Genomic DNA, 72,089 nt, shown 5'->3' on the forward strand with positions numbered 1-72,089 from the left:
AGTATTCAGAAATAATGTGACATTTCTTATGACAATATTTGCACATGACATTTCTGTATCTGAATTTTGACCTTGATTTAGGTTTCTCACTACTTGAATCTTTCTTATTGGATCTACCTCTTATGAAAAAGCCTTCCCCTGGTTCCCACTAGTTTTTTCAGTAATATCTCTATCTATTTGTTCTTTTGATTTCAAAATAGATTTGATATCTTTATAAGAGATATTATCCTTTACATAAAGCATAGTATCTCTTATATGTTTAAACGACTGGGGTAAGGAAACAAGCAATAACACAGCTTGATCCTCATCTTTGATTTCACCATCTATGTTACTTAAATCCATAAGAAGAGAATCAAAAGTATCAAGATGTGTAAGTATAGAGGTACCTTCAGCCATACGAAAAGTGTAGAGTTTTTGCTTTAGGTAAAGCCTGTTTTCTACTGTTCTTTTCATATATAGGGTTTTAAGCTTTTCCCATATGCCTTTGGCTGAGCTTTCTGCTGCAACTTCACGCAAAACCTCATTTGAAAGATTTAAAATAATACATGCTTTTGCCTTTTTGTCTATGACGAAAAACTCCTCGTCCGTCATTTTATCCGGCATTTTCTCCTTTCCTTGCAGTACAAAATCTAAGCCATCCTGAATTAGGATAGCTTCCATCTTTAATTGCCACATTTCGAAATTTGCACTTCTGTTAAATTTCTCAACATAAGACTTTGTTAGAGTCATTTTTTTACTATTTAAACTAACCCGTTTAGATCTGGTTCTGATACCAATTTATTAGGATCGGTAAACTGGGTAGTGCGAAATTTAGCCAAACAATGTTATAATGACAATAACAAAGATAATGCAAGTTGATAATAACGACAATTGAAGAAAATAAAGAAGACACAAAGTTAACGTGGTTCGGTCAAGGTGACCTACGTCCACAAGCGGAGAGGAGCAATTTTACTATACTAACAAGAGTACAAAAGCGAGTATAAAATTAGAGTAAATACTCTAATTAGTCCCAAATACCCCAAGAGAATAACCTCACAAGATCACTCCAAAGAAAGGGTTCACACAAGTGTTTCCCAACACTCACTCTCTTACAAAAATACTCTACAATGAAATAAAAGAGGAGAAAGAAAGACAAGAGTGAAAAACTCTTGAATTGGTGTGTTTACAAATGGGGAGAAACTCCTCTATTTATAACAAGAAATCTTTGACCTAATAGTGGATATTATATCATGGCAAATGTCATGATCCATAAATTTTGTTATAGTGGATATTATGTCATAGCAAATGTCATGAAAATTTAGCCCCCACTTGAGAAGAAGCCAAATTAATTGCCATATTACAAAGCCTAAGAGGAACACACTACTATCTGTCAACCTTCAATTATAATCCTCGACCTCACACCTTCCTACCGTGGGTCATATCCTCGGTAAGCTGAAGCAATGACATGTCCTGCTTAATTACCTCGCCCAAATACTTCTTTGCCCTACCCCTCCCCGCTTCCTCAGACGCGCGCGCCATGGACACTTTCTCACACCTCCTGACCGGAGAATCTATGTCTCTTCTCTTCAAATGCCCGAACCATCTCAGCTTCGATTCCCACAACTTGTCCTCCACAAATGCCACTCCCACCTTGTCCCTAATAACTTCATTCATAATCTTGTCTTTCCTGGTATGTCCACACATCAATCTCAACATCCTCATTTCAGCTATTTTATCTTTTGGACATGAAACTTCTTGACGGGTCAACACCCAGTCTCATACAACATAGTCAGTCTAACCACCACTAAGCAGAACTTGTCTTTAAGATCAGGTGGCATATTCTCATCACACAAAATCATGGGATATCTTACCATAATTTATTAATATATCTTATAATATTATTAAATCATTTCACTATAATTAGTTGATATAATTAGAATAAATCTGGTCTTGTTGCATTGTTACTAGATCTCTCGTTATTTTACGTCGTTGTTCTTACTAACTTCTTGGGTCTTGCATAAATGCATTTACATAGTTCTTATTCTTTTCCTGTAGTTTTCTATTTTAATTTTTTTTTGTTGGGTAATTTTCTATTTTAACTTTTTTCTCTTTCATTCACTTTCATGCTAAAAGGAGAGTCCGGAACCCAAATAGTATGTAATTAGAAAATGTAATTAGAATTTTGATTAATAAAATTCATATAGTGTAAATATAACTAAAATTTTAATAATTAAATTTAAAAAGAAAAATATTAAAAAATAAAAAAAAGTTCAAGCAATAGATTAAATTGTATATATTATTCTCTTATGGAAATTTTAACTATAAAATTAAACTCATAATTCTAATTTGAAAATAAAAAGAGAAAACAAATATTTTTGTTTTGCATATAATACAAAATAACAACTATAATAAAAGTCTTCTCTTGTTTTTTATACTTTTAATGAATTCAAAAATCATAATTTTCTAATAAATATTAAATTATCTTAATTAGATTGAAAAGTAATTATAAATATTAAAGTATTTATATTTAAATATTTAAACCAAATAATGAAAAGAAATAAAAATTGAAAAAGAAATAGAAAAGCAAAAGTTTGTTGGTGGCCATAATCGAACCTTGGACCTCAAGGCCAAAACCAACTTTAACTATAGCCTTTAACCATGCAAAGAGCTGCTCTCTTAGTACATTAAATCCCTTTATATGCTTTTCATGTGTCATGTGTATTTTAAAAAGGAAAAAAAGAAGAAGATGGACGCTAAAACCTTTAAAAAAATAGACATAGCGCATTTAATTAATGCGTTATACTTATTTTTGTTCCCCATTTTTTTAACCATAATTTAGTTACTCGAGTCTAATTAGACACTACTTGGATTCCGGACTCTTCAAAGGACGGTAGTAAAACTCACCACGCCATTTTGGATACAAGAAAAAGATGAACATGGCAACGACTGTTACCCCAACCAAATTCTGTCATCATACTCCTTAAATGTTTGAATGCATATATTTATTGGTTGGTAAAACTTAAATTCCAATGAGAAATTTAATAGCATTTACTTATAAATTGAAACGAAAAAGAAAGTTACTTATTCTATGAAAAGAATAATTTGAATAGATTTAATACCCTAAAACCCCCTAAACTATTATATTTTTGTCAATTTTCTACTTAAACTATTCGATGTCCCCAAAACCCTTTGAACTAGCCCTTCATATTAAAATTCCATCGTTGCTGACCTGGCATAACATGTGTAAATACTTGCTTAGTAGCGCGTGACAGTTGAAAAAAATCAAAAATGGCCCACCTGACAGAAAATAATGACTAATTAGCCTAACCCTCTTTCAAATTTATTATTTTAATAATTTTTCTCCTTTTTGAGTTATATCCACCTTTCTTCCTCATTTTTTCATCTTTTTCTTCATTTTTTAATCTTTTTTCTTCAGTTCTCCGTATATATTGTTGAAAGAATACCAATTTAAATCTTCTTATTAAACTCAACACCTTGAGCCTTCTTTATATAATTTGTAATTAGAGAATGTAATTGCCGGCATGTTGATTTTTTATTTACGAAATTTTATTTTGTGTAATAACTTTTATGTATATAAGATGATTTTTAATAATGCAATAGGGTATGCCTTTATTTATATTTTTATTGTGCTACAAAGTGAATATAAATAAGACTTATTCAATTGGAGTCTAGCATAAAGCACAATCACAATTAAACCTAAAATTAACACAGTACATTAGATATTATTTTGGGAAAAACTCTTAGAATTAATCAATCATTGAAGAGTAATACATCATGAGTAAATCATATAAAAAAACTTTATACAAATCATAAATTAATATAGTTAGACAGACGCACCTTTAAAAAGTCCAACATGGAGTTTTAATATATAGGAAAATATAGTTCAGAGAATTTTTGGTGACACCAAATAGTTTAAATAGGTAACTGACAAAAAAATAATAGTTTAGGCAGGTTTTAGATATAGCCGCGTGTAGTGCTACACGCCACGTTTTTTTAGATACTTAGGAGCGTGTAATAGACGCACCTCTAAGAATGCAATAATGGGGTTTTAATATGAAGGGCAATATAATTCAGGGAGGTTTTGGAGACATCGAATAGTTTAAGTAAGAAAATGACAAAAAAATAGGTTAAAGGGGATTTTAGGGTATTAACACTTTGGAATATTGTTTATAAGTACAATATAGAATTACAAGTCAACTAATAAACTACATGGTCCAATTCAAAACAATTGGCAAGTTTGTTACAGTAGCCAAGTGAATTGATACTTTATGTACTATTTTCTTTTTATTTGATGTACTGATTAACATTAACTTTCTAATATGATCACCATTTTGCAGGTGAAATACATTACTTTTATAAATGCATTACAAAAGCATGTCACAAAAAGTAAAATGAGATGTTTAAACTTTTAAGACTTATAATATAAAAAGGTATTATTTCCTTATACTAAAATAAAAGAATATCATATGAAATAAAACATGTGGAGTATTATTCTTTTTTGGACAAGCATCTTTAAATTTGTTTTTAATATTGTGCGGTGTGGGAAGTCTAAGAAGAGAAAAGGTTTCGAATGGCAGAAGTTGGTAGAAAACGAACTATTCCTTTACTCTTTTTGAATTATGAATATTTTAAAATCTTAGAAAATATGATTTCCCTCTCCTAAAGCAAAACTTTCCTTTACCCTCTTTTGATCTCCTCTAGTATATGGACTCCACCACTCGTGAAATGTTTTAACTAAGCAAGACAATATTCAACAAGTTCCTCCCTTTTTGGGGATTTTTATAAAATAGCCGACAAAAAATACTGTTTATTTTTTCTAACGGTTGAACATGTACTTTATATATAGATTGAATTATATATATAATTCATGTCATCTGCATGAATTTGGTCGACAGGTTCCGAATCGCTTAAAATTTTACGGTCTCACAAGAAACGATATAATGAACAATAGTCATTGCTTCACCATAACTATTCCTCATTTATTTTGCATTTTAGGACTATAAAACAGGAATTCAAGATGATTTTCATATATTCGTGTGTTATAGTCTACTCAATCTACGTGAATTCAGGCAACCAATTCTGAATCGCCTAAAATTTTGCGTGCCCATCAGAAACGAAATAATGAAATGTAGTCATCACTTCGCTAGGACCGTTCCTCATTTTTCTCATTTTAGGACCATAAAATAGGAACTTAGGACGATTTCTAGATTTTGGGGTGTTATAGTCCACGCCATCTGCATAAATTCAGACGACCGACTCCGAATCGATTGAAAATCTACAGGCCTAGCAGAAATGTCCTAATGAACGATAGTCATCGCTTCGCCACGATCGTTCCTCGTTGTTTGGCATTTTAGGGCCATAAAACAGGAATTCAAGACGATTTCCAAATTTTTGTATACTATAATCTACGCCATCTGCAGGAATTCAGGCGACCGGCTCCGAATCGGCTAAAGTTATGCGGGTCCATCAGAAACGTTCTAATGAACAATAGCCATCGTTTCACCATGACCATTCCTTATTTTTGGCATTTTAGGGAAATTAAATAGGAATTTCGGACGATTTCTAAATTTTCGTGTGCTATATAGTCCACGCCATTTGCAAGAATTCGGGTGACCGATTCTGAATTACCTAAAATTTTTGGGGGGCCATTAGAAATAACCTAATTAAAAATAGTCATTGATTCTCCATGATCATTCCTTATTTTTTAGAGTTTTAGGGCCATAAAACTGGAATGAGGATGATTTCCAGATTTTGTGTGATATAGTTCGCGCCATCTGCATGAATTCGGGCGACCGACTTTGAATCGCCTAAAATTTTGTATGCCCATTAGAAACGACCTAATGAACAATAGTCATCACTTCGCCATGCCCGTTCGTCATTTTTTTAGAATTTTAGGGCTATAAGACATGAATTTAAGACAATTTCTAATTTTTTTGTGCTATAATCCATGCCATGTGCATAGATTCGGGCGACCGACTCCGAATCGTCCAAAATTTTGCGGCCCCATTAGAAATAACCTAATGAACAATATACGTCACTACGCCATGACCGTTCCTCATTGTTTGGCGTTTTAGGGCCATAAAATAAGAATTCAGGATAATTTTCAGATTTTTGTATGCTATAATCCGCGTCATCTGCAGGATTTAAGGCGACCGATTTGGAGTCGCCTAAAATTTTGCGGGCCCATTAGAAATGGCATAATGAACAATAGTTATCGATTCGTCATGACCGTTCCTCTTTTTTTTGCGTCTTAGGGCCATAATAGAAATTCCGGATGACGTGCTATGAATCGCCTAAAATTTTGCGGGCTCATAAAAAACAACCTAATGAATAATAATAATCGCTTCACTATCACCATTCCTCATTTTTTGGCATTTAGGTCCATAAAACAAAAATTCAGGATGATTTTCATATTTGTGTGCCACAGTCCATGCCATATGCATGATTTCAGGCGATTGGCTCCGAATCGCCTAAAATTTTGTGGGCCCATCAGAAATGACCTAATGAATAATAGCCATTGCTTCACAATAATAGGAATTTAGGACGATTTTTCTCATTTTTTTTTGGCTTTTAGGGCCATAAAACAGGAATTCAGGGCAATTTTTAGATTTTTGTATGCGCCCACGCCATCCACATGATTTAAGGCGACCAATTTCGAACCACCTAAAATTTTGTGGGCCCATTAGAAAGGACATAATGAACAATAGTCATCGTTTCGCCATAATTGTTCCTCGTTCTTCGCATTTTAGGGCCATAAAATAGAAATTTTAGACGACTTAAAGATTTTCATGTTCTATAGTTCACGCCATCCGCATGCATTCAGGCGATCGGCTATGAATCGCCTAAAATTTTGCGTGCCTATAACAAATTACCTAATGAATAGTATTCATCGCTACACCATTACCGTTCCTCGTTTTTTGACGTTTTAGGATCATAAAATGGGAATTTATGACGATTTTTAGATTTTTGTGTGTTTTGGTCCACGACATCTGCATGAATTCGGGCGACATGCTCTGAATCGCCTAAAATTCTGTGGGCCCATCAGAAATGACCTAATAAACAATAGTCATCACTTCTCCATGATTGTTCCTCTTTTTTGGGCCATAAAAGCGAAATTTAGGACGATATCCAGATTTTTGTATGCAATAGTCCACGCGATCTGCATGATTTAAGGCGACCGATTTCGAAATGCCAAAAATTTTGCGGGCCCATTAGAAATGACATAATGGACAATAGTCATCGCTTCTCCATGACCGTTCCTCATTTTTTTTCGCATTTTATGGCCATAAAATAGGAATTTCATACGATTTGAAGATTTTTGTGTGTATAGTTCACGCCATATGCATGAATTCGGACGATTGACTATGAATCGCCTAAATTTTGCGGGCCTATAAAAAATGACCAAATGAATGATATTCATAGCTACGACATCACCGTTTCTCATTTTTTGACATTTTAGGGCAATAAAACGAGAATTCATGATGATTCTCAATTTTTTTTTAGTCCACGCCTCGTTCTTTGGCGTTATAGGCCATAAAACAGGAATTCGGGATGAATTTTAGATTTTCATGTGCTATAGTCCACGCCATCTACATGAATTCAGGCGACCAGCTTTGAATCACTTAAAATTTTACGGGCCCATCAGAAAGGACATTATGAACAATAGTCATGAGTTATCCATGATCGTTCCTTTTTTTTTTGGCATTTTAGGTCCATAACATAAGAATTCAAGACGATTTCCAGATTTTTGTGTAATATAATGTACGTTATCCGTATGGATTAGGGCAACCGGATCGAAATCGCCTAAAATTTTGCGGGCCCATCGAAAGAGATTAATAAATGATTTACATCGCATTGACATGATCACTCCTCATTTTTTGGCATTTTAGAGCCCTAAACAGGAATTCAGGATGATTTTCAGATTTTCGTGTGCTATAATCTACGCAATTTGTATGAATTCAGGCGACTAGACCCGAATCGCCTAAAATTTTATGGGCCCATCAGAAGCGACCTAATGAATTATAGTCATCGCTTCGACATGACCGTTCCTTCTTTTTTGGCATTTTAGGGCTATAAAATAGGTATTCAGGACGATTTCTAGATTTTCACGCTATATGCATGAATTCGGGTGACCGATTCGGAATCAATTTTAAATCTACGAGCCTAGGAGAAATGACCTAATGAACGATAGTCATTGCTTCGACATGACTGTTCCTCGTTTTTTGGTGTTTTAGGGCCATAAAAACAGGAATTCAAGTCGATTTTCAGATTTTTGTATGCTATAGTCTACGCAATCTGCAGGAATTCAACCAACCACCTCCGAATCGGCTAAAGTTATGCGGGTCCATCAAAAACGTTCTAATAAACAATAGCCATCGTTTCGTTTATTAGCCATCAAAAATGTTCTAATAAACAATAGTCTACGCAATCTGTAGCACATGATTTTCGGATGATTTCCATATATAAGTATGTTATAGTCCACGCCATCGGCATGAATTCGGGTATAAATCGCTTAAAATTTTGCGGCCTCATAAAAAGTGACTTAATGAATAAGAGTCATCGCTACGCTACGACCGTTCTTCTTTTTGTTTTTGGCATTTTAGGGCCATAAAACAGGAATTTAGGACGATTTCAAGATTTGTGTGTGCTACAGTCCACGCCATATGCATGACTTCGGGCGACCGGCTCCGAATCGCCTATAATTCTACGGGTGAATCAGAAATGTCCTAATGAACGATAGTCATCTCTTTGACATAACCGTTCCTCATTTTGGAATTTTAGGGCCATAAAACAGAAATTCATGATTATTTTCATATTTTTGTATCCTATAGTCCACTCCATCTGCAGGAATTAAGCGACCGATTTTGAATTGGCTAAAATTTTGTGGGCCTATCAGAACCAACCTAATGAACAATAGTCATTGCTTCGTCATGGCCGTTCCTTATTTTTTGGTATTTTAGGGCTATAAAATTGGAATTCCCGCCCGATTCCTTAATTTTTGTGTGCTATGGTCCACGCCATATTCATGAATTCTGGTGATCGATTCTGAATCGCCTAATGGCCCATCAGAAATAACCTAATTACCAATAATCATCGCTTCGCCATGTTCGTTCCTCATTTTTGGGCTTTTAAAGCCATAAAACATGATTTTCGGACGATTTAAAGATTTTCGTATGCTTTAGTCCACGTCATCTACATGAATTCCTCATTTTTTGGCAATTTAGAGCCATAAAACAGGAACTCAGGATGATTTCAAGATTTTTGTGTGCTATAGTCCACGCCATCTTCATTAATTCGGGCGACCGGCTCCTAATCGCCTAAAATTTGACGGGCCTGTCAGAAATGACTTAATGAATGATAGTCATCGCTTCGACATGAGTATTCCTTATTTTTTTGGCATTTTAGGGCCACAAAACAGGAATTCTGGATGATTTTAAGATTTTCGTGTACAATAGTCCACGCCATCTGCATGAATTCAGGCAACCGGCTTCGAATCGCCTAAAACTTTTTCGGCCCATCAGAAACGATATAATTAACAATAGTCATCGCTTCGCCATTGCCGTTTCACATTTTTAGGCATTTTAGGGTCATAAAACAGGAATTCAGGACGATTTTCATAGTTTCATGTGCTATAGTCCACGCTATCTACATGGATTCGAGCAACCAGCTCCGAATCGTCTAAATTTTTGCGAGTCCACAAAAAATGACCTAATGAACAATAATCTTCACTTCACCATGAACATTTCCCTTTTTTTTGGGGTATTAGGGCCATCAAATAGGAATTTAAGACGATTTTTAAATTTTCGTTTGCATAATCCATGCCATGGGCATAAATTCGGGAAATCGGTTCCGAATCGTTTAAAATTTTGCAGGCCCATCAGAAATGGCCTAATGAACAACTGTAATTGCTACGCCATGATTGTTTCTCATTTTTTGGCGTTTTCGTACCATAGATAGGAATTTAGGCCGATTTTCAAATTTTTGTGTGCTATTGTCCACAACATCTGCATGAATTCGGGTGAGCGACTTCGAATCACCTAAAATTTTACGGGCCAATCAGAAATTATATAATGAACAATAGTCATCGCTTCGCCATGACAATTCCTTATTTTTCGACATTTTAGGGCCATAAAATAGGAACTTAAGATGATTTCTAGTTTTCTCGTGTGCTAGTCCACGCCATGTGCTTAAATTCGGGCGAACCGACTCCGAATTGTCTTAAATTTTGTCGACCCATTATAAATAACCTAATGAATAATAGTCATCGATTCACCATAACCATTCCTCATTTTTTAGTATGTTAGAGCCATCAAATAGGAATTTATGATGATTTTTAAATTTTCGCGTGCTTTAATCCACGCCATCTACATAAATTCGGACTACCGATTTCGAAATGCCTAAAATTTTGCGCGCCATAGGCGAACTAATGGACAATAGTCATCACTTCGCCATGATAGTTTCTCATTTTTTGGTATTTTAAGGCCATAAAACAGGAATTGAGGATGATTTTCATATTTTCGTGTGCTATAGTCCACGCCATATACATGAATTCAGGTGACCGGCTTCGGATCGCCTAAAATTTTGAGAACCCATTAGAAATGACATAATAAATAATAGTCATCACTTTGCCATGACGTTTCTCCTTATTGGCGTTTTAGGACCATAAAACAGAAATTCAGGATAATTTCCAGATTTTCGTGTACTATTGTCCACGCTATATGCAGGAATTCGGGAGACAGGCTCTGAATCGCCTAAGATTTTGCGGGCGCATCAGAAACGACATAACGAATAATAGTCATCGCTTTGCCATAATCGTTTCTCGTGTTTTGGCATTTTAGGGACATAAAATAGGAATTCAGAAAGATTTTCAGATTTTTGTGTGCTATAGTTCACGTCATATGCATGAATTCAAGTGACCAGCTCCGGATCGCCTAAAATTTTGCGAACCCATTAGAAACGACATAATAAACAATAGTCATCACTTCGCCATGACGTTCCTCATTTTTGGCGTTTTAGGACCATAAAACAGGAATTCAGGACGATTTCTAGATTTTCGTGTGCTATAATCCACACTATCTACTTGAATTCGGGTGACAAGATCTAAATCGCCTCAAATTTTGCGGACGCACCAGAAACGACATATTAAACTATAGTCATGATTTTTCCATAATCGTTCCTTATTTTTTGGCGTTTTAGGACCGTAAAATAGGAATTTAGGACGATTTCCAGATTTTCTGTGTTATAGTCCACTCCATCTGCATGAATTCGGGCGACAGACTCTGAATCGCCGAAAATTTGGCGGGCGCATCAGAAACGACATAATGAATAATATTCATCGTTTCGCCATGACGGTTCCTCGTTTTTTGGCGTTTTAGGGCCATAAAAAAGAATTCAAGACTATTTTCAGATTTTCGTATGCTATAGTCCAGCCCATCTGCTTGAATTCAGGTGACCGACTGAATCGCCTAATATTTTGTGGTCCCATGAGTCATGACCTAATGAACAATAGTCATTGATTCGCCTTGACCTTCCTCGATTTTAGCGTTTTAGGGCCATAACATGAATTCAGAACGATTTCCAAATTTTCGTATACTATAATCCACACCATCTGCATGAATTCGAGCGACCCGCTCCGAATCGCCTATAATTTTACGGGCCAATGAGAACTGATCTAATGAACGAGGGCCATCACTTCGACACGATCGTTACTCGTTTTTTGGCATTTTAAGGCCATAAAACAGGAATTTAAGACGATTTCTAGATTGTCGTGTGCTAGAGTCTACGTCGTCTACATGAATTTGGGTGACCGACTCCGAATCGCCTAAAACTTTTACGTGCCAATCAAATCCGACCTAATGAGCAATAATCATAGCTTCTCCATGATAATTCCTCATTTTTGGTGTTTGAGTGCCATAAAACAGGAATTCAAGACTATTTCTAAATTTTCGTGAGCTATATCTACGCCATTTCCATGAATTCGGGTGACCGACACCGAATCGCCTAAAATTTAACAGGCCCATCAGAAATGAAATAATAAGTAGTAGTCATCGCTTTGCCATGACCGTTCCTCTTTGTTGGAATTTAAGGGCCATAAAATCGGAATTTGTGACGATTTCCAGATTTTTGTAGTCCACACCATCAGTATGAATTCGGGCTATCGGATCCGAATCGCCTAAAATTTTACGGCCCAAGCTAATGAAAACTAGTCATCGCTTTGCCATCACCGTTTCTTATTTTTTGGCGTTTTAGGGCCATAAAACAGGAATTCAAGATAATTTCTAGATTTTTGTGTGCTATAGCCCACGTTATCTGCATGAATTCGGGCGACCGATTCCAAATCGCCTAAACATTTTCGGGCCCATCATAAACGACCTAATGAAAAATATGCATCACTTCTCTATCGTCGTTGCTCATTTTTGGGATTTTGGGGTTGTAAAACAGGAATTCAAGAAGATTACCAAATTTTCGTGTGTTATAGTCCACGTCATTTGCACAAATTTGGGTGACTAGCTCTGAATCCCCTAAAATTTATGGGCTCATAAAAACGATCTAATGAATAATAGTCAACGCTTCGACATGACCATTCTTTATTTTTGGCGTTTAGGGCCAAAAAACAGTAATTCAAGTCGATTTTTAGATTTTCATATGCTATAGTCAACGCCTTCTGCAAGAATTCAGGCGTCCGGCTCCGAATCGCCTAAAATTTTGCGGGGCCATCAGAAACGACCAAATGAATAATAGTTATCGCTTCCAGATGATAGTTCATTATTTTTTTGACATTTCAGGGCCATAAAACAGGAAATCATGACAATTTTTAGATTTTCGTGTGCTATAGTCCACACCATCTGCATAAATTCGGGCAACCGGTTTCGAATTGGATAAAATTTTACGGCTCTAACAAAAATAACATAATGAATAATAGTCATCGTTTCACCATGACCGTTGCTCATTTTTTGGCATTTTAAGGCCATAAAATAGGAGTTTCGGACGATTTTCAAAATTTTGTGTGCTATAGTCCACGCCATTTGTATTAATTTGGGTGACCGGCTCCAAATCGCATAAAATTATGTAGGCCCATCAAAGAAGATATAATGAATAATATTCATCACTTTTCCATGACAATCCCTTATTTTTAGTGTTTTAGGGCCATAAAATAGAAATTCAAGACGAGGTCCAGATTTTCGTGTGCTATAGTTCACGACATCTGCATGAATTTGGGTGACCGACTCCAAATCATCTAAAAGTTTGTGTACCCATCAGAAACAACCTAATATACAATAATCATTATGTCGTCATGACCTTTCCTCATCTTTTGGCGCTTTAGGACCATAAAACAGAAATTCAGGACGATTTTTAGATTATCGTGTGCTATATTCCATGTCATTTGCATGAATTCAAGCGACCGACCCTATCGCCTGAAATTATGCGGGCTCATTAGAAATGATATAATGAAGAATAGTCATCGCTCTACGATCGTCGTTGCTCTTTTTTAGCGTTTACGGATCATAAAATTGAAATTCAGGACGATTTCCATATTTTCTTATGTATAGTCCACGCCATTTGAATAAATTCGGGCGACTGGTTCCAAATTACCAAAAATTATGCGGGGCCATTAGAAACGACATAATGAACAATAGTCATTGTTTCGCCATGGTTGTTCCCCTCTTTTGGCGTTTTAGGACTATAAAATAGGAATTCCGGATGATCTCAGATTTTTGTGTGGTATAGTCCACGCCATCGGTATGAATTCAGGAAATCGGCTTCGAATCGCCTAAAATTTTGCGGGACCATAAAAACGACCTAATGAAAATTAGTCATCGTTTTTCCATGATCGTTTGATTTTTTGGCGTTTTAGGACCGTAATATAGGAATTCAGGACGATTTTCAGATTTTTGTGTGCTATAGTCCACGCCATCTGCATAAATTCGGGCGACAGAATCTGAATCGCCGAAAATTTGGCGGGCGCATCAGAAACGACATAATGAATAATATTCATCGTTTCGCCATAACCGTTCCTCGTGTTTTGGCGTTTTAGAGCCATAAAATAGAAATTGAGGAAGATTTTTAGATTTTTGTGTGCTTAGTCCACACCATCTGCATGAATTCGGGCGATCGGTTCCAAATAGCCTAAAATTTTGTTATACGGTTGATGCTTTCGTCATGGTAGGCTGCCTACATCATACCCCTCGGGGTGCAGCCTTTTTTCGGACGCTTCCTAATCGTGAAATGATTCGTGCACCATGACTCTCTTTGCCCTTTATATATTTACATCCGTTAGATTATTTTTAATTTAAGTAATTGGATAAGCGATAATTTAGGTTAATTCTTTTTCTTTCCCTTTTCTTTCCTTATCATGTTACTAGCATGATAACTATTGTTATTTTTTGCCGGTATGTAATACTGTGTAAACGTCAGTTAATAAGACATACCTGAGTGGATTCTATATGGATTCAGAAAAAGGAGGTACTTCTTACATATACATTGAAGGGCTGCTTCTGCGTCTGCATAAATATCAGTTACTTCCTTCAATGCAGCACTTATTTTACAGAAGTTCATGCCATCTGGTTAGAAATCATCTAAGACCAGATTCACCCTTTCAACAATTACTGTTATTTTTACTACTTTCTAGTGTGTGGAATTATCACATTTCTACTAGACATTAATTGCGCATATAGTTTGAAAGTCCAAGTATGTAATCAAAATATTAAAATATCAATTATTCTTACTTTGTCGCGGAAAAAGTACTGAATTCCCTTAAATAGCAACATTAAAGATTAGTTGAATCAAGGTGAAGTGTTACCTTAGAAATGCTCACCAACTGTTGATAGTGAAAGATCACAAATACTTGGAATGAAAAACAGGGTGTCAAAACCTGTTGACAGGAATTAGCATTTGAAACAAGTTTAGTTCTGTACTAATTGAAAAACTCAATTACCCATAATATTCATCAGTGCCGAGCTAAATAAATTTGTAACACTAATGCTTCTGACAGCAATTCTCCAGAAGCATATATATATATATACTTGTCAGCGTTTTATTTAACCCGTTCACAACAAAATCTCACGGATAAGTGGTCACAAAGAAATGCTAATAAAACCAGGGAAAGTAAGTGATTAAAGAATGTTAATTATACAAAGAAAAAAGTAGTAATGGCATAGATATTGACCTAACCAAGCTCGTATGGATCATCTTTAGACCTTAGTGAATGGACTATGAAGGGGTCGTTTGGCTGGGAAACAAATTATCTCATGATTAATTATCCCGAGATTAATTCTCCTGGAGTTAGTGTATTAGTGAAAAATAGACTCGCCACGTGAGTCTATTAAATGCCGACACATGTCAGCAAAGTTATGAGAAAAGTGAAGAATGACATGTAGAGATGATATGTGAAGCATCCTGGGACCGAGCATATTCGTACCGTGCCTGTTAGTCTCGAAACTGACTATCAGAGAATAGCTCCAGATCAGTTACGGGAGAATAGCTCATAATTATATATGAGGAAAGAATCAGTTAATTCCGGATTACATGGGATTTACCATCATTATGCCATTAGTTACAAATCAATTATGTAACCTACAATAAATGCAATAAATAGTTGTAACGGTCAGAACAGGGCAATCAATTACGAGATTGACTGAACAGGCACGAGATTGACTCAACATGCACGGAATTGACTCATCAGTTACGGAATTAACTCATCAGTTATGGAATTAACTCATCAGTTACGGAATTCCAGCATTTACACACCGTTACAAGTCTTCAAAAAGTAACGGATGGATTGAGTAAATGCTCATAATGGACCCATAATTCAAGGAGAATAGTTATTTAGATTTAGCCCTATAAATAGATACACTTTTATTACCAAGAGGGAATCTAATTTTCTTATCTACAATTATATACATTGTAAATCATAGCATCTTGCTCCCAAGTTAGCCATAGTTTGGCCCTTCAAGCTATGTTCGGCTCAACATCCTATCAAGGATCATTCAATAAGAATTATTTCTTCTCTGCTTTACTATTATTATATTATTTGTCATTAAATTTATTTTTCACTTCTCTATGACGTTGTATTAATGAAAATTTATATCTTTCGGATTGAATCGGTTGCTTGTAACCCGTCATATAAAATTATTGCTTTGACCTTGAAAATTATTTTTTGGGTTAAACAGTTTGGTTCCGTTGCTGGAAAATCAAGCAAATTTGCTATTCATCCAAAGATACTAATAATTTTTGTTAATATTCGCTTGTTTTCAGTTTAAACCTTCTTCATGGCCGAAATTTGTCAATCAACATAGTTGAGGACAACCAAGCTGAAGATGGCTTTACCATGATAAAAAGGGAATAATAGCCATGATAATGATAAGTAAGCAACAAGCAGATAAAAATAGAGAATGTACATTGGTATATTGGTACCGCAACTATTAGTACCGGAACTGATTAAAATGAATCTGCGCCAAACAATACCGAAACATAAGGTTCAGATACATCAGGTAATTTTAACTTGCAAATTTAGTTCTAACTTTACATAAATAAATCAAGGAACAGAACAAGCGGATAGAACACCTCCGGAAATATCCAACCATCCCAAGAGAATGATATGCATAACTGTTACAGCACCGAGCTTCAAATAGAGGAAGGCACAGAGGTTCAATCGAAAGTCAAAAATAGGTTCGAAGACCCAACAGAGTGGTTCTTGGGTGATCCAAATCTACACGCAAAAATCCAAAAAAAAAATGGTCTAAGCAAAGAGATACGAAATTTTCTTCACGGGCTGAAAAAGACCCGGACCTTCCCAAACAGGTAAGGAATCACCTTGCAAAATTATAAAATTCCACAGGAGAAAAATAAAGGTTAGGAAAAGCATAGGTAAAACACCTAGGGGATTGCTTACAAAGATACCGCACCTGACAATTGGAAAAGAAAAGATAGTTGCGGGATGAATAATTAAAGATTACGAGGAAGAAGGTTTATTAATAACCATGGACAATAAGATAAATATTTTCGGAAACAACCATTGAACCGAAGGAATCAAAAGCCACAAGGTCAAATGCTGAAGAACTAGAAACTATCATTGACTTCCCAAATAGGAAGATTTACGTTGGTCGCGACTCGACACAGAATTTAAAGGTAAGTTGATTAAACGTTTACGTGCTAACGCAAATTACTTTGCTTGCCCCCATGCTAACATAACATGTATACCACCGGAGATAATGATTTATATGCTCAATATTGACCCCGCGGTATAATCCGGTCGAGCAAAAGAAGAAACTGGAGTCAAATAATAAAAGATAACGTTACAAAACTTTGAAAGGTTGGTTTAGTCCGAAGAGTCGAATCATTTGGACTCGCTAACTAACATCAACCCATCATTACTTTCAAAATTCCGAGGAGAAAAATGATTAATGGTATACCAAATTGTCTCGGATGTCTCGGTAAATGCAATATTAATTCAAGAAGATAAAGATACATATTCTCCTATCTAATATAAAATCCTCATACACACGGAAACTACACATCTACATTTTGAGAAGTTGGCATTAATTGCAGCTGCCCTAAATCTAAGGCCTTATTTTCAACGTCATTCAATTCCCGTAGTCACTATATTTTCATTACGCAATATTTTGCATAAACGTGAAATATCAGGAAGGCTAGCTAAACGAGTAGTCGAATTTAGGGAATATGATACTCCCTCCGCTCTAATTTATGTGAACCTGTTTGATTGGGCATGAAATTTAAGAAAAAATAAAGACTTTTAGAATTTGTGGTCCTAAACAATTCAAAAATGGGCCCAGAGTATTTGTGTGGTTATAAAAGCTTCTCATTAAGAGTAGAATTATAAGTTTAAGCAAAATTATTTCCAAATTTAGAAATGAGTCATTCTTTTTGGAACGGACCAAAAAGAAAATAGGTTCACATAAACTGGAACGGAGGTAGTATTATTTATCAGCCATGTACGACTATAAAATCACAAGTTTAGCATATTTCATGATTAATCTTAGCTTGAACATATTACCCGAAGCTGAAAAGAAAGTACATATTATTTTTAGGATAATTCTCGGGATCTGGACCTTCTACACAATTAGGTTCACAAGTATTAAAAGTCTCGGGTTAGAGACAATGCTTAATGCCTATCAGGGAAAGTAGTTAGATAATTTATAAAAGTTATTTTATTACTAACAACAAAGATGAGTATTAAGCACATGCTACAGGGCTTGAATTAGCTAGGCGACTCAGAGAAAAAATATTGGTTTAATGATTGATCAAATCCAAGAAAACTATGTAGCCCAAGAAAATCGAGTCGGATGTGCTAGTCAAAGATCAACTACTGATATCACCGACTCCAGAAGCAACTCCGGGCTCTTATTGAGAAATATCATTTCTGGATCAAACAGTCTCGGGATCGAGTCATCCCTTATTTGGGCGATCCCTGATCTATCATCAATTAGAATGAAAATGAGGCAAGCTCGACTAATTTAATTTTGGCATAATAAATTCATTGATTACTTGCAGAATGGAACTTTACCCACAGACAAGCACGCTCTCGACAACTCTGAGTGCGTCTCATCCCGTACTGCCTTGTTGAAGGAGAGTTATATTTGAGAATATTTAAGAGTCCCAAAACTAAAATGTCACATGGACCAGACAAACAAAATATATGATGCGAGAAATTTATAAAGAAAGCAGTAAAAATTACTCTGGTAATAAGGCTTTAAATCAAAAACTCATCAAAGCTTGTATGAATAGCTCAAATCAAGATATGGCATGATCCTCGATAATATTTTGGAACCTCCGTAGTTCCCGGCCAGAGTAAAAAATATTTGATAAAAAGAGCTCTGGTACCGTCCCTATGTTGGAACTGGATCATTTGAAAGTCCATCAACATCGAAACTAGCTTTCCTATCAGGTACTATTATAGTGGAGACTGTCCAATTATGATTTCAGTATTTGAGTTCTCATACTTCATAACTCGAACACTAGGGAGATTACTTATACATGAACATTAGTCAATTTGACCTAATATTATAAGAAGTGATACAAATAATCGGTTACCTTGGGAGATCGAATTCCTAAGAGTATTCCGACATTATTTACCACTATCTTAACTCAGGTTGTTGTCTTGCTCATATCAAGCATAAATACTTCAAACAGTGTTGTATGAGTTCTTCAAAAATACATATACTACACGTACACAAAAAGGATTGAGAACTCCATGTCAGAGTCAAGAATCCCACGATAAAAAATGAGAGTTTTATATCCAAGTCAAGATAAATGTATGAAAATATGCCACTAGAATAAATTTCACTTTGAACAAACACCTGACTTATAGTCGGTCCAACAATGACCATTCAAGTTAAATATATAAGCCTTTCTTAATGGCTAATTGTATTATTACTCGGATCAATTATCCTGTGTATATTAATGAAAATCTCAAATATTATTTCGGATATGTGTCCCTCTCTACTTGGAAGTATGTTCATATATTCCAATTTGGATCAAAATCCAATCAGATTAAATGTCTCTTCAGGACAAATCTACTAAGATATATATTTATTTGGGATCAATATTCCCTAAGACTCAATGTCTTGCCGGGATCAATACTCTCGTAAATCTTAATGGGGTCAATACTCCTGTAAATCCTACCGGAATTAATACTCCCTCAGATTAAAAGTCTACTCGGATCAATCGATCATATTTTACGCCTGAATGAAAAGGAGACGTCCTCTTCATAGCGTTTAAAATATATAAAAGGGCCCTCTTTTATTTAAAAGTTAGACGCCCAAAGGTACAACTTTAAGACATCGCACATGTAACGATGCATCCAAATATATATTTTAAGTCTACAAGACTAAATATGAGCACTCAAATAAATTTCTATAGTGCCAAGAAAAATTAGTACTCAGATAAATTCCCTAAAGTACTAAATGATGTCTATACAAACGTGATTACAGTACTTAAATTTGCAGTACTTATATCTTTCTCAAATCTGAGAACTCTCTCTATCATCCGTCATGATAATGAAAATAACATCTAGCTTGGAGACGAAACTGAGTAGGCTGAGGATTGGTTCGGGATTACTCTGACTATCCTCGAAAGCTCTTTCCTCCCCTTGTAAAATATTTTATTTGGAAGACGTGCAAGGACACTCTCCAGAATCAGTACCCATAGTACTCTTCTTCTAAAGTCAACCAATCAAATGGCTAACGACAAGATGTCCCGATCATAAAGTTAACCAGATGCATTAATTCCTAGACTTTATCCAAATTAGAAGTATAAATTTTCTGGTTATTAACATCCCTGGTCTCTAAGGTTGTGAGGTTATAAAAGTTTTGGGTAAAACTAAAAATTCAATAGTCAAAACTCAAAGATTAAAACTTCCGGATGAAAGTTAAAAAGTCCGAGATCAAACTTTCTATGGTAGTGATACTTTTTCAGCACCAACCGATCATTGACGAAAGGAAAATAAGTGACGGAGTTGTCATCTGAATTCCTAAGTTCTGCACTCTTTTTTTTTTTGCCCGGTTTTTGTCTCTATTGGGTTTTTCTGGCAAGACTTTTAATGAGGCAGCAGCAAGGGTGGAAAAGATGAAATATTCCACTTCCCGGTCACATCACATTGAGTAACCGAAAAGTGAGGGGACTATCTGTATTAGTGAAAAATAAACTCGCAACGTGCGTCTATTAAATGTCGACACATGTCAGCAAAGTTATGAGAAAAGTGAAGAATGACATGTAGAGATGATATGTGACACCCCCGGAACCGAGCATACTCGTACAGTGCCTGTTAGTCTCGGAACTGACCATCATAGAATAGCTCCGGATCAGTTACGGGAGAATAACTCATAATTATATATGAGGAAAGAATCAGTTAATCCCGGATTACATGGGATTTACCATCATTATGCCATCAGTTACAAATCAATTATGTAATGTACAATAAATGCAATAAATGGTTGTAACGGTCAGAATAGGGCAATCAATTACGAGATTGACTCAATAGGTACGGGATTGACTGAACAGGCACGAGATTGATTCAACAGGCACGGGATTGACTCAACAGGCACGGGATTGACTCATCAGTTACGGAATTCCAGCATTTACATAGTTGTTACAAATCTTCCAAAAGTAACAGATGGATTGAGTAAATGCTCATAATGGATCCATAATTCAAGGAGAATGGTTATTTAGATTTAGCTTTATAAATAGACACACTTTTATCACTACTAGAGAATCTAATTTTCTTATCTACAATTATATACATTGTAAATCATAGCATCTTGCTCCCAAGTTAGCCATAGTTCGGCCCTTCAAGCTATGTTCGGCTCAACATCCTATCAAGGATCATTCAATAAGAATTATTTTTCCTCTGCTTTACTTTTATTATATTATTTGTCATTGAATTTATTTTCCACTTCTCTATTACATTGTATTAACGAAAATTTATATCTTTCGGATTGAATCGGTTGCTTGTGGCCCGTCATATAAAATTATTGCTTTGACCTTGAAAACTATTTTTTGGGTTAAACAATTAGTTGTCCCACCCACCCATAGGGATAAAAAAAACACTACAATCCCGGGGATTAGTTATACCACAATTTTATCCCAGCCAAATATGAGATAAACTCATCTCAAATTTAATCTCGAAATTAATTATCCCTTATCCCTCGTACCAAATGAGCCCGAAAGGATCAACTAAGCTCTCCGACTTATCAGACAATGCGTGTTTGATAAATAAATGAACTCCCAACTCCTGATGCAAAATATGCTCTTTTATCCAAATATAAGGTTCTGAATAGCAAGTCTGTTCTAATCTTTAATTAGGAGATGAAAGAATAACAGAGCATTATATCAATTCTATAGGAGTTCAAGGTCAATTTGGATTTGGCAAAAAAGTTAACTCATCTGAAACATTGTTTATAAACATTATGCATTTACAGTACATCTGTTCTTTCTATAACTTAAGCTACATCTACCTTTTCTTCCTATAAGGAACTCAGGCTAGACTAGCCCAGGAAGCAAAAACAACAAAGCAGGCAGGCCAAGAAAGAGCCAACAGAAATCCCAGTGTGTTTGGCACAAAGGGAATGAATGTCGGGTAATCTTGACATAAACAAAACTAGGAGTGGTAAAGGTATTTCATCTTCATTCATCATCGTCAACAACAGCATTGTCTCCGCCTTCTCCATCACTTCCCTGCCTCCGCAATGGCTCATCCTCGTCTGATTCTGACAATGCCTGCCTTCGCCGACTTGCATTTGCTGATGGTGCAGCCTTCAGCAATCAGAAAGAGAATCAGTAATCAAAACATACTATGCAGGAGTTACATTATAGTCCAGCATATTAGACTTTTTTTTTTGGTCATAGCATATCAGACTAAGAGAAACTTGTCAAGTAGTTTTTATTTCATATACTCCCTCCGTCCCAATTAATGTGAAGTGTTTGACTGGAACGGAGTTTAAGAAATAAAGGAAGACTTTTGAAACTTGTGGTCTAAAATAAATAAAAGAAATTTGTGTAGCTAGAAATCATCACACTAAGAGTAAAAAAGGAAAATTTAAAGTTGAATTACTATAAATATAAAAAGGTGTCTTTCTTTTTGGGACAGACTAAAAAGGAAAGAGTATCACATAAATTGGGACAGAAGGAGTAGCATTCTACCAGATCTGGATGACAGTTTAAAGGTCTGCAGAAGGTCCGCCGAGAAATATTCTTAGATCTCCTAAAATATTGAACTTGGAGAGCTGAACGTGATATAAACAGAGGAGCATTGTTCATAAGGCAAGATGAAAAAAGGTTTTCTCATTTTGCTCCTTGAGAATTACTTTGGAGTCTAAAGTTATTCTTGAAACAGTATTCTAGTGTGACCCAAACATAATGTTGTTTGGCTGGTTGGAAAGAGGAGCAGTAGGGAAGTAAAAGAGGAATCATAAAGGTTAAGTTTCTTATTTTCTTGATAGATCAGAATTTCCAAGTACTCAAGTTTAGATAGGAAGGAGGACGTAAATGCCTTTTACATCCTCTCCATTTCTACCAAATCACCAAAAGGGAAAAGACATTTGCCCAATAAGTAGATCAATAAGTACACTCCAAATTTACCTCTCCATCCCTCGAACCAAATAGTGTAACAGTATAAGGAGAGTACATATATATATATAAATAGAGAGAGAGAGAGAGAGAGAGAGAGATTACAGTGTCATCCTCGGCATCCGAATCTTCAAGCCCCGCTGCTGCAAGTAGTTCCTGTGGATTATCCTCTGCTTGATCATCATGATCATTTGTTGGATAATAAGGTTCTTCATAATTTCTGTGAAGGTCACCATCATCCATTTCTTCCTGATCATCCATCTCCGCTTCTGCTTCCTCGGATTCGTAATGAGATTTCTTGTCCCTCTTTCTCCGCTTCCCACCTTTCTTCCTCCTCTTCTCACCATGCCCGCCCTCGTCATCCTCAGTCTGGGGCCTGTCCTTTCGCTTAGAGGCAGGAGTACTACTCTTCCATTGTTCCTAGCGACAAAATATGTAATTCTTAAACTTAGTGTAACCAAAATTTCTTCTCCTTGGAGGACAGAGAAGAAAGAGGAACAGCAATGTTATGTAAACCGAAGTACAAGTTCCACATTGCTGCTACGCCTCTATTTTAGTATGTTATCCTGGAAAGTGCTATAACTTCTATTTTAGTATTTCTATCATACTTAAGCCGTTACGCCATCAACTAAACAATAAAATAATCTGACAATCCTTAGTTAATCAAAAAATTGTAAATTCCATTTTTTAATTTTTTTTGTCTTAAACCCAGTCACTTTTTTTACTCAAAAGTCCGGGAACAGGCAAAGCCCGAAGGCTGTTCCAATCCCAGTTGGGGGAGATGCCAACACCATCTCTCTCCTTTCTACAAACACACTCCTTTTATCCAGAAGTGCTCAGATGAATATTTTCAGATTAAATAAATTCCATTTCCCAAATTGAGAAATTCGAGGACTAGAAATTGAAATGGTACACATTTGGAGAAAGTGCAAGACACTGCTTATGTGAAGATAGTCTAAATCTCATCCTTTGGTGCTCAGAAATCTACTAAAGTAATATCTCCGAGTATAAAGCTGATGTGCCCTCACCTAAGTTGCTCCGACATGGCAGTTTAGGTGCCGCACCCGTGTCGACACGACACTAGTATGGGTGTGGGTATGGGATCCGTACCGGATATGGTCAAACAATTTTGGGTACTTTGACCACGATGGACGAAAAAATTCGAGACGAGATACAATTTGATTCCCGAAATCATAACCAAAACTAGGGTAAATTTGAAGAAAATAGCATACCTTATCTAGGAAATTAATCTTTTATTTATCTACAACTTGAGAACAAAAAACAAATCCACATTTTACAAGCTATACGTAAGTATTCCACAAAATTTCTCATAATTTAGAGATATTTTTATACTTCTATTTTTTTGAATTATTTTTAGTCGGATCCCCGCACCCGTATCCGTACTAGGATCCGTATCCCCGAATCTTAGAATTTATATCTCTAAGGATCCGACCTCTAGATCCGCACCCGTGTCGGACACCCGCATCCGTGTCCAAGCAACTTAGGCCCTCACTACAATTGTGATGTATAGCAGTGACAAATGACAAAATATACCTTAATGCGCTCTAAATGCTGCTCTTGCTGCATCACTTGCTTGAGTTCATCCTCTTGTTTCCGTCTCTCTAGCTGTTTCCAGAGGCATGTGAGTAAAAGTAAGCAGCAAAAGCAATAACCAGAAGACGCAATGCCATAGTGAACTAACTTGATATTTTCTCTGCTCCTCAGCTTTTCTACGATTTTCTTCAGCCAATATGACCTGACGAGCAAGTTCCAGTCTCTGCTTATTCTGTTGATCTTCACGCTCAGCTGCCTCACAGTGAACTTTTGCAGCCTCAAGCAAATGCTTGCAATATCCAACATGAGTTTCAATTTTTTTCTCATCAAATCCATGAACATGAAGATTTGAAGCTGCAGACAATAGACTGAATAAGCGAACTGCATTCTTAAGCTCTGCAACCGTTGCCCTCACCTACGCCATCACAAAAATACAAACATAAGAACTAGAGATGCCACTTTTTCTTTCTCATGTATAATTCATGTTAAAATATAGCCCTCAAAATACCTGTAAATTGAGTAATCAATATAATAAATCTGAAGAAAATAGCGAATTCCCTTAAGGAACCCCCCCCCCCCAACAACCACACACACACAACAAACCACCATCCCACCCGTGCACCCCAAACAAAGAGGGAAGCCATTGTTACTTATGTTCAGATACACAGTCTAACGAGACAAAATCTGCAGCTACCCTGATGAATTTTGAAGTTCTAAACATTAATCCCCAGCCAAAGAAAGGTATAGCTAAGGTCTAGTCAAAGTATCCATATATGAGAATCTAGGTGCCAAGATGATCCTGGCAGAGATCAACTATATTTCCCCAAGACAACAACTTGGACGTATAAGACTACAGCGATCACCATTCTCCAACCAGGCACAGGTAACCTGACTTGAAAAAGTCCGCCTTCTTGTTCTCCAAATATAACTTTAACAGCTTGGGTTTAATCCAGATTCAGCTGTCACAGATCTTCTTCCGGGCATTCAGCTAGGCTCTATTTTTTCTTTGCGCTTGATATGTCCATGTAGTTTTACTACCTGCTTCATTAAACCTAGCGCTGCCCCCCCCCCCCCCCCCCGTATGGTATTGTCACATGATTTGGCTCCACAGGCTATTTTGGCAATCTAGATATCAGTGGCATACATATCTCATTAAAGGCCTGTTGAACAGTTATCATACGCACAACATGATGGACTTGCATCATATCTAGAAAATCATGAAATCCTCACAACGTATGATATATATTTTATGATGTGAGCAAAGAAGAGCAGCTAAAAGGAACAACGTTATTTATCAAGAAAATTTACATAATCATCACAACATATTATAAATATTTAAGAATGTGACCAAGGAAGAGCAAGTTAACAGGGACTAAATCAAAGAAATTCATTCATTTCAGTTTGACCACGGGGAGGATGGAGGAAGGAGAGGAAGAAAGGAGAAGCTCATTTCAAAGTACCTCATCCACAGTGCGCTTAGTCTTTTGTAACGTTGAGGCTGAAAATTTCTGTAGTGCTACTCCACTGTCAAATCTCAACGTATAATTTGAAGGTGCTAAGTGGATGGCTCTTAATAAAGTCTTTTTACAATCCTGCCACTGTTCAGCTTCATAATGTGTTCTTGCTAAATAGAGAAGCACTTGACTGTCGGTATTATGATAAAATTTCCGCAAACAATTTTCATACTGCAAGATACAAGCCCATCAACACATTCAGCGATGCGGAAGTATCAAACATGAGAAATAGCTTAAAGTGAAGAGAAAATAAGAACATACCATTTTCACAGCCAACGAGAAGTTCCCTTGAGCAAAGTGAACATGTGCAAGATTAATCCACACATCAGGCATTTGGACAAAAACATTTCCACTGGCAGCTTCTTGAACCTACAAGGAAGAATGTCCAGCAGAGACTACATAAACTTGGAGTTTTGCCTCGACTGGGTAGAAGTAGAAAAAGTTAACGGACCTGTGTGAAAAGATCCTTTGAAATGTCAAATTGACCTTTTTCTGCCAAAACAACACCAGCACCATTTGCTGCATAGAGATTTGCATTATGCTGAAAGAGAACCTGATGGAATAAACAGTATTGGCACATCAGGCAACTGAAAGTTCTACAGAGGGTTTTATCAAAATGCAAACAGACAAAATCCAAAAAGGAAGTCTGAAGCTTACACAGAAGCACATGTTCACATGGACAGGGACATGATGACTATTTCAAAAGATAGTATGGCATACAAAACACACCGATGACACATCAAATACACTGTTTCTATTGGGATTATTTATTTCCTTTAACGTACAAATATCTAAAGAGAACACCTAGACATATATGCTAAAACAAGAATCTAATATATGCATTATACAAAGTTATGCCATTATCTCACTTAGTACATTCACAGCAACTTTCGATGCTCTCCTGTACATATACACAAAATCTGTATACTCTTAATCTCCAAAAATCTAAAAAGAAACATAAAACATAACTGACAAATTCACTTCACGCACTTGAGACACTTCAAAGACACAACGATCTCGGACAGGCAACCAAAAAAAGCATTGAGCAAGATCATTGTGCCTTGTAGACAAACATATTTGAGAAGTGTCCAAGGGAGATAAAAAGATCCCAAATAGAAAAATTTAAAAATGAAAACTCCAGGTTGCGGTAAATGAATTCACTTCAACACGCATTATCCACTTAAAGCTGGATAACCTGGTAACATTTCAAGGCAATATTCGGCTTCAATAGCAATCATAGTTTTATCTTTTGCTATCTTCAACTAAGGTATAGTATTACTACTTCACTGAAGCCAATTGTCAAAAACATATTAGTTACTACTCAGCTTTAACAGCTAGCAACTTACAAAGAATTAGAACGCACATAGTTTATAAGCTAAACTGAGTCAGATGCGTAAGGTTTGCTATAGTGGTAGAGCACCTCCACCACCAAACGGTAGGAGGAGGTTGCAGTCATGCGGATGGTAAGTGAGAATATCCTTGATCCTCTTGGGTGGGATTGTTGGGATGGGAGGAACCTGAGTTTTTAAATTGCATTGGGAGAAGAACAATACCTTTGTATAGAGTTCTTTAGCCTTCTCTAGATGAGTAGCTTCCAACTTTGGAGCTCTTTTCTCATTCCGAATCGCCGCGAAGTAGTTCCAATTTCCCTTTACAATACAAGAAAATATATGATAAGCAGATGTTCCAGGTTCTACTATTAACTTAATTAGTAAGGACATAAGTTGTGCCAGTCATAAGTCCATGCAACTTTCTTCAACTCAAGAAACAAGCAGATACAATAGGGTGACATAAAAACATGCTAAAGGGGGGGTTATTATATACTTCACCAACTAATGACAAAAAATCATGAGATGAGAAAATTTAATCAGCTCAAAACAAACATATTCACCAGACAAAGAGTAGCATAAGAATCATTTCCATCAGTTGCATCTTTAGCAGCCCGAAAAGTTTCTTTTGCCTTGACCCAATCATCATTCTTAAGTTCCAAATCACCAAGCATTAGCAGTGCATCTGGACACTTCTCGTCCACCTTGAGTGCATCACCAATCTGTGATCAATGAAAATCTATTGTAAGAAGGCTTCTGGGTAGCGAGAATAAACAAAGGATAATATGCACATAAGGATACAAGGGGAGAAATAACAACCAGCTCAATGCTTAGCTGCACGTTATTTCGGGCTTTTGCAATGGCAGCCAGCCGCAGATAAGCATCTACATAACCTGGATACTGAAATTCAAGAAAAGAGGTTATACGGGATTGCTAAGGATGAAATAAAGACAGAGTGCAAAAAGATACAACAGTTATATAATATCCCCACAACAATATTCATGTTAATCTTACTGGCTTTAAAGCTGTAAATAGAGGAAATCATTTAACTAACTTTGGGACAGCAAAATCATCCTCCAATGGTGTTATTTACAGCTAATGAGGCATCATCACTAGAATTATACAAAGCCATCTGTATTGGGCATCAAAAGACTGACTCTTCGGTTTAATTAAGTTCGAGCAAGTTTTTTTCAATGAGAAAGTTTGAGCAAGTTAAGAAAGGCCCCATTTGATTCAAGTCATATAATAGCCCATTATGAGTCTACTACATTTTATCAATAACTTATCAGATAATTATAGTACATAATTACTTAGGCAACAGATGTATCCGTTGCTATAAAGATCTGCATCTCTACATTAATGTATCCCCATATCTAAATGTGGAAGAACCGAGATTTGAAGAGTGTAACCAACATAAATTTCTCACCCTCTCCCTAAAGTTGTTCTCTGATATCTTTGGAAAACCAGCCACCATTCTCCTTTCTGCACTTGATCCGATTAAGACGGTAGGGATGCTCCTCCTATTTGTGATATTCCCTACCTTTATTCATGATTACATAGGCAAAAGGTAGTGGCAAAAGAAGCAGCTGAGAAATGAAAATTTCCCCCTTCCATTGAGATGGGGAGTTTCTCCTTCACCACCATTACTTCTTATTACTTTTGACTTCATGCAACCACTTTGTATTTAACATCTTTTATAGGATTTCAGAAACATTTATGCAATGATATAACCAAAAGCATGTGTCTATTATACTATTTTTGTTTGAAGATAGGTTATCGATAAGCTTGCAAAAAATAATATTGAATTTTTAAATAATTAGTAGGCGTATTATTTTCTGTGAAAAATTGATAAATGATACACTTTTTATACCGAAGATTATCAAATTTAAAAATATGAAATTCTTTTTATCTCCATCCATTTAACTAAATTAAATTAATTATTCTTTTCCAAATAATCAAATTGGCCACCAATCCAATTTAATGAATCTATGAACGTATTCATATTCTTTAATTTTGATCTTTCATTTAACATCGTTTTGACAAATAAATGGATAAGTCTTTCAGTCAACAACTTTATACACCAATTATAGATGCTATAAATAATTACAAATTTAAGGAGTTCAAACTAATGCTTCCTCTGTTCCAAAAAGACTAATAGGATTCCACCTACAAGCATTATCTCATCTAATTTTCAATGTGAACCGAACATTGCTTTCTTTTTTGTAAAATAAAATTAATTTAGAAACTATGTAAAAGTACTATATATCATAATTTTTTTATAGTTAAAAAAAATCAAAACAATGTAAAGGTACTATATATCACATATAATTAATTAAGCATTCGAATCAACATAGAGTAATACTATCTTACATTCTTTTCACCTTGATTAGACAGCTCATGTTTTTCTTTCCTTTTTTTTAATCTTTTAATAGTCAAGATTAGATTGGGATTTTTCTTTTGTCTTTTCCCTTTGCAACTCATACTATTTCAAATTTTTCCCTTTGAAATACCCAGACCTTCCACATAACAGTCTATGAATGCATAGAGAGAAAATTGAAGGACACTACTTCTCAGAAGTCCAACCATCTTAATCATATAACAACCAAGAACAAAAACTGAGCTTCATCAATGTTAGGAGTCACCAATAAGCCAGGTCATAATCAATTGGACATGCATGCATACCTTAAATAAGATAAGGCGGTAAAAGATGCTAGCAGTTTCTGTGTCATGCAACTGCTCCAGTAATCTTGCCATGTTAAAGAGTGTTGAAACTTTATTCCAAGGAAGTTCCACAGAAATTCCTTGTTCCTCAAGTCTATGAAACAGCTGGAAGTCCTTGTATTGCTGAACAGATTCACTGGCATTGATTGGATATTGTGCACTTTTAAACATATCAGATCGTGCTTCACCATTGGAATATAAATGCCCTTCAGAAATTGGATCATCAGACTCTCCTTTAGCATCAAGGAATTTAAGCCATATACCATCACCTAGAGCTTCCTTAAAACTTTGTGTAGCAAGCTGGAAAATCATTAATCAATAAAGGTTAGTGATCTAGATAATATGCCATTATTGAATGCAATGATAAATCTAAACATGCAAGCAGGTCGAAATCGATGACAAAAAGAAACTTTACAGACCTCAAATTCTCCCCTTTCAAAATGGAGGACGCCAATGTTGTTGAGTAACTCTATTGGTACTTCTTCATTTGACTTCTTAAGTAAATTCCGCGCCTGCAAAATTAATCAGGTCTTACCTTAGTTAAGTATACCAAAATCTTCTTTCAGAGAGCTTAAAATCTAATGAATTTCAAATTTGATCATTTCTTTGGTGCAGTTTTCTTAATCCACCTAAGCTGTTCATAGTACCATCAAGAGAAATTTACAACACTCATGTTACACAAAGCAGTAACTCCAGAAAGCAATTCTGGATGCTCAATCTCCAGCTACTCACATATAAAGCATGCCATATATGCATCTAATCTGTGTAGAACTCTAATGTCTTCAATCAGACAAAAGGTATTTCCAACTACCAAAACTTTTGATTAATAAGATTTCCAACAGCTAACTACTAGAGTAAACTATGAGCTAAAACATCTGTAAAATGAAAGTACGTACTAGATTTTAATTTTTTGAACAGATGGAAATGAATAGCAGAGCTGCAACCAGAAAGAAGAAACAAGAAAGATGCATGAAATTTCAGCAACTTATAAGTTTTGGAAGGCGGAAAATTATGGAGCAGATAATTTTAAACTCTTCATTTCAGCTAGAGATAGAACTTAGAGAGAGAGAGACAGAGGTCAAATAGAATGAGAGGGGTCCTCGAAGTATTGAAGATCAGAAAGACTGCTTAATTAGTAGATGTTTCCATCAAGAATACCCTTTTTTATCAGTAGAATACCAAGCTTATATCTGCTAAATCAAGTTCTAAAACAACCAGATGTTCTCCTCTTCACTCCTTCAAGAAGTACATTCTACTTTCTGGGAGCATAACTAAGTCAAATGAGCAAATATACAGAGATAAATGGAAATATTCGAGGCCCTTACTGTTTTAAAGGCTTCTAAAGCAGCAGCAGGATCATTTGAGATTAACAGTTCTCCTATATCCAAAAAGGCCTGCATAGAAGCATGAGAAGATAAATAAAGCAGATCTCAGGAAGAGAACAGTATCTGACTCAAGATACATGCCATCCTAGTCCAATATTCTTTTGTGAAGTAAATGATTTTATTACTGTTGGGAAATCCCAGTATACAAGTAGTATACCAAAAAGTAGAGGGACCCGAACTACCATCCTAACTCCTAGTCTAATTTTAAATGGCTGAAAGCACTATATCTGGTGACATAAGATGGAACAATAGCATTTAAAGGTCAGCAACCATAAATCACTGTATATTGGAAAAGGGATAGGGAAAAACCCAATCAGTTACCAGTATCCATGAAAAGAGTAGGAAAGACAAATCTTCAATTAAATTCAAAACTGGACTTTTTTTTTTTTGATACATTCAAAACTGGACTCCGCCCTCCTTATGTCAGTTCCACTAAATGTAGTAAACTGACTTAACCTAGTGAACCACATCAAATAAAAACTGAACTAATGATTTAGAAATTAATTGATCAATGTTGATCTGTAAAATGACAAACCGACAATATCCTTTGATAATTACAGTCTGCGCCTGTGGGACCTAAAATCGTATCAATTATTTTGTATTATATCTTCTCAATAATAGTTTCCCCAGTAGATAAACTTCAAAAAATTACTTATGAAGTGAGAATATGCAAAAAAATATCTTAACCTAATAATAAGTATTGAGTATCTAAGTTTCAAATTCTCATCTAAAGTAGGGTTTACAGTCTAAATTGCTCAGACATGGCTGCGGTGTGTCCGACAAGGGTGCAGATCTAGAGGTTGAATACTTCGAGATGTAAATTCTAAGATTCGGGGATATAGATCCTAGTACGGATACGGGTGCGCGGATCCGACTAAAAATAATTCAAAAAACAAATAAAAAAAAATATGTATATATATATAAATCTTTAAATTATGATAAATTTTGTGGAATACTTATGTACAACTTGTAAAGTGTGGATTTCTTTTTATTCTCAAGCTATAGATAAGTAAAGGATTGATTTCTTAGATAAGGTATGCTATTTTCTTCAAACTTATCCTAGTTGTGGTTCTGATTTTGGGAATCAAATGTATCTCGTGTCGAATATTTCCGTATGTTGTGGTCAAGTACCCAAAGTTGTTTGACCAGATCCAGTACGGATTCCATAACCACACTCATACTAGTGTCGTGTCGACACGGGTGCGGCACCTAAATTGCCATGTCGGAGCAACTTAGGGTTTACTTATTATTAAAATGTTTTCATGGTTGGACAAATTTGTTTCCATCATTTTAAAGCAAGTCAAAGTCATATCATGAATTACACCAAACATGGCGTTAAGCACTTTAAAAAGTATGAAGCTCGATCACATCAAGCTGTTAATAAATTCACTAAATCTGGTACATGAATATAAAATTAGAATATTGTTAAGATTCAAAAGAGAAGATTTCCAGTTTTTAATTGCCAGTAACATGAAAAAAAAAAAAAGGTCATGGAGATACAGTGGCACAGAAACAATTTCGATAAAAAGAACCAATGAGTTTATTTCATCAACAATAAGCAGCAGGACAGTGGTATGGCATTTTATAATCACATACTAACAGATTTTAAACTCCCACCGTCTTTTACTCAAGAGACTAAAAGGATTGCATCCGCATCACATTTCCTTTTTTCAGAAACTATCTTTTATTTGTTCATTTTGCCTTTTTTCCCCTCTTCTTTAGTTCCCTGCACCTACAAAGGCCTTCTAGAAACTATTATATAGAATAACTGACAACATAAAAAAGACCTGGGGATCACGAGGATCAATCTTAGTGGCTTTCTTCAAGTATTCCTGAGCTTTCTCTGTCTGGCCAAGCTGCACATAAATGTGTGCAAGAGCCTACAACAACAAAAAATAAACTATTCAAAGAACAAAAACAAAATGTTGAAAATAGTCAGAACGGAAAACAATGAACATAAGAATTTATCAATTTTTTTTATACAATAATTAAATGTTGACAATATTCCCTCCCAACAAAATACTCTATCAAGTATCAACTCACTTTCACTGTCTCATAACTTTCAGGGTAAACCTCCAAGACTTTCTCAAAATTTGCCTGCGAACTCCGAAGATCTCCCAACTTCAGCTGTACTTGTCCCAATCCTAACTTAGACAAGCAAAATGGTAAAACAGATCAAAGCATGATTTAGTTGGCAAATTTTACTTTCCCAATTGAAAGCCTGAAACCTTTTGTTGCACGTTACATTCTCCAACCACCACAATTAACCTGTTTCAGAGGAGGCAAGATGTGTGCATTTTCTCAAGGGAATTTTAGTCATTTGAAGCACCTTTTTTTATGAATCATTCTTGGCAGGTATGTCAATGATCCTCCAATATCTGATGAATTTATCATCTAAGTCATATAGGGGCTCAAGGTGGTTATAAGGAGACAACTTTTCAGTTTCAGACTTATTAAGCTGGTGAGAGGCCCAGCCACCCAGGACCAACTTGGAAGAAAGAAGCCCAGAAGCGTGGCAATTCTTTTAAGGGTCGTTTGGTTCATATGAGGGATAGACAAGGATATACCATGGGCTGGGATATCCCATGGGATTAGCTATCCCACCTTCTATACGGGATAGCTAATCCTCTCATTTTGGTATAAAATTTATCCCACCATTAACTAATACAAAACATGGGATAAGTACAATCCCATATTCTATCCCGGTAACCAAACGACCCTTAGTTGCCTATATCTATTCTTTTTCATTTTTTCATGCTACACCTGCCGATTATATAAACCTACTTAGAAAGGCATTTGCCATTCAGCCATCTATCATAGATTAAAACTTATGAACCTTGGATCACAACAATTTTCTAAATGGAAATTCAAAGCAACAAAAACCTTGAAAAGAGAAATAAAAGCAAATACTTAGTGACAGACAGCACAAAGAAAATGTACCGTAATAGGGTAATACAAATTCATGTGGCTTATTGCTTTCTTTTACAGATGCCATGTAGTACATTCCAGCTTTCTCATAGTCACCCTTAAGTCATGGAAACAAAATGAATATCATCAGATTGAAGCTTTAGGTGGATCATAAACAAGGATCATGCTATCAAGGGTTTTTGTTTTTTCAGACCTTGCTGTGGTACGAGCGTGCCAAATTGTAGTACGAATGAGACTTAGTTGGCCCATGTGTAGTTACAGCAAGTGCAGTCTCAGTCAATTGCTCCACTAGAAAATGCTGACCAGTGAAGAAAAAATGATTGGCCAGATAATTTAGAGCCATTGCACAGTAGGGATATGTCTCGAAAGCTCTTTGCATCTTTTCCATTCCTCTCCTAATACCAGAAGCTGTATATAAAGAGCTGATACCAAATTAGACATCATACTGTTAAAAACTCTATTTTTAAATGATTAAAATCAGGAGACTCGCACAAACTATAATCCCTGAGAAATCTCAACCAGAGCTTTCTAAACAAGATAAGGTATTTCCAAATGACTCTTTCTAGATATGCGAGTAAGAACTTCTAATTTTCTCCGAAGAAGCAAAATTGATCTTATTGGTCACTTTTGCACCTTCAAGGCTTTACAGCAATCTGACTTTTAATTATATCTCCTGCCTGGAATGTGCAGAATTAAATTGGAGTCACATATATAGACTCCACACATCAATCTAAGGGACAGAACTGACCATCATTGTTTTGCAAATCCAGAATTGCTAGTGCCACCAGAGCCTCCACATTCTCTGGGTCTAACTACAGTTTTAGAAGTAGTTACAAGAGAGTCATATCAGTTAAAAATAATACAACGAATTGTAACAAAATTATTAACACAAAATCTTTGACTTGCCTCCAACACACGACGAAAAGCCTGCTTTGCCTTTTCCACTTGGCCCAACTTGTATCGACAGAGACCTATTCCGAGCCTTACCGCAGCAGGACATTCTGGATAAACTTGCAAGGCCCTCTACCAAATACATGTGATCCACAAAAGGGTAACATAGAGTCAATATCGCTTCTTCTAACAATATTTAGAGAACTATAAAACATTTTCCATGATAGATGAGTTTTGATGTCTCCCAACTGGATTATTTTTTCATTTGGTGCGAAGAAGGGGTAGCTACGCCCATTCTCCTATCCAAGGCCAACAAATTAACCCATCTATAAAGTAATGGATGGACGACGAACCTTATATAGCTCCAGTGAATCAGAATACCGTCCACGGCTAAACTGAACACAGGCCTGCAAAAGATTGGAGAAGGCAGTTGCTATGAGAGTCAATTCAAGATTTTGAAGCTTGAAATTAGCCTATAGTTAGAATGGTTTGCACCAGAGCACAAGAAGCGAAAATTACATCAGCTGATAGATGCAGTTCTTCAGTTAATTATTCTTCACATGTTAACATGGTCATCTACAACACAAGTCTCGGACAGTATATTAATTTCATTCCCGAGCATATTGAAACGTTTAAAGCTGACCAACCACCATCATTTTTAGAAGACAGTTCTTAACTTCATAACGCCATGTAAAAATTTTAACATATTAAAGGTTTCTGAAAAAACAAGCAAGGAATAGGCTTACCTGACCCAGGAGAGCAGGAACATTATCACGATCTCCATCAAGTACAATCTTGAAAGCAGCAAATGCCTGCTCTATATCGCCCTTGGCAAGTAAAAGCTGACCTGTCAAGCAGATGTGCATGCTCATCCAACTGGTCAACAGTTACATGAGTACTATGACACCTTTTTATTCCAGCTTAACAAAAAAATACAACCTTATATTCTAGAAAAGTGTTGACAAAGTAGTGTTTATTACAAGCATGATGAAAAGCTCAATCCCTCAAGCACTAGTCAGAAACTCAACATATCTGGTTGGCCATAGCCTATAAGTTCCTAATAAGTCTAGGCAGCCCTTTTCCAAAGTGAATAGTAACGGGAAATTTCAGATGTTTGAAAACCCTCTTGAGAAACTCAAGAAACAGTGTAAGATCCAGCAGTCAATGAAGCAAACTAACATGGCATAACCTATTTGTTTTTAGTAATTTTACGCAACCCTTTTCCAATGTGAATAGCTGGGGAAAAAACAGAAGTTTGAAAAACTGGTGAAATAACATCCATTCAGCCCTGGGCACATTCTGTAGACTTAACCAAACAATTAGGTTAAATTATCACTCTCTTTAAAATTCTATCTTTTACAGCCTTGACAAAGAATATCCTACCTGTTACAGGTGTCAACTAAATGCATACGGGTAGCTCAACATCGGTCCACAGACTTGTTGCAATGTTTTAGTCAATTTATATATAAAAATAAACCTAGATTGGCCGTCCATCACAACTTACAGATTTACCCTCTCAGAAGAAGCTTTCAGTAATTCTATTGCATCAGCAAAAAGATTTTAAATTCAACTGCAGAAAGGCATCAAATTACTTGTTTCAAGCAGTAATATTTATATTAAAGAAATGAAATAATGATCACCTTTTCCAACCCAAGTAGTGGGCTCGTGCATGTCAATTCTAGATGCTTTATTATAATATTGAGTTGCCATTATAAAGTGCTCTTCTTTTTCTCTTTGATTCGTCTCAATCTTCCCAAGATAACTATAATATGCACCCAATGCATTTAGAATGGCGATCCTCTCATACCTCACGTCTGCATAATATTCATCAATCTCTGCACCATAACAATGTAGAATAGGAATTAGTCTTTTTTAAAGAAAGAAAGACAGCAACTTTAAATTCTCTGACTTTTCAATAAGAATGGATAAATACTCATTCGATGCACTTAAACGTGTCATAAGTACCTGGACTAGACCCTTCTTCCAATATTTGTCGAAACTGATCTATTTTCCCTTGTTTAAAATATTCCCTCTGCAAAATCCATCATACATGGAGGGGAAGACATAGAAAATTTTTAGAGAAACAAAAACCAAGCATTGCGAAACGCGAGACTTATCATTCAAGTTTTCTATTTAAATTTTGTAAAACTGCTCTTATCCCCTCTACAACATAAACACCAAGCACAAATTCTATTTAATGCAACAAAAATTCGCATGCCACTAAACTGAACATTCCAACAAAAGGTCAAACAAAAATGAGCTGATAATACACAAAGCAACATAATTTCCTACATGTGAAATTTCAACACCTATGTGTGTTGAGAGATAGAGAGAGACGTAGAGAGAGAGAGAGAGAGAGAGAGAGAGAGAGAGAGAGAGAGAGAGAGAGAGAGAGAGAGAGAGAGAGAGAGAGAGAGAGAGAGAGAGAGAGAGAGAGAGAGAGAGAGAATTGAACGTACAGCGATAATAAGCCAGAGATCAAGAGGAGCTTGTTCAGCCTTGAGAATGTCAAGAATATCAGAAGCATCCCTTGGGAGTTGGTCCAATGATACTCTAACTTCCTCCTCGGAATTTTGTACTGGAATGTATACACTCGCCATTCAATTTCGCCTCAAATTCAACCAATAAATAGCAAAACCCTAGGGTTCTTTATAACGAAGAAGAAGCATATATAAGAGCTTTCAATTTGGAAAACTTCAAATTCTGTAAAGAACTGAGCGAATATATATATGACTCTGTGTGTGTGTCTTCTCGAGCTGGTTGATTATTACAGTAGCTTCGAAACACAGAGTGGTGGGTTGATTATTACCCAGGAGCTCTCTTGATTTTATTTGTAATGTAATTTCGCGCAGATTAGAGTGTTGTGTGTATATATATGCTTATCTATGTTTTTCCTCTTTTGTCCTTAAGTTTTTCTATTTGTTCACTACCCTTTTAATGGGAAGATCTCATGATTATTTGAGTGTTCTAATTATTTTGGATCTATAGTTCAATGCTGAAATTATATATCCTAAGGAATCGTTTGGTAATTGGGTAATATCATAATCTTGCGATAGTATTTGATAGAAACCAAAAATGTTAATTTCTAGCAAACTTTATAGACTAAAATTGATCAGTTCATACTTAAGGGACTAGTTTGAGCCTTACCTTAAACATAAGGGATGATTGTCGTCTATAAGAGTATAAGGTCGCCGATCCTAAAAGCGACCTTGTATTTCTTCTAAAAGACAAAACTACCCTCTCAAATTCCTCCTGTATCCACATATATAGAGGTCACCTATCCTAAAGGCGACCCTTATATTTCTTCTAAAAGACAAAATTACCCTCTTAAGACGCCTACTTTCTTTTCAAATGCACTGCTCTTTCATCTCATCTCCTCAGTTGAATTCAAAACCTTTGAGATTCGACGAACACAATCAAAATCCAAACCTAAATTCTTCACTGATCGATCGATCATCTGTCGATTCATCAATTATGCAGAAAAATTACAGCTATAAATATCCTCATTGTTATAAATTCGAGATTAATGGAGTGGCGGAATGCAGCTTTTATCACTCGAAATTAGGAGTTTCGCCTAACACGAGAACAGTTTCTAAAGCTCACGATCGTCATCATTTTGATTTGTCGTTGAAAACACGCGCTTTCAACGTTTTTTTGGTTGTCAGTGATTCCGTTTTGGTCGGTTTACAGGTATAAAGTATTAGTACATTTTTCACTGCTGTTGGCTGTAGCTTATGTGAAGTTTGAATTATTGATTTTGCGGTCTAAATAGTATTACTTCAGTACTTCTTTTCAACTATTGAGCTAGAAACTATAAACTATCAGCAGATTTTTTTTGTGTGAATTAGTTGAATAAAATATGTATCCTATGAGCTACGAATAGTGAGGTTTTACTACCTTTCTTGTTAAATCAAAGAAAGGGAGGCATTACTCAAATTTAACTAGTCTCCAACAAGAAGAAAAAGGAAGTTTAAATGTCATGAAATTGAGGATTTTAGAACCAGTAGTCAAGGACAGATTTTACACCAAACAGGGCAACAAAACAAGCAGACTTTAGCTCATAAGTTAGCCAAAAAGATACCAACATCTCCAAACCAAATACTGGAACGAGCTTGCCCAGCATAAACGATTTTAGTTTTATTTTTGACAAGTTCCTTAAGATGCCAATTTAGCATTGTTTTCTATTGATAAAGGTTTTACTTGTTCAAGCATCTTATTAACAGAGAATCTATTGGGGAAAAGTAGTGTTGTTGGCCTCTGGCATTAAGAATTAGTATGCAGGTTTCTGCTGTATGAACTGTGTGTTTGCCCAGGTTGTTGTGGCAATTAACACTGAAGAGAAGTTCAACATTGGGGTCATTAGATTAAAAAAAACAGATGTGTACTCCTTCGCTGATTAATAATAGCTCATTATTAGTTATTAAGTTTTTCTGATACGTATAGCAGCATATAACTGTAATCTTTTATTTTAGGAAACACATGTAATGGTAGTTTTTTATTTTTTGGAGAACTTGTAGTAGGAATTTTAGAGACATATGGAAATCGCAGGACATGTTCATCAATATTATTCTTTTTTCCTAAATAAACAGTTGACATTGATTTATGGAAATTCTCAGGCTCTGTCTATGATTATTTTCTGCAGTGCTTCAGGTACTGTTTCTTATGCTTAGTTCCACAATATTGTAATTCGTAACATCAGTTTTGCTATCATCACTATTTGGCTAGAGATCTAGCTTCTCCATATTCATCTACAGTAAATCAACATAAAACTGAAATTACTCTTTGTATGCTATCATTGCTTAACCACTCTTTCTATTTTATATCGAGGACCACCTTTATTTTGACACACTCAATTCATAAGCTCATCTACACGAAAAGGAAAATATCAGACATGATTTTTTTCTTATTTTGTGGGAAACTTCAACACATAATAACTGGATGTATCCTAATTAAGCCGGTGAAACATGATCTGAGCTCCATGTTGGGGTTGAAGAGTCATAACAGTATAAGGAGCATGGGCATAAGTTGGTGAGAGCTTGAAGGAGAATTGCTTTAGTATCATAGAGAGTGCAACCTTTGCTTCTATCATTGCAAAATTTTGGCCAATACAAGTCCTTGGTCCCCATCCAAATGGCATGAATGCCATCTGTGTTTGATCTTTGCAAGCATTTGAAATTCCTTCCGCGAACCTCTCTGGTTTAAATTCTTCTGCATCGTCTCCCCATAGCTCAGTATCGCGGTTAATTAGCATTATAGGTAGTGTCAGATCCATCCCTTCTGGAATTGAGAGATCTCCTATTCTACAGTCCTTGTAAGCACGTTTATATAGAGCAATCACTGGCGGATATAGCCTGAGAACTTCATTGAGTATCATTGTTACCTGCAAAAGACACAAGTTTGAAGTGGCTTATTACTCGTTTTGGCAAATTGAATTTGTTTCAAAGTAAAGATGAATACTCACAATTCTGAGGTGGCTTATTGCTTCAGCATCAGGATTCTTCTCCCTACATACATGTAAAACTTCTTGCCTTGCCTTTTCTTGCCAATCCTGGTGTATAGCCAAGACAATAAGAGTCCATGTCAATAAGCTTGCTGTTGTTTCATGACCAGCAAGGTAAAATTGTTTGCATTCTTCTATTATGTCCTCCATTGTCATATGGCTATTATTTAGTGAATTGTTCTCTCTGTTAGTTTGCAAGAGCAAACCAAGTAAGTCATCTCCCCTGGTTTGTCCAGTGCTGATCATGTTATCCTTTGTGTCGACGATTCTTTTAAGCATTGAAGTGATCCTTCTGTCCAGTTCCTTTCTTCTGCGATTCTTCTTTGTTGGAACAAATCTGTATATGATAATTTTTCAGAACTTTGACAAAATTTCTTAAGAAAGTCGTTGTAGTTGTTAAGAGGACATGTTCTATTACCTAAAACCGGGAATATATAACATTCCCATGGCTTCTATGACAAGTTGTTGCAGTTCTTTTTGAAGTTCTAGGATCTTCTTTCCATCTTCATAGCTACTTCCAAATGCTGTTCTTGAAATGATATCACCAGTAAGATCTTGAAATGCAGGCCAAATATCTATTTCTGAAGTTCCCTCATGGCTAATTGAGTTCATCCACTTCTCTATCATACATGCACAGCTTTCTGCAATTGTTGGGATCATGCCCTGTAAATGGAAATCAAAATGAATAAGATGTCCCCTTTGATTAGAGGCCGGTCAAAGATTTTAGCTTCATGAGTTCAACATTTAAAGTTTTTAAAACTGAGCTCACTGTACTTTTGAAATTACTGGTTGAGAATCTAACAAAAATGAGCATTCTTGAAGTCGAGAAACTAACCTTCAATTTTTCCAAGTGGAAAGCAGGGTTGATTATCTTTCTGTGCATAGCCCATTTTTCACCATGTAGAGTTGTCAATCCTTTAGTTAGAATCAGAATAAGAGGGTTCAATGGTGGTAAATGGAAGTGACCTTGCTTGTTTAAGAGCACTTCTTTTATCAATGTTGGATCCATGATGATCAATCTTGGTGATGTCCCAAGCCAACTAAGAGATATCTTCCCTGCAAGCATTTTCATTTTAGCTCATAAATTTTGTGAATTAAAATAATCTGATAATAGTGGTAAAATTTGTGTTGCAACCACGGGGGGAGCTATTCAGCGGCCAGTTACAACTTAGAACCCATAAACTTCAAATCCTAGCTTCGCCTCTGGTTGCATCTACTTGGAGGGAATAAGTGTCTTGAATTCTTTACAGTTAAGAAAAATATTCTTGATTTATAGCTTATATAATAGGAAAAGATGAAACTCGACTAGATAACAATAAAAAAAAAATGACTTTACCATATTTTTCGACCATATAATGCGTGAATGGATCAACACGTGGCGCAATATCGTGGGTTAAGCCAATTGGCTTGGACCAAGCTTCATCCATTTGCTTGCCAACATCTTTGAGGTCTCCAAGTAACAACTTGTAATGAGTGCCTTTGAATCCTTGCTGTTTCAAGCGCTTCTCCAGCAACTTTGGTTTTAACAGGATGGAGTAGCAAAATTTCAGAAGAAAATAGCTTAATATAAGCAAAGGAAACATAAATAGAGAAATGAATACGAGATTTGCCATCAGTATGAAAAAGTTTTATAATTCAATCCAGTTGCAATGCTTAAACTCTGAGATAACTACTATATGAGGGTAGTCATACTTATATATCCGTTTTCAATATTTGGCTTCAAAATTTAGTCAAATGTACTTGTTGGAAAAGTTAAAATGTTGACTAAGGATATAAATTAAACTTGATTAACTTGGAGAATAAGGCAACAATTATATATGTTCCTTTTCTAGAAAAGAACCAATTAAAGTTTGATTTGAGACTTGGACTAAACAAGTTTCTACAAAGGTGCAATAAGATAATACAATATGATAATTGAGCCTTGATGTCACTGGGCGTGCGATTTACTTTTGAGGTAGCTGTTGGCGGTGGCAAATAGTAGATTAAAAATTAGTCATCCCGCTATCCCAATATATATAATATTCTTTCTTTGTAATCTCTTTATAAAAGAGTAACATTTTTGTACAAGAAACGATTTAACTTAAAATTTCTCATTTATTTAGTGAGAGGATTTATAGTCATATAAATTTTTATGATTTATTTTGGATCATATGTTTCAAAAGTTTTTTTTTTTAAACTTCATGCTCAATCAAACAACCTCGTATAAATTGGAAGGGATAGAATTAGGAGCGTATCTAAGTCTTAGGGTATGGGTTCACGTGAAACCATTCTCCTCTCCCTAAATCATATATAGTAATGTTATATTTCTTAAAAATTACTTAATTATATGTGTGTGAACACATGCTTAAAGACTCCTATAGTGCAATAATCATTGGGTGCACCTCTACGAGTGAAATTGGTGGTTCAAATCCCACTCCGGACGGTCTTGTTTTCGGCACGGAGTATAGATATATACATGAAAATCATTAAAATTTTAAAAAGAATAGAATTTTGAACCTATAATTTCAAAAGTGTAGATACTAAAGTTAAACTCGTCAAATATAAATTCTAAATCTGTATCTTCACAATAGCGCACCCATCCTCTTCAAATCATGGATCCGCCTCCGGATAGAATACTGAAATATAATTGTTGGTGTTAAAAACTTGAAGTACATAATTTCAAACTACGATACCCATGTGAACAACTAATTTTTGACCACATCCAAATTCTATACTATTTTAGTGTAAATATTTTCTTTAGGTATAATTAATATATATATATATATATATATATATATATATATATATATATATTTTAATTATACCTAAAGAAAATATTTACACTAAAATAGTATAGAATTTACAAAATGAAAATATTGTAAAGAGAAAATGAAATTATATACGATCTCTTTTAATTATATTTTATTTCTATTTGTAAAGAGAAAATGAAAATTTACAAAAATAAAATAAAATATATATATACGATCTCTTTTAATTATAATTTTAATAAATAAGCTATGTATTTTTCTTAGTATTATTTAAATTATATATAAATAGTTAGATTTCTTATATATATATATATATATATATATATATATATATATATATATATTTTTAGTAAACTTTTTTTGTGTTAATATTTTAATTGAAATTTACTTCTAAAAGAAAACATACAAAAAAATATATATAGTTAAATTTCCGTAACTTTCAAAAAATTTAGTAAACTTTATTATTAAAACAATGTCACATATCCCATGACTCTTACAAAAAAAAAAGAAAAAAAAGAGATAAAAATAGTAACAATCCCTAACTTCCCCATTCCCTCACGTCTCCTCTCCCCACAAATCCTAACTCCCTCACGTCCCTTTCCCCACTTTCCCCACTCCCTCACGTCAAAATCCCAACCACCACATCCCGGAGAATCCTTTATAAATTCTTTGGCACATGAGGAGAGGGGGGAGGAATCTGAAGCAAAAAAAAAACGGAAGAAAAAGAAGAGGAAGCTAGTCATTTGGAAAAACTTATGTACTGCCGCAGCTCTCAACCCCAAAAAACGCCGAACACCACCATTTTTAACTCACGACCTTCATAGCCATGTAACCAGCCAAGCACCTCATCACCATTTTTAACTCACCATTGAAATAGCCCCAAAATCACCAAAAATCAGCTCCTTATTTCCAAAAAAAAAAAAAAAAAACACCTTGAACCAGTTCCCTTCTTCACATGAAACGGCAGCAAAAATCAACCCGTTTGAGTCGAGATTGTTTAGGCCATTGTACGAGTTTATCGGAAGTAGATTCTAGCTTCTGTTTTCGTTTTCGGCAAAGTTTGCCGATGTCAGATTTGTTTGTGCAAAGTTGTTATTGAAAGCTAAAGAAAGGTCCATTCTATCCACCCTTGTTTGTTTCAAATACTTTGCTTGCGTGTATCTGGTATGCCGTACGTATTTAGTGAGAATGAAATTTTCTCTTATGGCTGATTGTTTGGTTTATTTGATTGTTGAGCTTTTCTTAGTTAAATAAATAAAGTTGATGGAACATAATACTTAAGTGTTAGTTTCTTAAATAAGGATTCATGTTCACTTTCTTTATTAAAAACTTGACATGGCAGAATTGGTATGGATTTAAGTTATTAATATTTAGCAAAGTCTTGGAAATAATTGGATCGTATCTTACTGTTTGTATGCTTAGGTTACTCATATCTTATATTAGCACGTTGTCTTGTTTTATCTACTTTATTAGTTAATTATTTGATTGTATCTTAAGTCTTTGACTGATAGTGATAGTCAGTAGAAGAAATCAAAGGGGCCATAGATTGTGATAAGTAAAATTAGCAAGCCGGCCCATATTAAATAGTGCAGCCTTTTAAGACAAATAATTTAGTACTAAAAATATTTTTTTTTTCTAGAAAAATAATTCATTCAAATCGCTAGCATACTTTAGGCATGTGTTAAATCAAATTATTATTGTTATGTATACGTCTGTGTGACATAATTATGATTCCCAAATTAAAGGTAAAGTATGTGTTCGCGCAAATTTGACAAAACAATCTTAAAAATAATAAAGTATTATTAATTGTGTACACGTCCACGTGACATGATTCATGACACACCAAACAAAACGAATACACGTATGCGTGATTCGTTTCAAGATAATTCCATAATTATAAATAATTAAGTAATTGAAAGCGGTTTAAGACAAAAGTGCACAAAGTTTCCTAGAACCTAAAATATCCAGAATTGGTTGAGCCAGGTATAATTATTAAAAGTGACCGTGCTAAAACCACGGAATCCGGGAGTGCCTCACACCTTCTCTCGGGTTAACAGAATTCCTTACCCGGTCTTCTGTGTTCGCGGACCGTAATTCGGAGTCAAAACTTCCTCGATTTGGAATTTCAAATAAACCGGTGACTTGGGACACCATAATAATTATCCCAAGTGACGACTCTGATTAAATAAATAATCTCATTTCGAATAATATCACTTAAATTGAAAAATCTCCTTTGGTACCTATTCATCGGGAAAAGGGGAGATGTGACAACCCGTCTCAAGATAATCCAGTACAAAGCTTTGTCATATTTCTCCTGGTCCTTTTCTAGATATTTAATGGGGAATAGTTAGTATCTTGGAGAGCAAGGTATAGAAATGACGGGTGATTAATAAACTTTACTTTCACACTTGATTTTCTAGAAAGATAATTATCTTGGATCAAATTTGTTTAGCTAAAGCGAAAGATACTAACGGAGTAGAATAGAAGAGACAGTAAAGTAGATGGTTACATACCGAATTGGGCACGTTTTTCTCCCCTTCCTTTCTCTCATTCCTAAAAGAAAAGAGATTTCTTATGAAGTTATATATCATGCTGAAAATTTGCTAAAATCGAACCACATATCCAGAAAATAATTAATCTATATTTTGGCACTCAAGGTGGATCTTATCGCAGGCACGTCGTGATATATCTGAAAATTCGATGCTCGTGTATTTTTAGGCTGCCTCTTACTACTTATGATAAGAACTTATTCTTATAGAGTTACCTCCAATTATTTTTTGTCACGGCCCAAAATTCTAATCTGTCGTGATGACGACTATCTCGATACTAGGCAAGCTGACAATCTCAATACACCACAATTTCTTCTAAGTTTGAAAATATAATATTTAAACACAATCCACAAATCTCGCAAATACCAATACAAACACTCCCAAAATTCGGTGTCACTGAGTACATGAGCATCTAATATGAATACCAGTCTCGAAATACGGTCTATAATAGTCTGAGACCAAATACAGTAAATGAGGAGATAGGAAAGGAGAGGCAAGGTCTGCGAAACACGGCAGGTACCTTAGAATCTCCAGAAAAAATCAGTTGTGCGAAAGAATCAACACTCGCTATGTTCGAGAACACCTCGATCTACACACGAAGTGTAGGGTGTAGTATGAGTACAACAAACTCACCAAGTAATAATAATAAATAAAGAACTGAAGATAGTGACGAGCTACATATTTATAGTTTACTTTTAGTAATTCTATCAAGAATATACATGCTTTCAAATCCAGCAGTTTAAGTCAAATCAATTTTATACAGTTCAAGTTCATGTGTTCCGGATATAAAATCTTTCAGAAAATTTCACAACAATAACAGATAGCAACTAAGTGCAACAACAAATGAAAAGCAAGTACAGCCTCTCACGACAACAATCACTCACTGGGCTCTCAGCCATCAACACTCACACCCAATGGGTATCCGCGCTCACTAGGGGTGTACAAACTCCAGAGGGGCTCCTACAGCCCAAGCGTTATAATCCGCACGGACAACTCACGTGCTATAGTATAATATCTCACAATCAGTCTCTCGGCCTCGCTCAGTCATAAATCTCTCTAGTCTCTCGGGCTCTCAACAAACATGAAATCAGCACAAACAAAAATGATATGATGCATCAATAATGAATAATAGAGACCGGGATAAAATAAGCAAGTAAACTGTGACCGAGTACAAACAATAATTAAGCGGATAGTTCAACATGTATACGACCTCTGTGGGTCCCAACAGTACCAACATATAGCCTAAACATAGTTTCTAACATGACTTATAATCAAATTTTCACAACACATAGAGAGCACATAGCTATCAACAAGTTATTTAACTTTACAGTTTCCACGGGACGGACCAAATCATAATCCCCTCGGTGCATGCCCACACGCCCGTCACCTAGCATATGCGTCACCTCCAAAATAATAACATGACACAAAATTTGGGGTTTCATACCCGCAAGACCAGATTTAAAATTGTTACTTACCTCAAAACGTGAAATTCTTTACTCTATTATGCCTTTCCCTCGCAAATCAGCCTCTGAATGCCTCGAATCTAGTCACAAATAATTCGTTTCAGTCAATAAAATTTATTGGAATTAATTCCATAACAAAATACAAATATTTCCATAAAAATCCGAAAATTAGCTCAAAAATCGCTCGTGGGACCCATGTCTAGGAACCCGACAAAAGTTATAAAATATGAACGCCCATTCAACCATACAAATTTTACTCAGATCCGACATCAACTCGACCCTCAAATTTCTAAATTAAACTAAGAGAGTTTTCACAATTTTCCAACTTAATTCACCGGTTAAATATTAAAAACGACCATGAAATCGGGTAATTTAACCAATATTGAGTTAAGAACACTTACCCGTTGTTTTCTCTGAAAATCTCTCAAGAATCGCCTCTTCCCGAGCTCCAATCCATCAAAAATGAAAAATGGGACGAAATCCCATTTTTAGAACTTAAACTCTCTGCCAACGCGATCGCGAACATTCCCACGCGATCGCGAAGAACGATTTTCCACAGCCCAGATTTAACCCTATGTAATCGCGGACTTTCCCACGCGATCGCGATGCACAACATCACAGACCTACGCGATCGCGGACTCATCCACGCGATCACGATGCACAAAACGCGTGACTTTTACCTCCGCTCCACTTACTCTACGCGAACGCGACCTTCTTCACGCGTTCGCAAGTCACAAAATCTCAAAGCTACGCGATCGTGAATCACAAAACTCAGCAGCCCTCAATTAACCTCACGCGATCGCGGATATCCCCACGTGATCGCGAAGCACAAAACCTCTACTGACCAACTAAGCCTACGCGATCGCAGACGCATTCACGCGATCGCGTATAAGGAAATGAGATACATATATCAGAAAATTTCAGCAGCTGTTTAAGTCCAAATTTTGATCCGTTAACCTTCTGAAACTCACCCGAGACCCTCGGGACCTTAAACAAATATACCAACAAGTCTTAAAACATCATACAACTTAGTCGAACCCTCAAATCATCTTAAACAATGTTAAAACCATGAATTACACCCCAATTCAAGCCTAATGAATTTTGAAATTTCTAATTTCTACAAACAACTCCGGAACCTATCAAATCACGTCTGATTGACCTCAAATTTTGCACACAAGTTATAAATGACATAGCGAAAGTATTCAAATTTTCAGAATTGGATTTCGACCCCGATATCAAAAAGTCAACTCCCCGGTCAAACTTCCCAAAAAATTAATTTCCTCCCTTTTAAGCCTAATTGCACTACGGACCTCCAAATAATTTTCTGAGTACGCTCCTAAGTCAAAAATCACTATACAGAGCTGTTGGAATTATCAGAATTCAAATCCGAGGTCTTTTATATATAGGTCGACATCCGGTCAACTTTTCTAACTTAAATTTTTAATTATGAGACTAAGCGTCTCATTTCACTCCGAATTCCTTTCGGACCCGAACCAATTAACCCGATAAGTCATAAATTATTTGTAAGGCATAAATTGAGCAGTAAATGGGGGAACAGGGTTATAATATTCAAAACAATCGGTCGGGTCGTTACATTCTCCCCCTCTTAAACAAATGTTCGTCCTCGAACGTGTTTAGAATCATACCTGGAGTCTTAAATAAGTGTGGATATTTGCTCCGCATCTCCTGTCCAATTTCCAAAGTAGCTTCTCCGACTGGCTGGCCCCTCCACTGTACCTTCACTGGTGCTATGTTCTTTGACCTCAGCTTTCAAACCTGCCGGTCTAAAATTGCCACCGGCTCCACATCATAAGTCAAATTACCGTCCAGCTGTACTGTACTGAAATCCAGAATATGAGACGGATCCCCGATATATTTTCGGACCATGGATACGTGTAACACTGGATGAACACCTGATATACTAGGTGGCAAAGCAAGTTCATAAGCCACCTCTCCAATTTTCTTTAGTATCTCAAAAGGCCCAATATACCGAGGACTCAACTTGCCATCCTTCTGGAACCTCAACACACCCTTCATGGGTGAAATCTTGAGCAGAACCTTCTCCTCAACCATGTAAACGACATCACGAACTTGCATGTCGGCATAACTCTTATGTCTAGACTATGCCGTGCGAAGCCGTTCTTGAATCACTTTGACCTTCTCTAAAGCATTCTGAATCAAGTCAGTACCCAATAGCCTAGCCTCACCCGGCTCAAACAAACCCACCGGAGACCGGCACCGTCTCACATACAAAGTCTCATACGGAGCCATCTGAATGCTTGACTGGTAGCTATTATTATAAGTAATCTCTGCGAGTGGCAGAAATTGATCCCAAGAACCCCCAAAATCAATGACATAAGCACGTAACATATCCTCCAATATCTGAATAGTGCGCTCGGACTGTCCATCCGTCTGAGGGTGAAATGTTATACTTAACTGAACCTGTGTGCCCAATTCTCGCTGCACTGCTCTCCAAAAATGTGATGTAAACTGCGTGCCCCAATCTGATATGATGGACACTGGTACACCGTGTAACCGAACAATCTCACGAATTTAAATCCCAGCCAACTGCTCCGAAGAATAATTAGTACCAACTGAAATAAAATGCGAAGATTTGGTCAACCGATCTACTATCACTCAAACAACATCAAACTTTCTCAAAGTCTGTGGGAGCCCAACTACGAAGTCCATGGTAATACGCTCCCACTTCCATTCTGAAATTTCAAGTCTCTGTAGTAGTCCACCCGGTCTCTGATGCTCATACTTTACCTGTTGACAATTTAGACACCGAGCTACAAACCTGGCTATATCTTTCTTCATTCGCCTCCACCAATAGTACTGCCTCAAATCCTGATACATCTTCGCGGCACCTGGATGAATGGAGTACCACAAACTGTGAGCTTCCTGGAGAATCAACTCACGCAAACCGTCTACATTAGGCACACATAGCCTGCCCTGCATCCGTAAGACCGTAATACATTGTCATCTCCAATAGTGACTTCCTTGGCATCACCGTGTTGAACTGTGTCCTTAAGGATAAGCAGATGTGGATCATCATAATGGCGCTATCTAATGTGATCATATAAAGAAGACCGAGAAACCACACAAACCAAAACTCGATTCGGCTCTGAAACATCCAATCTAACAAACTGATTAGCCAAAGCCTGAACATCCAAGGCTAAAGGCCTCTCTGTTACCAGTAAGTATGTTAAGCTGCCCAAACTCTTCGCCTTACGCCTCAAGGCATCAGCCACTACATTGGCCTTTCCGGGATGATAGAGAATGGTGATATCATAATCCTTAAGCAACGCCAACCACCTTCGCTGCCGCAAATTAAGATCCTTCTGTTTAAACAAATGATGTAGACTCTGATGATCAGTATATACCTGACACTGGACACCATACAAGTAATGCCGCCAAATTTTCAAGGCATGAATAATAGCTGTTAACTCAAGATCGTGGACTGGATAATTCTTCTCATGTACCTTTAACTGTCTGGACGCATAGGCAATCACCCTACCGTCTTGCATAAGCACTGCGCCGAGACCAATACGCGACGCGTCACAATACACAGTATAAGACTCTGAACTTGTAGGCAACATCAATGGAGCTGTAGTCAATGTTGTCTTGAGCTTCTGAAAGCTCTCTTCACATTCATCCGACCATCTGAATGGAGCACCTTTCTGGGTCAATTTAGTCATAGGCGATGCAATATACGAGAAACCCTCCACCAAGCGACGATAATAACCAGTTAAGCCAAGAAAACTCCGAATCTCAGTAACTGAAGATGTCGTGGGCCAACTCTGAACTGCCTCTATTTTCTTCGAATCCACCTTAATTCCTTCACTGGACACTATATGTCCCAAGAATGCCACCGAACTAAGCCAGAACTCACACTTAGAAAATTTAGCATAAAGTCTCTCTTCTCTCAGCCTCTGTAATACAATACCCAAGTGATGTGCATGCTCCTCCTAGCTACGTGAATACACCAGAATATCATCAATAAATACTACGACAAATAAATCAAGATATGGCAGGAATACACTATTCATCAAATGCATAAATGTTGCTGGGGCATTGGTTAGCCCAAAAGACATCACAAGAAATTCGTAGTGGCCATAACGAGTTCTGAATGTCGTCTTTAGAATATCTGAATCCCGAATTTTCAACTGGTGATACCCAGATCTAAAATCAATTCTGGAGAACTCCCTCGCTCCCTGAAGCTGGTCAAATAAGTCATCAATACGCGGCAAATGATATTTATTCTTGATTGTAACTTTGTTCAACTGCCTATAATCAATGCATATCCGCATAGTATCATTTTTCTTTTTCACAAACAGAACCGGTGCACCCCAAGGTGACATACTAGGCCTAATAAACCCCTTATCAAGGAGTTCCTGAAGTTGCTCTTTCAATTCTTTTAACTCAGCTAGTGCCATACGATACGAAGGAATAGAAATGGGCTGAGTGCCCTGCACCAAGTCAATACCGAAATCAATATCCATGTCGGGTGGCATACCCGATAGGTCTTCAGGAAATACATCCGAAAAGTCTCACACGACCGGTACTGAATCAATAATAGGAGTATATGCATCAGCATCTCTCACAAAGGCCAAATATGACAAACATCCCTTTCCAATCATACGTTGGGCCTTCAAATAAGAAATTACCCTGCTAGGAACAAAATCTAGAGAACCTCTCCATTCAACCTTTGGCAACCCCGGCATCGTCAACATTACGATTTTTGCGTGACAGTCAAGAATAACATGATATGGAGACAACCAATCTATACCCAGGATTACATCAAAATCAACCATACCGAGTAATAAGAGGTCAACTCTAGTCTCTAGTTCCCTAATGGTTACCACACACGACCGATACACACGGTCTATAGTAATAATATCGCCCACCGATGTAGATACACAAACATGTGAAACTAAGGACTCATAGGGCATATCGAGATAATGGGTAAAATATGATGATACATATGAATAAGTGGAATCAGGGTCAAATAATATAGAAGCCTCCCTGTGGCACACTGAAACAATACTTGTGATCACTGCATCTGAGGCAACAACATCTGGCCTGGCAGGAAAAGCATAGAATCGGGCCTGACCGCCACCTGACTGGCCTCCCCCTATTGGGCGACCCCTAGCTGACCACCCCGAGCTGGTTGGGCGGATGGTGGAATTGCTGGTGCTGGTGCCATCAGTCGAGAACTCTGCTGTGGAGCCCCACTCAACAGCCTAGGACAATCTCTCTTGTAATGACCAAATTCCTCGCACTCGAAATAACCCCCTCTTCTAGCGGAACTGCTGCTCCTGATAACCCGAAGAATTACCTGAAGAAGCCTGAGCGGATGAGGCATGATGAGAACTCTGTGATGGTAGTGCACTGAATGAAGACTAGCCCGAGTGAGTACTGTAAGAACCGTGGCCAGATGATGCACCACGATGAGTGGACGACCCGTCTAAGCGTGTCTGTAAGAACGACCCCTACCGCGATAAAATTGACCCCCTGAAGGAACACCGTTGTAATCACCTGGACCACGAGGCCTCTTTGCCTCTCTCTCTCTCTCTCTCTACGTTCCTAGCTACGAACCATCTCTATCTGCCAAGCAATGTCAACTACCTCATCAAAAGTAGCACCAAATACCCCCTCCCTAGTCATAAGTAACCGTAGCTGATATGTGAGGCCATCAATGAACCTTATAATCCTCTCCCTATCAGTGGGAACCAACCAGATTGTGTGACGAGACAACTCAGAAAATCTCATCTCGTATTGCATCACAGACATACCATCTTGACGTAACTGCTCAAATTGTCTGTGCAGCTCCTCTCTGCGAGATTGCGGCACAAACTTCTCCAAAAAGAGAATGGAGAACTCCCGCCATCTAAGTGGTACTGCACCAACTGGCCTGCGCCTCTCATAAGCCTCCCACTATTTGAAGGCAGCCCCAGAAAACTGAAAAGTAGTGAACGAGACCCCACTGGTCTCCAGAATACCCGTTGTCTGAAGTATCCGTTGACACTTATCCAGAAAATCTTGAGCATCTTATGACTCAGTACCGCTAAATGGTGGAGGTCGAAGCCTCTTAAACCTCTCAAGTCTCCTCTGCTCATCATCTGCCATAATAGGAACTACTGGGACCTAAGCAGCTGCTACCGGTTGGGCTGGTAGTGCTCCCGGTATATGAATTTCCTGTACTACTTGGTCTGGAGTACGGAAAACAGGGGTATGAGTTCCTCCCCCGGCCTGAGAAGTGGCATGTGCGGCCTGAGCTGAAACCACCTGAGCAAGTCCAGTGCAAGCTGTCAATATGTGGGCCAAAGTCTCCTGAATGCCTGGAATCTCAATGGGCACAGCTGGTCCTATTGGCTCAGCTATATCTGGAATCTGCTCATGAGTTGGAGCAACTGGTGGTACTATAGGTGTTAGTCCAACTGTGGGACGAGTTACACCTCGACCTCTACCTCGGCCCCGCCCTTTACCATGGCCCCGACCTCTCGCGGCCCTAACTGGTGGCACTGGTGGCTGGCCGTCCGATCCGGTAGTACATGTCCTCACCATATGTGAGAGAATAGAAAAACAGAATTTTAGTTTTCGAAATCAACAAATTCGCACGACAGAATACAAGAAAGTGAAGTTTTCCAAAGGGTTCTGCAGCCTCTCGAAGATAAGTACAGACGTCTCAGTACCGTTCCGTAAGACTCTACTAAACCTGCTCATGACTCGTGAGACCTATGTAACCTAGGGTTCTAATACCAACTTGTCACAACCCAAATTTCTAACCTGTCGTGATGGCGCCTATCTCGATACTAGGCAAGTCGACAATCTTAATACACCACAATTTCTTCTAAGTTTGAAAATATAATATTTAAATACAATTCACAAATCTCGCAAATACCGATACAAACACTCCCAAAATTCGGTGTCATTGAGTACATGAGCATCTAATATGAATACAAGTCTGAAAAATACCGTCTATAATAGTCTGAGACCAAATAAAGTAAATGAGGAGATAGGGAAGGAGAGGCAAGGTGTGCGAAACACGGCAGCTAGAAAGGTATGCAGGTTGAGAATTAAGATAGAGGGTTAGGTAATCGAACATTGTCGTTGCTTGTAATAGTAGCTTTAGTGCATTACTTAGTATCAGTCATGTATTTTCGTAATCTTAGATTTCTGTTATTACTTGTTGCTTCGCTTCGGTTTTCCGATTGCATTACTTAGTATTCGTCTTGTATTTTCGCTTCGTTTTTGCGATTAGTTTGCTTGTGTTGCCCTTTCCTTTTATCTTTCCTGAGCCGATGGTCTACCAGAAACAATATTTCTGCCTTCTTAAAGGTAATGCATACACACTACTCTGCCTAGACCCACTTGTGAGATTACACTAGATTTGTTATTGTTTGTACATAATTTTTTATATTTACACTAATGTGACAAGTTGTAACCATTATATTATATCTTTTTCGCGTTAAACAATCATGTTCACAATAGGAAAAGAAGGTAACTTTAGGAGGAAAAGGGACGTAAGAAAGCAATAGCAGACAAATGGGACTAAAAAATTCTACAGCATTAAAAAAAAAAACATTCAGAACTTCTACAATTTTTACTCCATATTTCAGCATATCACCAATAAATCATATAAACAACTGTCTTATGCATGAGAAAATCAAACAAAATACCAAAAAAAGAAAAAATTAAGTAGAAAGGAAATCGAAAAGGGATAGAAATATTTTGTAGCTGAAACAGTTTTCTTGGCGTCTTGCATCCTTAAATCAAGTGGCTCCAAATCTGATCGGAAAGGGAAAATTTCTTGAATATTATTACGACATTTATTCAATTTCACTTTGTTAAAACTCTTATCCTGCAACTTATAGAAAATAACTTCATAATAATCAATCATCAAAGCAATGTCCGCATTATAAAACCCAACTAGCCTTGGATATTTTGTGACTTTCTTTAAAGTTTCAATCTCAACTTCCTTTTTCAACTCCCAACTTTGGTTTCCATTCTCAAAAATCCAAAGCTCCATCCCTTTTGGAGACAAACAAGTAAACCCCAACTTCCCATTATACTCCACAAGTTGATTATATCCATAATTTTTGTACTCCATTGCAGGTTTTGGAAGTGAAAATCTTGGAAAAGCTTCTTCTCCATTATAATTCAGAGCCATAACTAAATCATCTCCTAATTTAAAGTAAACCAAACCACTTGCATTTACTGTTGGAGTGAACATGTCAACATAAATTTCTTGAGGGAACAATATATCTTTTCTTTTCCTCCACTCCCAAGCTTCCGAATCAAAAACTTCGCTACGATAGTAATCAAGTCCCAGATTGATATAATGATGATAAACAGTACGAGTCGACGATAACCTAATTATCTTGAAGTTCAATGGGTTTGATTTCAGCACAATGAGAGCTAGTTTGACAGTAGAATAACGCATCTTAGGATTAGGAAGTTTCACCCATTGCTTGGTACTAGGTTTACACACATAGTACCTATACTTGTGCTTTATTCTTCTAAGACAACATAATATTCCTTGTTTTGAAGAAGCTTCAATCTTAATGTCACAGTCGTAGTTGAAAATTTTATCTTTCGGTTTTATAGTTTCCATTGGAAGATACAATGGAGTTTTTCCCGAACATCCATTCAGTGATACGAACTCGGTTACGTGCTTGCTTCTGGACAAAGACTGAACAAAATACCCTGAAATATTATGACTTTTCTCGCAAAACTGTGGCATGAAACTTGATTCAGAAATCAAATTGTGCCACTGCTTGTTGACGGACTTGCATGTATCTAATGTTTTTAACGAAGTTCGAGTTAATATCTCGAAAATTATATCTGAAGGAAGTGTAGAAGAAGAAGAAGAAGTAGAAGCCATTATCGGGGACAAGAGAGGAGAAAGCACAAGTATTAATGGCGATGGACGACGTCTAAAGACTATATATAGTAACAAAGGTGGAATGAAACTTGGACGTAAAGCTATTCCTAAGTAGAATAGGAATATGAGGCGCAAAAAGCTGTCTATGGTTTAATACAATTTCCAAGAATGATTAGGTATATACTTACTTACAAATTACCATACTTAGGTAGAACTCTTTCCCAGAATGATTAGGAGTAGTAAGTTTCATGTTTTCTAACTCGTTTTTGGTAATTTTTTCTTGCAAGGGAATAATAAGCGAAACACGAATGACATATAAAGTGAATCCATATCTCAAAGTAGCGAGAAGTGAGCTATTACCTGAAGTGATACTATCAACAAACTAAGGGGTTGTTTGGTGGGAGGGATTAAGAAAAATCAAATTCCACCACAACATTCCACATAAGATTTGGATATCTGGCTGGAGGAATTAGGAAAAATAATCTTCTCGTATCTAATGCATCGATTAGCTGGCAGTCTTAACTAATACGTACACTAAGTTACATGAGAATCGATTTATTATTTCATATTGTATAGAATATGGAATAAGAAAACACATAAAGACACACACAAACTTAAGCATTTAAAGATGAAAATGATGGTCTAGTTATCAAGATGCAGTCCACCCCAAGAGTCCTGAACCAAAGTATGGTTCATTTGGACTCAAGAGACACAAATAGGTTTAAAAAAACTGGGCACCATTTTATATATAGCGCGGTTATTCACTGCACTATATCTTAACGACAATTTTGTCCGTTAAGGTATAGCGCGGTGAATAACCGCGCAATATATAAAATATGGCCCCACCAATAATTCACTTGCACTTAACTGACCCACCAATAATTCATATGGGTATAATGCCTATTATGCATGCGCTATACATGCTATACAACCCCCCCCCCTCCCCCGGACTATTTTTTTTCTTATTTAAAGAGGTTTTGAATTTGGTAAAAATCCATTTAGCATCCTTCAAGTCTTCCGAAATATTTGTTTATTAAGTTATTTTGTATTTTGTCATAATGTCCGAAGAGCGAAAAATTAGGGTTTTATTATATTGGGGGATGAGGTTGTGGCGGAGAATAACTCAGTACGCTATAGTTGTTCTCCGCAGTGTCATGCTAAGTTGCCATTTACAATGGAGTACGATAGATTGGTATCGTTGTTATGTAAAAAAATGAATGTGAGCAAACGTTCGGTGAATATTAAAGTAACCGGAAGATATCCGTATTCTGTTACTCTGCAAGGGGTTGCTTGTTATGCTGAGTTTAACATCGAAGACGATGTAACTCTGACAGATTTATTGAGGACTCCGGATGAACACCGGAAACTTCTTGTGATAAAAATGTTGGAAATGCACGTCAAGGCGGAAGACGTTCGCAATAATGAGGTTCCGCAAAGTAGGGATATCCCTCAATCATCGGGTGGTTATTTTGGAGCAGTTTTAGCCGAACAGGTTCCGGGTGAAAGAGTTTGGCATGATCTAAACTTATCTCCACGGGTGAATGAGGACCGATGATATAATTTCTCCCCAAGTTTACATAATCCACAAGTCGAGTGGTAAACTTCAGTTTTCCTTTGTGTTACGATGTTTATTTTTATGTATTGAATTTGTATTAACACTCATATATTCCACAGGGGATACCGGCCAGATATGAATTTTACAAGTTATGAACTAACAGACAGTTAGAATATCGCTAGTTTTTGTGGTGTTGGATCATGGTGGTCCATCCGGGAGTCATCACCAACAGGATAGTGTGCATCATGAGATATCAACACATTATGATTTGTAAGTGAAGTGATAAAGTTTATATGTAAAGTTTGAATGAATTTGAGAAACTCATTATTTTATTGGTTGTGGAGTGAAAACGAGCAACTTGAAGGTCATGTCCTTACTCAATTGCCCGAAGACGACATATTTAATCGGGATCTGCAGATGCGCAGAGTCAGGAAGATAATAGTGATTATGACAACAATGCTGATGAGTCTGGAGATGACACACCCTTCTCTGATGAGGGTCATGATGATGAGGCCGAGAATGATGAACCTGACTTGACTAGAGAGCATGCTCCACCTCCCGTTAGACCAAGAGTGTACGAGTCCTATGTGCCGTTTCATCCAAAGGAGATTCCCTACCTTGATCAGTTGCCAAGTATGCCGGATGTGGATGCCCTCACAAGGGATCTTGACGAAATTCGGACAGCAATAAGGGATGTATCTAGAACAACGGTGCTGTCAAAGAGCATGCATTTTGCTGATAAAGCGCGCCTAAGCAAGGCGGCGCGAATGTACAACATAAAAGAGTGTCGTGAGATTGTGGTTCACGAGTCATCTCCGGATGTATACAAGATTATTTGTCATAGATGGTTTCAAGGTTGTAATTAGATGTTGCGTGCGAGAAAGTTGAAAACAAATATGTGGATTGTGGGTAAATACATAGGCACCCACATTTGTGAAATGGACACATTCAGTGGGAATCATTTTAACTTGAATGTTGACTTGATTTCTCTTATGTTGATTTCACACATTGAAGCGTCAATAAGGTACAAGATCAAAGAGTGTATAACATCTGTCCACCGGGTATATGGGTGTACCATTACCAAAAGAAAGGCATTTCTTGAGCACAAACGTGCGTTTGAAATTATTTATGGTAACTGGGATAAATCATTTGCATCTCTACCCATGTACATGGCCGCATTGAAACACTTTAACCCCGGGACTGTTGTTGAATGGAAGCTTGAGGAGAGTCCGGGAATATCGGAACACATATTCAGATATGTGTTCTGGACATTTAAACCAACCATTGATGGTTTTGTGCATTGTCGATCGGTAATATCCATAGACGACATTAATGTCTATGGAAAGTACGATATCAAGTTGTTGATTGCCGTTACAGTAGATGCTAATGGAAGTATATTTCCCCTAACATTTACTATTTGTGCCAATGAAAGCCAAGAGACATGGACATTATTTTTGAACCACTTGAAGAAGCACGTTATCAGACAGCGTTAAGGTATTTGTCTAATATATGATCAGCAGCAGCACGAATCTCGTGTGCCGGTCGATAACCTCCGGCGGTGAATCATTCGTAATCTCCGCATTCACCGCCTCCAGATGCTGCCGGACGAGCGTCAGCTGCAAACGACTGGCCCCACTCAATGCAGTCTCCTCCGCTGGCTGGAGTCCGGTGAGCCGCTGCAACATATGCAGGTAATACAATCCCATGTAGTCTTTGAGAGCATGCGGGTAAGCTACATGGGGACCTCCATGACGATATTTGTAAATTTAACAATATGAATTAAAGTATTTTTCTTTTTAATTGCTTAACATCTTTAAATATATTGCAGTATCTTTTATATTAATATTTAATCGATATTTTTACTATATTGTTATTTAGGTTGATATATTTTCTATATTATAATTTTATATGTTAGTTTATTACCCGGAGCAACTGTTCATGGCCATTATGGGGAAACCCTTTACGAAGGAGATACATTAGAACCTCCGAATAGCGAGACCAAAACCCGTTGCATTATATGTTAGTTTATTATTTTATATGTTAGTTTATTATTTTATATTTTAGTTTATTATTTTATATGTTTCTTTCTTATTTACCTATTTTTGGGTATAATAGAATTAAATAATTAATTTTTATATGAATACATGATTTAATTAATAAGTATTCATATACAAATAATTTGTTTGACAAATTTTGTTGTTTATTAAATTATTTTCTTACATTTGTTGACTAGTATTTGAGAGACTTTATGTTTGAACTATCATACATAACTACAACGATACTACGCTAAAAGGCACTACATTACAATTACGGGCAATACATTAAAATTACGGGAACAACATAACACTAAAGGGAACTTAAATAACATTAATTATTCATAAAATAATAATTTATCTATTTTACTAATCTTTTAGCACATAAATAATCTAATCCGGATAAAAAATAACAAATTAATTTAATCACAAAACAATCACGACAATACATATATTACAGTAAAAAATAACTAATAAATATTTTTTATAACAACAAATAACATTAATTATTCATAAAATAACAATTTCTCTATTTTACTAATTGTTTTAGCACAATAATAATCTAATCCGGATAAAAAATAACAAATTAATTAAATCGCAAAACAATCACGAAAGAACATATATCACAGTAAAAAATAACTAATAGGCATTTTTAATACATGAGTTTTAACAAAAAATAAGTCGAAATACCTCGATTTTAAATTTTTTGAAAGGTGAAGGTTTGAAGATTTAATCGTGATTGTGTGAGGTTGTCGTACCATGTATCTTTCATTTCTTTCTTGTTCCTCCTAATATGTGTGACAGCTAGGGTCAACTCGATGAATCTAACAATATTTATCACGTTAACCAAATGGCTCAGACTCAATTATCCAGTGGCAGAACTAGGACAAAAATCCAGGAGGCACCAGATTTAGCCTCAGATAGGGTACCATCTCCCTTGGTTAGGAGAAGAGGGGGGGTTCACGAACAGGGCCAACTGGTCGTAACACAAAAAGGGGTCGCCGTACCATCACATGACCAGATTTCTTACGGAGGGAAGAATGTAATCCTCCGCATTAACACAAAAATCAGTAATTAGCACAAAAAATTATTATATAATGATAACATAAAATGAGCCAAAATCTACCAAAAAAGGGGTCTTGTGGGGGGGGGGGGGGGAGAAGAAAAACAAGAAGAATCATGATTTGACATTAAAAATTCAAGGTAATTTGTTAGACTCAAGGCCTATGTATTTGACTACTATATATTATGGGTAAACTAAATAATGACTGCTTTGATGAATTGGGATGAGATTAAGAGTTTGAAAAACAAAGGTTGTGAAAGAGAATACATGGAATTCTCCATGTACTAAATGATATGAATATGTTATAATTGGTAGCTTGTTGATGAGTTTGAGTAACCCATGGCATGAGCAAACTCAATTTGATGAATTAAGAGTCCGACATGAAACCAGAAGGTTGGATATTTCAAATTGGCTAGGATTTACCATAGGTAGAGATATAATTAATCTGAAAAATTAACAATAGGTTGTGTTAGCTTTTCAGATAAATTATATCCCTATTTATAGTAAACATAAATTGATTGGGCAAAAGCATTGAGATTGCTCGACAATATTACCCTTGAACTACACCCACTTGTAGTATGAGTAATAACCTTCTCAAAAAATTTATTTCTACAACTACATGATTTATAAACTTATTGCATTTATTTGGATTTGATAAACGAAATATCTTACTGTAAAATTTGACAAGTTCTTTACATCATATGATATTGACATAGTTTTGACTTAACTATGCTGATCTTCTATACCAAAATGTTATCTTGAGATGTTTTACCTTAATATATTTGCATTGACTGTGCAAGTATTTTTCTAAAGCCAATTTCACAATACGAAGTGGAATGCCCTATATTGTTTTTTAAAACGGGAATGCCCCATATTGTTTTAAAAATGCAACAACAACAATATACCTAATATTTTTTCACAAATGGGGTCTGAAAAGGATAGTATGTACGCAAACCTTACCCTTACCTATGAAGGTAGAGATGTTTCCAGTAGACCCTCGGCTTAATGAAAGCAAAATCACTGCAGTTATAACAAGGAACTACGGAAAGAAAAACAATAATTACAACCAGAATAATAATATGACCGAAGCAACGGAAACATCAAATAATAATAACGACCTAAAAATAGGAAACACGAGGAGGATAGCACTAGTACTACAACTATAAAAAAGAAGTACAAGACGAGAGGTTCGTTAGACCTGGTGTACCCTCAGTAGTAGAACGAAAGGAAGAACTAGCACACCGCTATCGATATCCTCCTAGACCAGCGATAATTTGACTTTGGCTCTCTCTCAAGGTAGGGGAGCCCCATCGATTACATGGTTCATTCTTGCGAACCTTCTAAGCATTTATATTTGATTGCGACACAATATCTTATAAAGCTTATATTAGGACTAAAATGATGAATGCTTGTTGCCACATTGTTATTTTAAAACTGTATACATGATATACTTGTGATATGCTTTACGACATTTTACCATTATTATAAAAGGACGTCTACTATATTTTTAGAATACTGGTCCTTATTAAAAAATGATGATGGATAAGCGTATTCTACTCACTTAGCTGTCAAAACTCAACTTTTCTCCATTGCTGTTTTACATAGAGTGTTACAAACACCGACAAGGACCTCCTGTGTAGAGTCAGCGAAGTTCATGGTACTAATGAGCCCTGCAGTAGTTCATTCAGGAGCAAAATCTATAAAAAAAAGCAGCCCGGTGCATGAAGCTTCAAGCATCCCGCTGTCATATAGTGTCGGGGTGTTAAAATAGCAACACCAGTTTTTACCCATTAGTATTTACTTTGACTTACTAGTTTAGTCGGATAGATATTGGTAGTTTTGTTTTACCGAGTCTTTAGTGTTTTTCTTATTTTTGAGTGACTGTTGTGGACTTCTGCAGCAATATGTGAAAAAGCTGTTACAGTGTATGCCTATAAAAGGCACCAGTCCAGTCTCTTTCAAAGTATCCTTTTCTTCCAGCTTTCCTCTAGTTTATTGAGTGTTTTCTTCTTTAATAAAATAGAAGTTCTATTCTTTTGCTCAATACAGAGAAGTCTTCCTTTTATCCTAAAATTATTTCCTTGTATCTTTGTTTTATTCAACATATTTGGTATCAGAGCTAGGCTATAGAAGAGAGGAAAAGTATTTTGGTAAAGTCACACAACACTTTTGACCATATAAGTTGTTGGTGACAGCTTTCTTTTTCTTGAGCAAAAGTTATTGTCTCACAGAAGGATGATTGAGCTTCAAGCCGTAGGTGGAATTAAAAAACTCAACCATCAAAATTACAAAACATGAATGACATGTATGATTTCCTACATGGAAGGCCAAAATCTCTGGGAGGTCATTAATGGAAGCGAAGTCAAACCGGGGGCAGAAGAACCTAATAGTGCACTGCGAAAATGGAAGATTAAAGCAGGCAAAGCGTTATTTGCCCTCAAAACCACCATTGAAGAAGACGTGATGGAACATATACAAGATGCTACAACACCAAAGGAAGCTTGGGACACGCTAGCTGCACTCTTTTCAAAGAAGAATGACACACGACTACAACCTTTAGAAAGTGAGTTGTTGTCGATAGCGTAACGTGATATGAGCATTGCGCAATACTTTCACAAGGTGAAGTCGATATGCCGTGAAATTTCAGAATTGGATCCAACAACTCCAATTGGCGAAACCAGGATGAAAAGAATAATCATCCATGGTTTGAGATCTGAATTCAGAGGTTTTATTACTGCCGTACAAGGATGGCCAAATCAACCATCACTTGTTGAGTTTGAGAATTTGCTTGCTGGTCAAGAAGCCATGGGTAAGCAAATGGGAGTTCCACAGAAGGGTGAGGAGGAAGCGCTCTACACCAATAAAAGCAGAGGGAACTTCAAGTAGGACAATGTTTGTGGATCCAAAAGAAATGACGACAAGACAAAAGCTCATCAAGGAGAATGGAGTTATCGTCTAGGGGGAGCTCCAAAGAATCATGGCAACAACAAAAGGTTTGAAGGGAAATGCAACAACTGTGGAAAGAAGGGCCATAAAGCTAATGTCTGCTAGTCTAAGAAAAGGTCGGTAGAGAGTAATGCTACTACTTCCAATACAAAGGAAAGAAGTGATTGCTTTGCTGCAGAAGAAGAGGAGTTAGCTCTTACAGTAACAAATGACTGGGATATTGAAGAAGAAGAGGAGTTAGCTCTCACAGCAAAAACCTCAAGACATATTGATTATGAGAATGACTGGATCGTTGACTCAGGATGCTCAAATCATATGATTGGTGATAAAGAGAAGCTGCAAAATTTCTCTGAGCACAAGGGGGATCGTGAGGTGGTGACAACCGACGACACAAAATTACCGATAGCTCACGTCGGTAAGACTGTAGTGTCTCCAAAGAATAGTGCTGACCCGATGTTGCTTCAAAATGTTTATCACGTCCCAGGTATGAGGAAAAATCTTCTTTCGGTAGCACAATTAACATCGTCGGGCCTTTTTGTTCTGTTTGGTCCGCAAGATGTAATGATATTTCATGACCTGGAGATTACAAAAGAGCCAGTGTTAAAGGGACAGAGATTGAATTCCGTCTATGTGATGTCGGGAGAAACCGCGTATGTAGACAAGACGAGGAAGGACGAGACTGCAGACTTATGGCATATGAGACTGAGTCACGTTAGCTACTCTAAGCTAAGTGTCATGATGGAAAAGTCAATGTTGAAGGGTCTTCCCAAACTTGCAATTAGAGAAGATGTAATATGTACAGGCTGTCAGTATGGTAAAGCGCATCAGTTGCCATATGAGGAGTCAAAATATAAAGCAAAAGAACCATTAGAATTAGTTCACTCTGATATGTTCGGACCTGTCAAGCAAGCATCTGTTGGTGGGATGAAATATATGGTCACCTTCATTGATGATTTTTCCAGGTATGTGTGGATTTACTTCTTAAAGGAAAAATTTGATACATTTTCAAAATTCAAAGAGTTCAAAAAGGATGCTGAAGCAGAAATTGATAAGAAAATTCTTTGCCTGCGGACTGACAATGGTGGGGAATATACCTCAAATGAATTTTCTCACTTCCTTCGGGAATATCGAATACGTCATCAATTCACGTGTGCAAACATGCCGCAACAAAATGGTATAGCGAAAAGAAAGAACAGGCATCTAGCAGAAATCTGTCGGAGTATGCTTCACGCAAAAAATGTCCCAGGACAATTTTGGGCAGAAGCAATGAAGACAGCATCCGTTGTGATTAACAGACTTCCTCAACAAAGGTTATGCTTTCTTTCACCGTTTGAGAAGTTGTGGAATACGAAACCTTCTGTTAGCTATTTTCGAGTTTTCGGATGTGTTTGTTATGTATTTGTTCCTGATCATTTACGTAGCAAGAAAAAAGCTATTAGGTGCATATTTGTGGGATATGATGGACAAAGGAAAGGGTGGAACTGTTGTGACCCTACAACAGGAAAGTGTTACACGAGCCGAAATGTGGTGTTCGATGAAGCATCTTCTTGGTGGTCCTCAAAAAGGAAGACATTACCGGATTCTGATGATTTCAAAGAAAAGCTGAAATCTGCTGAAATTCAATTAAGTTCCTATGAAGCAGAAGACGAATGCCGGTGGCAATGAAGATGAAAATGTTGATGGTGATGAAGAATGTATTTCTCAAAATCCTTGGCGAACTGGTGTGTACCAACGACCAAGTGATGAAGGCGAGTCCAGTGAAGCAGTTGCACCAACTCAACTCAGAAGATCAACAAGGACCAAAAAGCCAAATCTCAAATATGCAAATGCTGCCATAGTAGAAGAAGCAAATGCAAAAGAACCTGAGACATTTGAAGAAGCATTTCAAAATCTAAAGTGGACTAAAGCTATGGAAGAGGAAATTACTGCATTAGAACGAAACCAGACTTGGGAGCTCGTGCCAAAGCCAAGAGATGTGAAACCCATTTCTAGCAAATGGGTTTATAAGATAAAGCGTCGAGCAGATGGATCCATAGAGAGACACAAGGCTTGTCTGGTAGCTCGAGGATTTTCTCAACAATATGGACTAGACTATGATGAAACGTTTAGTCCAGTAGCAAAGCTCACAACTGTCCGAGTCTTACTTGCACTTGCAACTAACAAAGACTGGAACTTATGGCAGATTGACGTTAAAAATGCTTTTTTACATGGAGAGCTAGATCGAGAGATCTACATGGTTCAACCTATGGGTTTTCATAATGAAGATCATCCTGACTATGTTTGCAAATTGCGGAAGGCGTTATATGGATTAAAACAAGCTCCACGGGCCTGGTACGGTAAGATTGCTGAGTTTTTGACTCACAGTGGTTATTTGGTAACACCTGCAGATTCTAGTTTGTTTATCAAGGCTAATGGAGGAAACTATCTATAGTGCTAGTTTATGTGGATGATCTAATCATAACAGGAGATTTTCAAGAAGAAATCCTAAGAACAAAGGAGAATCTTTTAGTTCGTTTTCAGATGAAAGAACTTGGGCAGCTCAAACATTTTCTTGGTCTAGAGGTTGATCGAAATCAAGAAGGAATACTTCTCCATCAGCAGAAATATTCCAGAGACTTGTTGAATAAATTTGGCATGCTTGAATATAAGTCAATTTTGACGCCGATAGAACCAAATGTCAAGATGTGTGCACATGAAGGCAAAGATTTGGAAGATGCAATAATGTATCGACAACTGATAGGTAGTCTAATCTATCTAACCTTGACTCGTCCTGACATCTCTTATGCAGTTGGTGTGATGAGTCGATACATGCAAAATCCAAAGAAGTCTCATCTTGAAGCAGTTAGTCGAATTTTGAGATATGTGAAGAATACACTTGGCTATGGTATTCTGTATAAGAAAGGTGAAGATTACAAGCTAGTTGGATATTGCGACGCTGACTATGTAGGAGATCATGATACTCGACGCTCAACTACTGGATACGTTTTATGCTTGCATCAGGAGCAATTTCTTGGTGTAGCAAAAGGCAGCCAACTGTGTCTTTATCAACAACGGAAGCAGAGTACCGGGCCGCGGCAATGGCAGATCAAGAGAGCGCTTGGCTTACGCAGTTGTTGACTGACTTGAATCAACCAACAGATTATGCAATTCAATTGTATTGTGACAACCAGTCAGCAAATACATCTTGCAAAGAATCCAATTTTTTATGCTAGGACTAAACATGTAGAGGTGCACTATCACTTTATCAGAGAAAAAGTCTTGCAAGTAGAAATCAATTTGAAGTACATTGATACAGAGAATCAAGTTGCAGATCTATTCACTAAAAGCTTGAGTATCAACAAGTTTGGAAGGTTTCGTTTGCAACTAGGAATGATAAAAAGAAAAATGGAAGCTAATGTTGAGGGGGAGCGTTAAAATAGCAACACCAGCTTTTACCCATTAGTATTTACTTTGACTTACTAGTTTAGTAGGATAGATATTGGTAGTTTTATTTTACCGAGTCTTTAGTGTTTTCCTTATTTTTTGGTGACTGTTGTGGACTTCTGCAGCAAGACATGGAAAAGCTGTTACAGTGTATGCCTATAAAAGGCACCAGTCCAGTCAATTTCAAAGTATCCTTTTCTTCCAGCTTTCCTCTAGTTTATTGAGTGTTCTTCTTCTTTAATAAAATAGAAGTTCTATTCTTTTGCTCAATACAGAGAAGTCTTCCTTTTATCCTAAAATTATTTCCTTGTATCTTTGTTTTATTCAACACGGGGAAGAGATTCGCCCTAAGGAAATGTGATGAGCGCAAAATCTTTGTCATTTATAAATCCTCCCTTTTTTGAACTCTTAGAATTGCTCCATTAGTTAGTTCTGAGTACTTTGGGTATGGGAATGGTCAGCTACGTAACCATAATTGAGGTTTTATTACTGATGTGTGCTCCATTTGTTACTGGATATCCGCATCAATTAATGGCCATGATGGCACTTAGGGAGTAGGGTCTCCAAGCAAGCCTAACTGCAATTTTACAAATAATCGATCAAAATTTCCTACATCTAGGACTATCCAAATTTTCTTGTCTCAACTAAATCACATTACACAACAAGCACCCATCAACTCAAGTCACAACCACTGATAACCTTTGGTTTGTAACACAATAATACAAGGTCCATCACCAAAAGTACTCATGAACCCGACTAAAGAAGCAACTTTAGTAGTTTAAATGAAAAGAGAATAGATGATCCTTGCGTCAATGCTGTTTGGGAATACATGTTTTTCCTTTACTGCGGCAACCAGAAGCCTTTACTCCATAAAAACAACAAAAGTAAAAAGTGAGTTCGCTAGCTCACTAAGTTCATAATGCTTATCCACAACCGTTTTCTCATGGAGACAAGCAAGAAAAAATGCCAACATACATTATTCTGAAACAAAGTAGAGATCCCCATTTTCAGTAAAGGGAAACAGTCATAGATCATATCACAAATATATCATGTATGTTGTATTTGAATAACAATGCGATGATATAGGAGCTTCATCTTAGCCTGCCATGAAAACAATAAGTATAAGCTATGTAAAAATACTATGTTCAATCATATAAATATGTTTAGGAGTTTCCACGAGCGAACAAGGTAGTTGCTAGGACTACCTACCTCGACGGATAAACAAAGTAAATTGTGGACATCCTTCGGGAGGGAGTAAAATCATAACTATGGTCTCTACTTGAGGGTTATCGGTACCAGTATGCTAGTTTTACCTTCTCACTAGCGAAGGTTGAAAGGAATATGCCATTAGCTACGAGATCCATCAAAGTATCCTCCCAATCTACAAATTCAAAAAACTATATACCCAAACTGTAATTTCTTTATATAAAACACAAAATATCCATATCAAACATTATCAGAATGATGCAAGGTGTTCTAGTCCATATCCGGCTTATGCCATCCTGGAAAATGACCAAAGTTTTCAACCTGTTAAAACATCACAATTGTAGTTTATACAACAGTCGCTTTTTAAGTATGGCTACAGAAGCAAAATAGTAATGGAAAGTTCAAAACCTGATTGAATGAAAAGCATGTAAAAATGTTATTATAAAGAGGCCATAAAAAGGACACCTTTGCAAAAGTTCAAGATGCAAAAAGAAATGCATTTCAACAACGAAGGATAACTGAAATTATTAGCCATGTTTAAACGCAAATCATAGTCACACCCCAACAAAGTAAATTTACTAAGCTTTTTAAGCACAACGGCAAATTGACTTTCAGTTAGAGGCAAGAATAACCTCACTTGCTGATCTTTACTCAAAGGCTAGCTGATTGAGTAGGAGGAACAGCATAATCCACCACAACAACACCATCCAAAAAATCTCTAACCTTTTCTTTCTGCTCATTCGCCAGCTCAGTTTGAGCCTCCAGAGCTTCCAATTCATTCACTCCCTTGAAAACCGCAATGGAAGCAATCGAAAAACCTTTCGCCCTACCCGGAGAAAAATTCTCCCCAACAGTCAACTGTTCAATCCCAGGGAATTTCTCTTTAATTCCCCCAATCGCACTCAAAACTTGTGATTTCTCACTTTCCCCCAACTTCTCCTTCAATTTAAGAAACGTCACTCTCAACGCCGAACCAGGCGCGACCTCAATTGGGCCAGAGAAATCAGTCGGAATCCAATCAACGGCCATGATGTCATCAACCACCGGTAACACGTACTCCTTCACGACGCTGACGTGGTCGGGGTGTGCAGAGTAATCGGCCAAGTCGGATTTTGACTTGTACCGAGAATGAAGGATGTGAGTGAACGAGAAAGAGGAAGATCTGTCGCGAACGAGGGGACCAGCGGAGAGGTGAACGACTTGGCTGAGAGAAGTTAAGCTGTTGAGGTTGTTGGCCATGGCGCTAAGCTTTGAAGGGTCAACATCAGGCTTGGCTTTGAAGAGCACAACGTGTTCGACGATTTGTTCAGCTGACATTTTGATGGAACGAAATGAGGAGTAAGGCTTAAAATGGCGAAAAGTAGTGGGGGTAGGATTGGGGGATAAGAAGTGAGAGCAAGGTGTTGGAGGTGCAGGTCCTGACGTTTTGAGACCCAGCATTTTTCTACTGCACCTTAGGTTTTGACTGTAAATTTGGATCTTTTGACTGCTGCGTGCTAGTGGTAGTTGGGTGGTCGATAATGATCGGACTATTTGTTGTATCAGCTTCATTGGAGGCGCTTCGAATCTAACTTTTTACTATTGAATTCATAGGGAGGCTCTTTGAATAACTATGGAATTCATTGGGAGGCGCTTTGAATAACTATTAAAATTGGAATAGATCGATAATTTTAGTTGAAAGTAATTGGAGACTCTTATAAAATAAAGATTAGAAAGCAAATAATGTAGAGAAAATTGTTGGGCTAAACCACCTTAATGATATTCTTTGGGCAAAGTGCACAGTTAGCCACTAATAAGAGATGTATTTATTTTTAAGCCATTGTTTAAAATATTTTTAGTCTTTAGCCATTGCTTTAACAAATTTTTACCCGTCCGGACGAAATTACCCCTCTGCTATAATATTGTATTTCGCTGAAACCTACGCTATTTTGCTCAACTTATTTACGTGCAGAGAGTTGAGAGATACCTTCGCTCCTTTGCTCAGCTTATTTACGTGCAGAGAGTTGACAGAAACCTTCGGTCAAACTTTGATCGTCCAAATTACAGAAGGTTTTCTCCTCCTTTCTCCTCCTATTTCAAATGATTTTGTGTGTTTGTGTGGATTACAATAACTTTGATCGTCGCCATAAAATTACAGCAAGTTCTAAAATTTCAGATATCTCTATATGCTTTTGTGTGTTTGTGTAGATATTTATTTGGTTGCTGGAGAATAAGATGCAATGGATTTGATATTTTTATTTTCCTTTTCTGGATTCCATTGTATTGATAATGTTTCCTGTATTTACAACTTGTATTGATAAAGTTTAAGACATCGTGTCCTTAACTTTATAACTGTTGTGTAAATATTAAAGACAAAGTATCCTATATTTGCAACTTGTATTGATAAAGTTTAGGACATCGTGTCCTTAACTTCATGACCGATGTATAAATATTAAGGATAAATAGTGTCCTGTATTTGCAACTTGTATTGATAAAGTTTAGGACATCGTGTCCTTAACTTTATTATTGTTGTGTAAATATTAAGGACAAAGTGTCCTGTATTTGCAACTTATACTGATAAAGTTTATGACAACGTGTCCTTAACTTCATTATTGTTGTGTAAATATTAAGGATTTGCAACTTGTATTGATAAAGTTTAGGACATTGTGTCCTTAACTTCATTATTATTGTGTAAATATTAAGGATAAAGTTTCCTGTATTTGCAACCTGTATTGATAAAGTTTAGGACATTATGTCCTTAACTTCATGACTTATGTGTATATATTAAAGACAAAGTGTCTTGTATTTGCATTTTGTATTGATAAAGTTTAGGACATCGTGTCCTTAACTTCATGACTACTGTGTAAATATTAAGGACATAGTGTCCTGAATTTCTCCTTTTCTTGACTTGCACGATGGATACACTATGTATTATAGTTGCTTTCAATGGAAGATGGACCGAAGACTATAAGTATCTGGATCATCAAACAAAGCTTGTTCTAGTACCTGAGGCAATTCGATTTGAAGATTTCGTCAACCACGCCTTTGAAGTTATTGAATTGGATAGAGACAAGTTTGAAGCAATAGTATGGTTTGATATCAACCTGGGAACAAGCAAAGGAATGCTTGTATCCAAATATTTAGATCTTCACACATGTATAGAGTTACTAAAAAATCATTCACTCTTCAAGGGTTGTCGTTTCATTGTTGATGTTTCGGAAAGAGTTTTTGGCTCTACAAGCACCTTTGAACATGTCAACATAGAAACTCAACAAAAAAATCAAGACAAATGCCAACTGATAATAGAAATAGATGTGGTTGAACTTGAACCA

At 36.7% G+C, this 72,089-nt stretch overlaps 4 protein-coding genes and 1 pseudogene across 6 annotated transcripts; all 5 read right to left on the reverse strand.

The window, feature by feature from the left end:
- Positions 1-21,878: 21,878 nt before the first annotated feature.
- Positions 21,879-38,251, reverse strand: LOC107779418 (protein CTR9 homolog). Of its 3 annotated transcripts, none has more exons than XM_075239101.1 (24): positions 37,863-38,251; positions 37,369-37,435; positions 37,044-37,238; positions 36,150-36,250; positions 35,757-35,810; positions 35,419-35,535; positions 35,261-35,324; positions 34,706-34,920; positions 34,525-34,609; positions 33,628-33,728; positions 33,372-33,464; positions 31,525-31,593; positions 30,619-30,711; positions 30,161-30,499; positions 28,298-28,378; positions 28,042-28,200; positions 27,704-27,799; positions 26,602-26,703; positions 26,412-26,519; positions 26,097-26,321; positions 24,785-25,051; positions 24,637-24,708; positions 23,188-23,502; positions 21,879-22,269 (listed from the first exon to the last, which is right to left on the reverse strand). In XM_075239101.1, exons 1-24 carry the CDS (start codon positions 38,001-38,003, stop codon positions 22,141-22,143), a joined length of 3,288 nt encoding a protein of 1,095 aa, XP_075095202.1. In that variant the 5' UTR covers positions 38,004-38,251; the 3' UTR covers positions 21,879-22,140. The 3 variants fall into 3 exon arrangements, with proteins under 3 accessions (XP_075095202.1, XP_075095207.1, XP_075095210.1); XM_075239106.1 differs by having other exon boundaries at positions 35,261-35,320; positions 37,863-38,245; XM_075239109.1 differs by lacking the exons at positions 37,369-37,435; positions 37,863-38,251 and having other exon boundaries at positions 35,261-35,320; positions 35,923-36,250.
- LOC142174162 (U6atac minor spliceosomal RNA) lies at positions 23,748-23,897 on the reverse strand (annotated as a pseudogene).
- A 470-nt stretch (positions 38,252-38,721) lies between the features above and the next one.
- Positions 38,722-42,574, reverse strand: LOC107779417 (cytochrome P450 72A397-like). The gene is made up of 5 exons (XM_016599850.2): positions 42,240-42,574; positions 41,739-41,959; positions 41,322-41,566; positions 40,865-41,240; positions 38,722-40,783 (listed from the first exon to the last, which is right to left on the reverse strand). The coding sequence occupies exons 1-5, from the start codon at positions 42,514-42,516 to the stop codon at positions 40,349-40,351; spliced, it is 1,554 nt and encodes a 517-aa protein (XP_016455336.1). The 5' UTR covers positions 42,517-42,574; the 3' UTR covers positions 38,722-40,348.
- A 12,562-nt stretch (positions 42,575-55,136) lies between these two features.
- Positions 55,137-56,552, reverse strand: LOC107803300 (F-box protein At5g49610-like). Its single transcript, XM_075228561.1, has 2 exons — positions 55,413-56,552; positions 55,137-55,229 (listed from the first exon to the last, which is right to left on the reverse strand). Exons 1-2 carry the CDS (start codon positions 56,550-56,552, stop codon positions 55,137-55,139), a joined length of 1,233 nt encoding a protein of 410 aa, XP_075084662.1.
- Positions 56,553-69,190: 12,638 nt separating this feature from the next.
- Positions 69,191-70,329, reverse strand: LOC107803301 (stress-response A/B barrel domain-containing protein UP3-like). Its single transcript, XM_016626989.2, has one exon. It carries the CDS (start codon positions 70,327-70,329, stop codon positions 69,430-69,432), a length of 900 nt encoding a protein of 299 aa, XP_016482475.1. The 3' UTR covers positions 69,191-69,429.
- Between the last annotated feature and the right edge of the window lie 1,760 nt (positions 70,330-72,089).

Source organism: Nicotiana tabacum, chromosome 2 (assembly GCF_000715075.1).
Source record: "Nicotiana tabacum cultivar K326 chromosome 2, ASM71507v2, whole genome shotgun sequence".
Taxonomy (NCBI): Eukaryota; Viridiplantae; Streptophyta; class Magnoliopsida; order Solanales; family Solanaceae; genus Nicotiana; species Nicotiana tabacum.

Coding starts and splice junctions, on each gene's coding strand:
- LOC107779418 (XM_075239101.1), bottom strand. CDS start 38,003: ATGGCGAGTGTATACATTCCAGTACAAAATTCCGAGGAGGAAGTTAGA. Junction 35,536..35,756: donor ATTCACTGGAGCTATATAAG/GTTCGTCGTCCA, acceptor TGTATTTGGTAG/AGGGCCTTGCAAGTTTATCC. Junction 26,322..26,411: donor TCTCGTTGGCTGTGAAAATG/GTATGTTCTTAT, acceptor TGTATCTTGCAG/TATGAAAATTGTTTGCGGAA.
- LOC107779417 (XM_016599850.2), bottom strand. CDS start 42,516: ATGGCAAATCTCGTATTCATTTCTCTATTTATGTTTCCTTTGCTTATA. Junction 41,960..42,239: donor TTATATGGTCGAAAAATATG/GTAAAGTCATTT, acceptor AAATGCTTGCAG/GGAAGATATCTCTTAGTTGG. Junction 41,241..41,321: donor TTATATATTCCCGGTTTTAG/GTAATAGAACAT, acceptor TATCATATACAG/ATTTGTTCCAACAAAGAAGA.
- LOC107803300 (XM_075228561.1), bottom strand. CDS start 56,552: ATGGCTTCTACTTCTTCTTCTTCTTCTACACTTCCTTCAGATATAATT. Junction 55,230..55,412: donor TGCAAGACGCCAAGAAAACT/GTTTCAGCTACA, acceptor TTAATGCTGTAG/AATTTTTTAGTCCCATTTGT.
- LOC107803301 (XM_016626989.2), bottom strand. CDS start 70,329: ATGAAGCTGATACAACAAATAGTCCGATCATTATCGACCACCCAACTA.